Raw genomic sequence first — 72089 nt, forward strand, 5'->3', positions numbered from 1 at the left:
CACCACTGACCAATGCCACTGCTCACTGGGTTGGTTCACATTAGTCATTAGAATCATAAAGTTCATCTCCTATATTCTTCTAGTCCTACACATATTACTCAGTATATATTTATTTATGCTTTAGATTTTCTTTCTTATACATGGAGATGGAGGCCCATATTGTATTCGACAATCGGGTTCGAACTCCTAAAGGAAAAAGAGAGGAGTACGTATGCATACATAACCGACCAACACTACCGAACTAGTTTAACCTTTGGTTAATACAATGCATTGATACTGCAAAGTCTACTAAAATTGATGACGATGACACAAGTGTCATGTTGGAGTAAAATTTTGCATCGGGCGTATTAAAAAATAATACGTTGAAACTATAAGTAGTTAAGTTGAAACTATATCGGTGACATTGGTGGTGGACTATTTTACACTTGAAAAATTGATCATAATATCAGAGCATGTTATTCTTCTAATACGTCTTGGGCTCTAGTTACTCGGCTTGAATTATGATTTTAGTGAATGAATAATGACTAATAAGTTGGTGTTTAAAAAGTCATGCATTGGCTTCAGTAACTGAAAATAAAGGTCAGACTCTCGAAAAGTTTGGCGTTAGCTTTGGTATAATGACTTGACCAGTTCTTGATGTTCAAATTTTTTTCCCTTGTGACCCCATATGGGAGTTTCACTTCTAATATTACCGAGGTCTTTAATGATAAACTCCACGCCTAGTAATATGTATACATAGCTAAGTTGAGGATATTTGAGATAATGGCAATATTTGCGATAGGTCATATTGAGCCTAAAAGTTTGTCATGGTATTAGAGTAGACTATTCTTCTAACACGTTATGGGTTTGAATTTACTTCCAATATGGGAGTTTCATCATTGAAGAACCTATGTGTAATTAGAAACAGAATCACACAATATAAGGCATATTTAATTTTGTAAGATTTCAATGGTGGATTCTTTTGCCACTTAGTACTACGGTCTAATTGTATTCCTCTTCACTTGTAAGTGAGAGATCTTAGGTTTGATTCTCACCAAAGGCGAATTTGAATCAAGTGATTGCTAGTCCATTGTAAGGCTAGGCACATCCCACCTCCTTAGTGTAAATATCGCTTATTAAAAAAATTAAAAATTAAAAAATTAAAAAAGACTGCCCCATAGTGTCACACACAACTTGCAATGATAATATATCTTTAAAATTACTAGGATATCCTTATTCTTAATGGTTTAACTGGTGCTTTGTGATTAACACAATCGTTAATTTAACTGGTGCAACTGTTATCAAACCAACCTGATATGCACCACTCCAAAACTGCAATTTTATGTATGATTTTGTATCATATTAACGGGTTGTGTACGGTGTTTGACGGTTCAGTGACCCTTTGAAAATATGAGCGGTCTTAATCCCATTTAAGAAGAATACTTAAGTTTCCACCCCTTCTGCTCATTTTACCTACTTCCTTCCCCATTTATTATTTATGGTATAAAAACATTAAAAATAACACTTTTCCAATTCTATATAAAATGATAAGTAATTCCTCCTAGCTAAACACTATTAAACACAAGTTCATAACCTCTTTTTTGAAGTAGGATTCTCTCTTTCTATTCTCATCCTCTTTCCTCCTCTTCTCTCATACTTTATTTTTTATCTTATTATCTTTATAAAAAAAAATTAATATAAAATATTAATTTGACTTAACCGTAACTATTCAAATAGAAAAAGAGTAAATAAGAGAGAGATTAGAATGGGCAGAATACTCCTCCCTCTTTTGTTTCCTCTTACTTTTACAGGACTCATGACCCTGACTAGATGGTACGATATCCACCATGAAAAGAAGAGTATTCTTTTATAATATTTTGAAAGTAATTATTGTGGATATATATTTTAGACTTAATTGTAACAATACCCTTTAACTTTTATTCTTAGTTTAATTTTTGTCTTTGGACTCTTAGATTTGTTTTTTTAGTCCTCAAACTTAATAATATGTTGCATCTTTGGTCATTTTCATTAAAACCGTCTTTTTAGGTTAAATCTAGGGATATATTAGAAACTTCAACTTAAAACTTCCAAAACAATAGAAGAAGCTAAAAAAAAATGAAAATTATAAATTAATATCTAAAACTTAAAACAAAATGCAATTTGAACCATAAAATACAAAAAGAAAATGGATGGACTTTAACAACTTGTATATTTTAGGCAATGCGATTTCAAAGCTATAGGAGATCAAACTATGGTTGGACTTACACAACTAACAAACCACATATTAAGCTACAGAAAAAAAAAATTCCTATATATTCAATTTTTTCTATCGCAAAATAAAAATGATTTTAGGTTTTTTTTTTTCTTTCTCATTTCTCATTTTTAAATTTATTTTCAGTGTTGTGGGATAAAGTTCCTAATATACTCCTAAATTTAAGAGAAAATAGATGGCGTTAGTGAAAAGGATCAATGGTACAACACTTTGTTATGTTCGAAGACTAAAAACACTAATATGAGAGGAGGTTAGGGACTAAAATTAAAATAGGGGTAAAGTTCATGAACCATTACTACAATTAAGCCTATATTTTATATTGCGAGTTATATGTGTGAAATATTAGTTAAGTGTAAGTAGTAGTCTTTTGTTTTACATCGATGAAGTGAACATGTAATACCAGTTATAACTACTATATATACTCCACTTTGAAGATTAATGAATTTACAAGAAATTCTTCAAATATTATTTTTTATATTTTTGGTATTTACCATGTTCAATTCAACTTAATATCAGAGTAGTTCACTCTTGGTGACTTGACACCCCAACACGAAGTGTCCACGTGGATACCCAAGACCAAGGTGTGTTAACCAACACATGGAAGGTGAGGAAACCATAAAGTGAAAATTATAAGTAAATTAAAACTTGAAAAACAAATAAGAGTGCGCAGTGTGCGGAATTGAACCCTTATTGTAATGCATAAGTGTCAAAGCATATATAAACGTGCAGCAGAAAATCAAGATTATTCCCATTTTAAAGAATGGACATTTATACAAAAAAGAAAGTGCTAGTCAGCAATTGCCAATTATTCCTTATCTCCACAAAAGCTCAGCCTCTTAGTCTTGGAGGAGCATAAAACAAAAAAAAGTGAGTAATGGGCTAAAAAAAATTTGTATCTGTAAAAAGTAACCCTTATTGTAAAACCTATATAGTTTCTAGTACAACAATCACATGAAGTTAGCGCTAAACACTTACATACAGGTCCAAGTTGCCTGGTGCAATTTAGGGTTAGGTTGGCACCTACTGGATCGAAAGTGAACATATCCGTACATGTGAACATACACGTGAGCTTGGTCATGCACATTATGCACTGCCATACCCGCACTGACATGCGCCACACATGCTGGAGTAGGAATTTCGGTTGCCGAAAGTGAAATATTATGTCACCGAACGAAATATTATGTTAAAGTTAATAAAAATCATTGTCTGGCTAATATCCGGATCAAGTTTCTACTCATAAGGAACAATATCAGAGACTTGTGGAGAGTTTATTTATCTTACATTTGTCTTGACATTGCTTATGTAGTTAGTGTAGTAAGTTAGTTTATGCACTCACATAGTGAAGCTCATAGAGATGCAGTAATTTGTATTTTGAGGTACTTAAAGATGGCTCTAGGTAGAGGCTTGGTTTTCTCCAAGAATGGTCATTTGAATGTAGAAGGGTTTACAAATACAGATTGGGGGTTGGGGGTTGGGGGTTGGGGGGGGGCGGGGGGGGGGGGGGTGGGAAGAAGGAGTTCTATCATTGATCGCCGGTCCACATCTGGATACTTTACTTTTGTGGGTGGTAATTTGGCTACTTGGAGAAGCAAGAAACAAAAAGTGGTTGCTAAGTCAACTGCAAAAGCTGAGTTTCGTGGTATGTCTCATGGTACATGTGAGTTGTTGTGGTTGAAGGAATTGTTGAGGGATCTTCAGTATGAAGCCAAGGGTGTTATGAAACTCCAGTGTGATAGCAAGGCTATTATTGAGATTGCTCATAATCTAGTGCAACATGATTGCACAAAATATGTGGAGATTGATCAGCATTTCATCAAGGAAAAATTAGATGTTGTAATTATTGCTTTTCTGTTTGTTGGATTTGAATATCAACTTGTTGACATGCTTACTAAGGTTGTATCTAGTAGTGTGTTTTCTAACTGACTTGACAAGTTGGGTAAGCGTGACATCTTTAATTGCTCCAATTTTAGGATGAGTGTTGCAAGTTGTATGTGTAAATATTAGTGTGTAATTAGTAATCTTTTGTCTTACATCGACGAAGTGTATCTAATACCAATTGTAACATACACACACACACACACACACACACACATATATATATATATATATATATATATATTCGACTTTGGAGGTTAATAAATATACAATAAATTTCCCTTTTATATATTTTTTATATTTATCATGTCCAATTCAACTTTTAGTACTTCAGATAGAATGCCAAACAACAAATGGTTCATCGGCATTTAGGGTTTGGTGTTAATTGCAACCAAATGTAACCTATTTACACGGTTATGAGTCATGACTGACATTTTAAAACTACGTGAACCAAACTGCGATAAGTAGAATCTGTCATTCAAGAAACACATGTCTGTAACTAAGATTGAAATATTGTTGCCTGTGAGCTTGGATTTACGAAAAATAAAGTTATCGCTTGGAGTAAATGTTAAGCATGCATGACAACAATCACAGCATGCTATATTTGGTCTGACAATGTAAAATGCTTGCTCCACTAGCATCCAGTTGCTTGTGCTTACTAAAAAAAAAAAAGCATCCAGTTGCTTGCACCAAAATGTGTGTGTGTATATATATTCTCTCTTTCTTTCTCTCGCAATTCAGAGAGTGACTATTCATTCAGCTGTTGCATGTGTTGTTGCGTGTAATTGAACACTTTGCCCATCCTTTCCTGTTTGATGATGGTAATAAGTAAGCTTATGACAATTGCATGAGCCTCATCTGTTCATCAATGTCATTGGTTTGTCCTACAAGTTATCATTGTTTATATATACAGTAAAATATAAATTAAACACAGGTTATCATGATCCGAAAAGGAATTATTAGAGTATCATAATTTAATTCTTGCACAAGCATGCTAGTCAAGATTCTGGACAACTAAAGCAAATTACTTTTATGGGGGTTTTGAACATTAATTCCTGCAAAAGATTAAAATTAAAAAAAAAAAAAAATCAGGTGCTAGATTACATATTTAATTTAATTCATTGACGTGTACTTTTATCCAAATTCATATTCAATTTTTGTTATTTAATATGTATTTTTATTTAATCTCTCCACATTAAATTTTAATTTTATTAATTTGCACATATTTAGTCCTTTAATTATAAATGAACATAAATGAGGAAATATTAAAAGAAATTTGTGATACAAAAATATATAAATACATAAGTGTACATAAATGAATGTGCTGAAATATATAAAATTGACTTTTTGTACCAAAATATATTATAATGAACCTAAATGTATGTACCAAAATGTATTATATTGAATTAATGTACCTAAATGTCAACACCAAAATGTATGTACCGAAATGTATGTACCGGAATATAGTATATTAAATTAATGTACCTAACAGTCAATACTCAAATGAGAGGTATTAGGTTCGAAACTCGTGGATGACGAATTTGATACCAAATTAAGTTGTCCATTGTGTGGCTTAGCCGAACCCCCCTCGCCTTAGTGTAAAATATATGTTGTATTAAAAAAATAAAACTCAAATGTGTGTACCAAAATGTACGTACCGAAATGCATGTATATGTTTGTATCGATGAATTAATGTACCTATAAGTTTGTATTGATGGATGTACTGAAATATTCAAATGTATTAATGTACCTAAATGAAGAACATATAAAATTGTTATCGGACTATATATTATAAAATAATTAGTTGCCTAAATGAAGACATTAAAATATATTATTATAATTTAAATGTAATTAATACATTAAAATAGGAATAAAAAGATAAATAAAACATCAAAATATAACTAATAACTGAGATGATTAAATTAGTTATATTTTGATGTTTTATTTATCTTTTTATCCCTATTTTAATGTATTAATTACATTTAAATTTAATTTTCATTTCAATTATAATAATATATTTTAATGTCTATAGACAACTAATTTTTTTTTTTATAATATATAATCCGATAACAATTTTGTATGTTCTTCATTTAGGAACATTAATACATTTGAATATTTCATCCATCGATACAAACATATATGTACATTAATTCATCGATACAAACATATGTATGCATTTCGGTAAGTACATTTTGGTACACACATTTGAGTTTTTTTTTTCCCGAGTACAACGATCTATTTTAGACTAAGGCGAGGGGGATTCGGCTAAACCACACAATGGACAACTTAATTTGGTATCGAATTCACCATCCACGAGATTCGAACCTAATACCTCTCATTTGAGTATTGACTTTTAGGTATGTTAATTCAATATACTATATTCCGGTACATACATTTCGGTACGTATATTTTGGTACATACATTTCGGTATTGACATTTAGGTAAATTAATTCAATATAATACATTTTGGTATATACATTTAGGTTCATTATAATATATTTCGGTACAATCATATAGATACAAATATTTCGGTACAAAAAAGTCAATTTTATATATTTTGGCACTTCTATACACTTATGTATTTATATATTTTTGTATCATAAATTTCTTTTTATATTTTCTCATTTATGTTCATTTATAATTAAAGAACTAAATATGTGCAAATTAATAAAATTAAAATTTAATGTGGAGAGATTAAATAAAAATACAAATTAAATAACAAAATTTGAATATAAATTTTGATAAAAGTACACTTCAAGAGATTAAATTGAATTTGTAATCTAGCACCAGATTCTTTTTTTCTTTTTTTTTTAATTTTAATCTTTTACAATGACTAATGTTCAAAATCCCATTTTATTGCAGTAAGTATTTTGTTGGCATTTTAGAAAAGATGAGAAAGGAAACACCAAGATCTTGAATTCTTTTTGGATGAGCATCCTCTGCATGTTTTTTAACATTCAATACTTTGCAAGACTTTTAATCTTGTTCATTCAATAGGATCTGACGGCTAAAATGATTGCCGCATTTTTTAACCTTGTTCAATAGGATCTTACATGTAGGTCTCTTTGAAGTTTGATGTTTATTCTCTACAGAGTATTTTTGTATCTTTAATAATATTAAAAATGAAGAGGGTAGCCATACATATAAAATTTATTTTATCTTGTCAAATATGATTAATGTCATATACAAATGGAATAGCCAACAAATATCACAAGAATTAAAAAAAAAAAAATTGAAGTATAAATAAAAGTTTGAAAATTTTTAATCTTGCAAAATATAAGAGATCCAAATTATGTTTAAAAAATTCCAAAATAAAACCAAATTCTGAAATTTCCGATAAATTTCGATTAATCTAAAATTCCGATATTAAAACTAATATTTGATTACGAAGGCTTTTAAATTAGCATGAGAATGCTTGTTTCTGATTCGATCCAATCGAAAATCACTACTAGTAGTAAATAATTAGTGGGTACGTGTACAGGGCAGCTCAATTAAATAAATTACAAGGTATTGAGTAGTGACGGCCTCTAGTGGCAATAGACTTGGAAAGTGGCCTAACATATAACTTGTCAAGGATACTCTGTGAATTTTTTTTATGAGGATCCTAGAAATCTTCTAATTACTTTCATTTATCATATATCGTGCAGTTAATTTTTGTCAAATATTGTTTATATATAATTTTAAATAAAAAAATTTACAATAATTTCTAATTGTACAATATACAATAAATGAATATGTTTAGAAAATTCTTAAGATCACAAGAGGATCGGAAAGGATCCTCATTCCAAAAATAAAGGCAGCCTACCTAGATTTTAGACAGGACACATGATTGCCTATATAACTAAGCCCACGTACCGACACCCCTTTTTGTAAATAAGCTTTTTATTATATTAATTAATCAGATATTTATATACCGGGATATTTTTACTGATATGCTATTCATACATCTTATTTTCCTTCTCACACCATCTTTGATAATTTCTGTTCACTGAGCTTCTTCCATTCATTCGATTCGACGGCCGAAAATTAAAAAGGTGTGTGAAAAGTAAAATGAAGTGCGTGGATATCACATCCCTATTTTTATTCGTTATCCTTAAATGGTGGGAATACTCATTATTCTATTTATTACTATTAATTGAGTTTAAATTTTAAGATTTGTATCTATCTATTATATACACTATTTAAATTTCTAAATTTAAACTTATATGACGATAATAATAAAATGGTGAGTATAACCATAACGGGAAAACGGAAAGCAAATATATTTCCACAAAACACGATCATGACTGATGACTGATGACTGATGGAGAGAGAGTTATCATGATTCAGCAAGGACAATGATACTCAATGGAACAGTAGAATTGCATACTTTGAGAAGGAAAAAAAAAAGTGATGAATGCCATGAAGGCTTCCAAAATGTGTAGTGCTGCACCAGCAGATTATCAGGTTCACAGAAAATATGGCCAAATAGTTGGTTTTTAAATAAAATATAAATAAAGAACATATAACTTTGCTCTAGGAAGACAAAGCAAAGATCATTACTAATCACATTTGATACCCCACCCTTTTTTTGGGGCAGAAAAGAAAAAGAATGATCAGCTCCCTATTAATTGACCTAGTGATCATTGGGATGTATCAAGACATTGGATTTTGATGTAGAATGTAGGATGTAGATGCAGCCTCACCTTGCTAAGTTATGAATTTGAGGCTATGAACCCGAATTTCTCTTTGGAAAGGAAAACAAAATTATGGTATTTGAGCAACGGTCTAATAGAGGAGAGAAAATTTGGTCAAAGTTTTCTTCATACGATTCTTTTTCAACAAGCAAACGATATTATGTTATTTACAAAGATAATGTTACAAGGCTCCTCAGGCCACTCAATAGATTACAATTAAGTTAGAACTAAGTTCACTCCTTAGTCATCAGTATTCCATGTAAATCGAACTTGAAACATTCTCCAACAAAATGGAGACTAAATGCCACTTGATCGACTGGATCATGTGCATGTGTAGATTGATTGACATATAGTGTTTTGTTGAAACATAATGAAATGAAGCAACATTCTGTAACACATATTAACAATTTCCAGCTAAATTTTTTGTCATAATTGAAATGCCCAAAAGCATGAACTTTAAGAACACCCAAAGCATATGATGTCCCAATTTTTGGGTAGCCATATTTCAGTTGGGCAGTTAAGCTTAAGAATGAAGCAGACGTGACAACTCCTAAGAGAAGACAGTTACGCGTGCAAGTGTGATCTAATCTGTAAGCTAAGCATGTTCGTAAACAGTTTTTTGTTTTGTAGATGTTTTCATTTGGACATTATAGGGCCAATAATTAGAATGATCAAAGTAGGATTTGTAGGAATTTTTTATGCCGAAAGAGAGAAAAAGCACATTTGATGCCCAGTCCCGCCACACCATCATCATCGTCTCCTGTCAACGGTGACCCCAACTGTGACCACGTTTTGGGCTTGTGCCCAACTATACAGGCCGCCCTTTTCTTGAATCATTAGTAAGTGAAGACCTATAAGCAAGCAAACAGGCTGGTATTTAGTACCACAATTTAGTGATATTTCTCTTTATCGGTAAGTGGAGATTTTTTAAACAAAATTTGTTGTGTATACCTTTGCAAAAGACGATCATTTTGTACCATATAAGGTCATCTCGAATGAAGAGGTCTAAAGATCCAAAAGCCAAAAAATGACATGATTTGCCAAAAAACGCATCTCCAACATATGATTGTGCTATAATTCTATGAAGCCAACCAGACCATTATTTGGCCAAAGGGGCATCAAGCTGGCCGAACGTAGCCCCCTCATAGCCCTTTTCTGGGCCCAACTCCTTAGTTGCAATAATTTTCAAATTCAACGACTGGATTTGAAAACATTCAAAGGTAGTTTAATTGAATTAACCAATAAATTTAAAGTATAAACTAAAAACTAATAAATTATTAAGGAGACTATATTTAACTTATTCGGTTGGAGATGATATATGAGTATGACTTAACATTGTTCATTTAAAAATATTTTTTTTGTAAGGTTATAATTCTAGACGACGCTATAATTAACCTTTTCGGTTAAAGATCACCTAAGAAACTTTGAGTTCATTCAATATCCCAATTATCTCTCCGACTACGGCACAAACATACATCGCCCTCCATTCTCAAAATTCAGCATCTAGGACCCTCCGGCATGGATCCAACCATTTGACTCTCGAGTCTTGAGTTCGATTGCGGATGAGTCCAATCCCCGGAGCCCTTAGACTGGCCTCGGGACCTACCAACCCAAAATTCACGCCCAACTTCAAAAAATTCAATGAAGCTTTACTACAAACTTGCTTTAAGAAAAATAAAAACATTTTCAAGATCCACATAAAAATAAAACTTAAAAATTTACGGAAACAACTTTTAAATAGTTTCAATTCTCTTTTTATTTGAAAAAAAAAATGAAATCATTTATCAAAATAGTTTCAAATTTTCAATTTTTATGAATGAAAATTAAAAGCTAAAAATTGAAAGAAAAAAAAAATCAACATTTATGAATATTTTCTTTACCAATTCCTAATATCACAAAACTATTGAACCTGAAGGTTTCAATGATGTTACTATGATCCTATATTTTACTCATGCTACGTTTGGATGAAAAACTTTAAAATTCAATGAAATTTTGGACTCAATTTTAAAAATGCACAACAAGAATAGTACCAAATTACTATTGAACTTCAAATTCATTACCAAAACATAACAAATACTATTAGAGGTGTCGTTTGAAAGTTCCCTCAAATTTGTTGTCTTCAATCACTTTCGAGTCATTCTATGTTCTTCCACCTTACATCACATTTTAATATTTTCAAATACTTTCAACTAATCTTTTAGTATTATCCGAAATTAAAAACAAAATTATTTTTATTATTTTATTCAAAAAATAATAATATTGTAATACAAATTGCCTAGACTATTCAGTTTAAGGGTAGAGATGCATTTCGGTAGTTACTGTTCATTAAAGATAGTTACTATTCACTTGGAGGGTTTGAATTGCCTATTGCCCAAGGGCTTTTTAGGGCTGCAAGTGCTCTAAATAGCTGGTATGTTTTAGCAATTTATTTTAGTTGGTCAATTTCTCTGTCACTCACAAGTGACTTAATTCGTGATAAGTAAGAAAGAGAGATTAGATTGTTAAGTTTCCTTTCACTAAAGCCCAAACAACTTATAGTGATTCATATCGAGCTTTGTTGTTTAGGCTTTTTCATTCGTATACTGAAACGGCATAGTTGGCGATGACATAGTACTGCTCTAGATTTGGGAAGACGTTGATGTTTTGGCTGAGGGAAGGGAGAAGAGAGAGGAGACAGAAGACAGAGGGAGAGGATATAGAACTACCAGGTTTTGTAACACCGTTGTAACTTAAGTTCAAATTTTAATCTCGTTCGTCCATATAAAGCTAACTGTCTTCATTTAGATGTGTAATATGGACTAGAAAAAATTTGGCCTTATGGGTTCCTACTTGGGCTGACAAATTTGAGGGCTACGTCCTTTCCAAGTAACAATCCAATTGGAGATTAATGAGGAATACAATCCTGTACAAAATCAAATTAAAGAGTCCCAAAAAGAGTAAGAATCCCTAAACAACATTAAAGCAAGGGAATTGTTATTAGCACTCTAAAAATCTCATTATACACTCCAAACTTTCTATATTAGGAAAGAAAAATACACTTGTGAGGAGTGTAGAATGAGATTTTTGGAGTGCCAATAATACTTCCCTAAAGCAAAACCTATTGTTTCCTATCCGTAACCTCATTGGTTCCAAAAAAAACTTGCCAGCTATATTCTGATTTGTATACCCAATTGGTTACTTGAAGCTCAAGTAAACAGCCCAGAAACCCTAATCGTTAGGTCCCTTTTAAACTCTCTCAGTCTTTCCTTCCCTTCTTCCTGATGAAATTGAGGTTCCACCATAAAACCAATTGGCAATATGGGGAGTAGCCCAAGACCATATAAGCACATAGCAAACCTTGTCCCTCACCGATGTGGGACAACTCTCAATACGCCCCCGCACGTGTGGCGGATTTTCAAGCCTACACGTGGACAACAACTGGGTGACGTGGAGCGCGTGTGGCCGTTTGGCTTCACACGAGGACAACCCGCTCTGATACCATGATGAAATTGAGGTTCCACCATAAAACCAATTGGCAATATGGGGAGTAGCCCAAGACCATATAAGCACATAGCAAACCTTGTCCCTCACCGATGTGGGACAACTCTCAATACTTCCAAACATTACCAGCTTGCGAATCTACATGCAATCGCCTAAGAATTTATTTTCCTTTTACTCTCCTAAGGAAGATATGATCTCGGGAGAGAGATATCCCGAGAGATATACGTCAGTCATGGTTGATCAATACTGTGAAGACCCCAGTCACGAAGACAAAGAGATGGCTACGACGACTGAGGGTGCTAATCTTCTTCTATACCTAAAACGCAAACTTTTGAGTGCCGAAACAGGCCGAAATTTGGAGTGCATGAAATACAAAGTTCTTTCTCAAAATGGGTTGTATTCGTATGCAGGAACCAAGAGAAAAGCACCACGAATCGAAGTGGATGAAGCCCCGCTACCCCAAGGAGCCATTAGTGGTCCTTCTGCACCCCAGGAAGCCATTGAGGGTGCTTCTGCACGAGGACGACGCTTGCCGGGAGAACCACAATTACAAGTAATTCAAGGCTTGTTCTATGGAAACTATGCCCCTCCTGATCTCCCACCAGTCCCAAATCTACGGCCCTTAATTCAAGTTCACAGCAAGCCTTTTGAGAAACAACTGACAAGTAGTGATGTGAGGGATGACCAATCTAGGCTTTCTATGTGCAAAGAAGATGTCGAAAATCACATCTTCCCGCTGTTGAAGGACGACGAAGACCCTAACCAAGGCATTCCTGTAACAACGTATGACATGGGCGGTAATGAGTACCCTATGGTGTTCAAAACTTGGGTGTCCAAGACTCATGTCCTCACTGGAGGTTGGAAAAGTTTTTGTGACGATTGCGGATTGGTTGAGAAGATTGATTTTGTGACGGTGTGGGTTTTTCGGAATGTGGTGAATGGAAGCCTTTGCTTTGCCATCAATTCAAGAAGGTTTCCGGCCGTGTCTGAAGCCATCAAGAAAAGAAGAAGGCAGAACTGAGACTGTGGACCGCCGTTAGGTCTGCACACATATTGTCCTTACTAAGGTTTGTTTTAGGGGTTTTTCTTCATATTTTTGATATTGGGCATAAGGTCCAATTAATTAGGGTTCTTTTGATGTTTAGGCATGCAAATGTCCGCAATTAATATGTGATTGTTGGTTAATTGCTTTTGATTTCGTTAATAGTATTTTTGTATGTTGGTAGTTTCTTCTAGTTCATATATCATATAAGTGCTTCATAATTTTGCAATTGCAAGAGTAAAAATTTTGGATCATGTTCTTATTGGTCGTGCCATTAAGTAATGGGAAATGTTAGAGAGATGGTAGACGTTATTATGCAACCTCCCTAATAAAGGTGAGAACTATTTGTATAACTAATACTGCTTGTATTAACGTAGTGGTACAATGTGGTTTATTGAAATATAATCTTCCTAGCATTATCGAAAATGTAATGCCTCCCATCAAGAAATAAACTTTTATTAGATTTCATGGGTTTTGATTTTCACATCGGTCGTTATGTGCATAAAAGAACACTACACACCATATGAGAGAAACTCTCATGCCTTAGTGTGATTGCCTACCTTTTCTATTAGAGGTGGATACGGTTTGGTTCGGCCCGGTTCCACTTTTGAACTGGAACTAGAATTGAAAAATATCAAGGGATTTTTTCAAATCTTCTTATACTTCTAATACCAAACACATATTTCAACAACAAACTCAAGCAAATTTGAGTTCCCATTACTAGATCTACAAGATTTGTAATTGAAAGATAGAAAGTGTACATCAAAATATAAATCCTAATCAATACCAAAGTGTACATCCTAAACTGATATTATCATTGTTCTAAAATTCCCCGCCTAGCGTTGCCTAGAAGCCAGATGGCTGGCTACCGTCCCGATTAGTCCATAGGCGTTTGAAAATGACGAAAGTGCGCCTAATCCTGCTTAGGCGTTCACCTAGCCCACCTAAAACCGCCTAGCTACCCGCCTATGTCGCAACTCTCACTTAGACAAAAAATCAATAACGTTCATTTTGCATTTTATTTTGTTTATAAAATGTAAGAGACTTGTTGAATCTTTGAATAACCTCTCATTATATGCATGTTCCACATATTTTCAATATGTTCTGATGCTTTATAATTTATGTCATTTTATTTATTAATTTATGTATCCTAATAGAATTATGTATTAATTTTAAGTATAAATAGACACCTATATGTACAATATATAATAAATTTACTTAAATTCGGCTAGGCGCTAGTCCCTAGTCCGTTGCCGGACTACCGCGTAACGTCTTTTAGAACCTTGGAAATTATAATGTACATAATGCATAATATACTAAAAAAGAATGAAGAAAAATAAACGAGGGGAGAGAAGTGAAGTATATTTGGCTTATGCACAAGGCCTTCTTGAAAAAATGGCTATTTATATGTATAAAAAAATAATATTGAAAAATGGCTATTTATATGTATAAAAAAATAATATTAAAAACAGTTTAGTCTCGTTCCTTCAATTCTTAGTATTTCCAAACTGGAAGCGATGAGATGGTCCAATTCAATTTTTGTTTCGATTTTGACTTTTGGTTAATGCAATTTTTTACTGATTTTTTTTATAACTAACCAATTCAATTTCCCGCTCGGCAGTTTTTATGCCCACCCCTACTTCCTATCCGCGGTGTCATTGAGAGATAGGGAGGGTACGACAATGGCATTGGGTAGGGACATATTTTGGTACGACAACGGCATTGGGTAGGGACATATTTTTACATCATATAGATTATAGACTGAAAAACAATAGGCCTGAATATCATTCTACCCACTCCTAAAAGTACAATCATATGGAAATTGTAAAATTACTTGATCTAATTTTCAGACTTTCAAAAAATAGCACAAGTGTGGCATACATTATCAAAATGATCAAGATCGTACATTGTCAAATAAATTCATCTACAAACTTATCAGTTATAAAACATCTTACGATGCGAAAAAAGCAAAAATTTCTGTGCCACAAAAAATGATCAAACAGATGAGTTCCGAGCTTGGAGAGCTTCTTGTAGGCAAATGACGGCACCATCATAATTTAAGAATCCCATAAACCAGAACTCATGGTTATCAACGGAGATAACCTGAATGTACTTTTCAGCAGGGTTCGATCTGCTTGACGATGGATTGACTGCTTTAAGCTGATGTAACGGGATAACCACCTATTATAATTCTCGTGCCAACGGAAATTAGTACAAATAACAGTTAACAACTCGTTAACCAAAATATGACTCACTCTAATACACCACATATGATCGAGAGCAAATAAACAAAACATTTCAATGATATATTCTTAAAACTCCCGAAATAAACCCCGCTCTCTAATTTTACTCATGCTACGTTTGGATGAAAAACTTTAAAATTCAATGAAATTTTGGACTCAATTTTAAAAATGCACAACAAGAATAGTACCAAATTACTATTGAACTTCAAATTCATTACCAAAACATAACAATACTATTAGAGGTGTCGTTTGAAAGTTCCCTCAAATTTGTTGTCTTCAATCACTTTCGAGTCATTCTATGTTCTTCCACCTTACATCACATTTTAATATTTTCAAATACTTTCAACTAATCTTTTAGTATTATCCAAAATTAAAAACAAAATTATTTTTATTATTTTATTGAAAAAATAATAATATTTTAATACAAATTGCCTAGACTATTCAGTTTAAGAGTAGAGATGCACTTGAGTAGTTACTGTTCATTAAAGATAGTTACTATTCACTTGGAGGGTTTGAATTGCCTATTGCCCAAAGGCTTTTTAGGGCTGGAAGTGCTCTAAATAGCTGGTATGTTTTAGCAATTTATTTTAGTTGGTCAATTTCTCTGTCACTCACAAGTGACTTAATTTGTGATAAGTAAGAAAGAGAGATTAGATTGTTAAGTTTCCTTTCACTAAAGCCCAAACAACTTATAGTGATTCATATCGAGCTTTGTTGTTTAGGCTTTTTCATTCGTATACTGAAACGGCATAGTTGGCGTTGACATAGTACTGCTCTAGATTTGGGAAGACGTTGATGTTTTGGCTGAGGGAAGGGAGAAGAGAGAGGAGCAAAAGCCAGAGGGAGAGGATATAGAACTACCAGGTTTTATAACACCGTTGTAACTTAAGTTCAAATTTTAATCTCGTTCGTCCATATAAATCTAACTGTCTTCATTTACATGTGTAATGTGGACTAGAAAAAATTTGGCCTTATGGGTTCCTACTTGGGCTGACAAATTTGAGGGCTACGTCCTTTCCAAGTAACAATCCAATTGGAGATTAATGAGGAATACAATCCTGTACAAAATCAAATTAAAGAGTCCCAAAAAGAGTAAGAATCCCTAAACAACATTAAAGCAAGGGAATTGTTATTAGCACTTCAAAAATCTCATTCTACACTCCAAACTTTCTATATTAGGAAAGAAAAATACACTTGTGAGGAGTGTAGAATGAGATTTTTGGAGTGCCAATAATACTTCCCTAAAACAAAACCTATTGTTTCCTATCCGTAACCTCATTGGTTCGCAAAAAAAACTTGCCAGATATATTCTGATTTGTATACCCAATTGGTTACTTGAAGCTCAAGTAAACAGCCCAGAAACCCTAATCGTTAGGTCCCTTTTAAACTCTCTCAGTCTTTCCTTCCCTTCTTCCAAACATTACCAGCTTGTGAATCTACGTGCAATCGGCTAAGAATTTTTTTTCCTTTTACTCTCCTAAGGAAGATATGATCTCGGGAGAGAGATATACGACAGTCATGGTTGATCAATACTGTGAAGACCCCAGTCACGAAGACAAAGAGATGGCTACGACGACTGAGGGTGCTAATCTTCTTCTATACCTAAAACGCAAACTTTTGAGTGCCGAAACAGGCCGAAAATTGGAGTACATGAAATACAAAGTTCTTTCTCAAAATGGGTTGTATTCGTATGCAGGAACCAAGAGAAAAGCACCACGAATCGAAGTGGATGAAGCCCTGCTACCCCAAGGAGCCATTAGTGGTCCTTCTGCACCCCAGGAAGCCATTGAGGGTGCTTCTGCACGAGGACGACGCTTGCCGGGAGAACCACAATTACAAGTAATTCAAGGCTTGTTCTATGGAAACTATGCCCCTCCTGATCTCCCACCAGTCCCAAATCTACGGCCCTTAATTCAAGTTCACAGCAAGCCTTTTGAGAAACAACTGACAAGTAGTGATGTGAGGGATGACCAATCTAGGCTTTCTATGTGCAAAGAAGATGTCGAAAATCACATCTTCCCGCTGTTGAAGGACGACGAAGACCCTAACCAAGGCATTCCTGTAACAACTTATGACATGAGCGGTAATGAGTACCCTATGGTGTTCAAAACTTGGGTGTCCAAGACTCATGTCCTCACTGGAGGTTGGAAAAGTTTTTGTCACGATTGCGGATTGGTTGAGAAGATTGATTTTGTGACGGTGTGGGTTTTTCGGAATGTGGTGAATGGAAGCCTTTGCTTTGCCATCAATTCAAGAAGGTTTCCGGCCGTGTCTGAAGCCATCAAGAAAAGAAGAAGGCAGACCTGAGACTGTGGACCGCCGTTAGGTCTGCACACATATTGTCCTTACTAAGGTTTGTTTTAGGGGTTTTTCTTCATATTTTTTATATTGGGCATAAGGTCCAATTAATTAGGGTTCTTTTGATGTTTAAGCATGCAAATATCCGCAATTAATATGTGATTGTTGGTTAATTGCTTTTGATTTCGTTAATAGTATTTTTGTATGTTGGTAGTTTCTTCTAGTTCATATATCATATAAGTGCTTCATAATTTTGCAATTGCAAGAGTAAAAATTTTGGATCATGTTCTTATTGGTCGTGCCATTAAGTAATGGGAAATGTTAGAGAGATGGTAGACGTTATTATGCAACCTCCCTAATAAAGGTGAGAACTATTTGTATAACTAATACTGCTTATATTAACGTAGTGGTACAATATGGTTTATTGAAATATAATCTTCCTAGCATTATCCAAAATGTAATGTCTCCCATCAAGAAATAAACTTTTATTAGATTTCATGGGGTTTGATTTTTCACATCAGTCGTTATGTACATAAAAGAACACTACACACCATATGAGAGAAACTCTCCTGCCTTGGTGTGATTGCCTACCTTTTCTATTAGAGGTGGATACGTTCTGGTTCGGCGCGGTTCCACTTTTGAACTGGAACTAGAACTGAAAAATATCAAGGGATTTTTTCAAATCTTCTTCTACTTCTAATACCAAACACATATTTCAACAACAAACTCAAGCAAATTTGAGTTCCTATTACTAGATCTACAAGATTAATTTGTGACTGGAAGATAGAAAGTGTACATAAAAATATAAATCCTAATCAATACCAAAGTGTACATCCTAAACTGATATTATTATTGTTCTAAAAATCCCTGCCTAGCACTGCCTAAAAGTCAGGTGGCTAGCTACCGTCCCGATTAGTCCATAGGCGTTTGAAAATGAAGAAGGTGCGCCTAATCCTGCTTAGGCGTTCACCTAGCCCACCTAAAACTGCCTAGCTACCCGCCTATGTCGCAACTCTTACTTAGACAAAAAATCAATAACGTTTATTTTGCATTTTATTTTGTCTATAAAATGTAAGAGACTTGTTGAATCTTTGAATGACCTCTCATTATATGCATGTTCCACATATTTTCAATATGTTCTGATGCTTTATAATTTATGTAATTTTATTTATTAATTTATATATCCTAATAGAATTATGTATTAATTTTAAGTATAAATAGAAACCTATATGTACAATATATAATAAATTTACTTAAATTCGGCTAGACGCTAGTCCCTAGTCCGTTGCCGGACTACCGCTTAACGTCTTTTAGAATCTTGTAAATTATAATGTACATAATGCATAATATACTAAAAAAGAATGAAGAAAAATATACGAAGGGAGAGAAGTGAAGTATATTTGGCTTATGCACAAGGCCTTCTTGGAAAAATGGCTATTTATATGTATAATTAAAAACAGTTTAGTCTCGTTCCTTCAATTCTTAGTATTTCCAAACTGGAAGCGATGAGATGGTCCAATTCAATTTTTGTTTCGATTTTGACTTTTGGTTAACGCAATTTTTTACTGATTTTTTTTATAACTAACCAATTCAATTTCCCGCTCGGCAATTTTTATGCCCACCCCTACTTCCTATCCGCGGTGTCATTGAGAGATGGGGAGGGTACGACAATGGCATTGGGTAGGGACATATTTTGGTACGACAACGGCATTGGGTAGGGACATATTTTTACATCGTATAGATTATAGACTGAAAAACAATAGGCCTGAATATCATTTTACCCACTCCTAAAAGTACAATCATATGGAAATTGTAAAATTACTTGATCTAATTTGCAGACTTTCAAAAAATAGCACAAGTGTGGCATACATTATCAAAATGATCAAGATCGTACATTGTCAAATAAATTCATCTACAAACTTATCAGTTATAAAACATCTTACGATGCGAAAAAAGCAAAAATTTCTGTGCCACAAAAAATGATCAAACAGATGAGTTCCGAGCTTGGAGAGCTTCTTGTAGGCAAATGACGGCACCATCATAATTTAAGAATCCCATAAACCAGAACTCATGGTTATCAACGGAGATAACCTGAATGTACTTTTCAGCAGGGTTCGATCTGCTTGACGATGGATTGACTGCTTTAAGCTGATGTAACGGTATAACCACCTATTATAATTCTCGTGTCAACGGAAATTAGTACAAATAACAGTTAACAACTCGTTAACCAAAATATGACTCACTCTAATACACCACATACGATCGAGAGCAAATAAACAAAACATTTCAATGATATATTCTTAAAACTCCCGAAATAAACCCCGCTCTCTAATTTCCTTCTGCCAATGCAATCTGCAAAGCTGTTCCTCGTCTTTCTTTTCACAACACAACATGTACAAAAGTACAAACATGATAGGACTACGGAAATATTACCACCAGCAGTTGTGCGACTCAGAATATTTTGCTAATACATCTTCATCAAGAGTCAAGAAAATTATATAAGGGAGAACAAGCATACGAAAACAGAGTATAATTATTTACCATAGCTTCCCTACACCGTGGTAATTATTTCCAGGTTTTGTTTACAATGCCAAGTGAATTCACTTGCTAATCTAGCCAGAACCTTCAATAAGGTTGATTACTAATGAAGATCACAAGTCCACTTAAGATAACAAAAATACCGAACCAAACTATCAAAGCAAAGGGCCCCAAATTCTACAACACAAATCATGTTGAAAATTAAAGTTGAGCTGGTACGGTTAATCAGTTAATGTGAGACTAAACAATCTCATAAACAAGCTCACTGAAGTATAAATCAAAGCTGAAACTCATGAACATTTTTTTCGCTATACATAGGGCTAAGCCTAAAAATGAAAATACTCAGCTCAGCACTTGCCCAACTATATGTAACATCTTGAACACTTTCGGTGAGAAAAGTTGAAATGGACGAAAAATACTTGCAGTGCAGAGGTTTATAAATTCCGAGAGAATTACATCAGAACCAAATTATATACCTTACGTGTCAGATATTAAGTGTTGATACTGGCCTACCAATGTCGAATCTATTTCCCTTTACTACTTAGTTGCAGTCACCATCAAATTAGAACACAACGGGGAATTTCCCTCAGATGTCTAGTGGCACGATTTTCTAATATGAAAAACTATCACGATTTTCTAATTTGAAAAACTATAAATCAGTCAATAACGCACCCCTTAAAATAGTTGCTAGTTAATTGAAATCCCATATTTGGAAATGTTCAAAAGACACAAAAGTAAGGCATGTGCAAACTTACCTTGTAATAGCTCCATTCGGTTTGGCTCTCAGCTTTGTATGAGATGGGATTATCACTGCAGTAGGCAAGCTTTGCAGTAGAAACATATAAAACTCCCATGACTGGACCAGCTGATGTGGACAAGTAACATGCAAATGAATTTTGAAGTTGCTCCTCGAGAGTTGTCTCAAAGGTTGATCGAAAGATCTTCTCGTAACCACCTTCTGCTAGAACCTTTGTTCCTTGTGCAATTCTTCCCATGGCAGCATCAGCAAAACTGGGGCTTGTTTTTACTAGTTTGAAGGAAACAGGATGATTAGTGCCTTCATCCATCACAACCAATGTTTAGGATCAACAAAATACACAAACTAAAATATAGAAAGAGGTAAGATAAACAGAGAAAACAAAATTGGGGAGACCAAGGGAGATTGCAATCTCGTTTCCTCTTACGAAAGCAGACTTTTCTGGGCATTCAGTGTGAACAAAACAAAAGCTTTTGACGGAATTAAGTTCAAATGGTTAGAAAAACTGGAGGCTGGTACTAAAAACCACAATGTACTGAACAACTTTCAGGCACCTGGCGCTAAGCATTTTACAAGAATTTTCAGCAAATCTTCCTCACAAATTTTGAACTTTCAATTCTCATGTCAATCAAAAGATCTACCAAATAAAATTAGCACACACACACCACACCTATACTTTTACTTAAAAACAACCAAGGAAGCCGAATTCGAACCTAATCTTAACACAAATCCCATGATGAAAATTAGGGGACCAAATTTTTAAACCAAATTTACGAACCAAATGATTTGACACCAATAAGAAATAAGCACGTTAACCAACACTTACGTAATAATCCAATTATCAATTCATTTGATTTACAAAATTTAGTTTAGAAATTTGGTCTCCTAGCACAACAACAACAACAACAAAGCATTTTCCCACTAAGTGGGGAGAAATTTGGTCTCCTAGCATTACCCTTAAAAATATATACGTTAAAATTAATTGAAACGTAGTAAATGAGCTGAGATCAACAGGAAGAAGAAACAAAAAGGAAGCAGAAACTCACAGTGCTGCCACGTGTTTCCGGCGAGATCCTCCGCCTTCTTCGTAGCTTCCCCCACCGACTTCCTCCACCTCCCAAACACGTTCCGCACAGTCTCCACCGAATCTAACCATGCACGCATACACAACAAATACGTATCCACAATCTTCAAACATACATACGAATCCAAATAAGGACAAAAATACGGAAGCACAGATACCGACCTTTGAATGAGAGAGATTGTGAGAGCGTAGGGGAGGGGGCCACGTAGGTATTGGATCCCTGATGGGAAGAGTGATCCGACGCGGCAGCGTGCGACTCGGACACCAATTCCGGGCTCCAACGAACCGATTTCTTCGACCCGTAACCCGTGGGAGTGGAGAACGCCTCCGTCAGAGTCGGCTGAGCCTGAGCCTGCGAGCCCATCACGAAGCTCGCCCAGTTCGCATCCCCGTTCAGGGCTTCGGCTGTAGACTTCGGGTTCGGATCCTGGGCGGCCGGAGTCTGCGTTTTGGAATCGGCCTCGGCGGTGGGCTTGGGCGGGTCCATCGTTCGTTCTAGAAGATTCCGGTGCTGACGCGGGATCGAATTGGCGCGTGGTGATCTGGTTTCTCTGTGTGTGTGATTGATTATTTAGTTTTCTTCTTTTTTTTGTTATTTTTGTAGGTGGAATTTGTAAATTCGAGTTTTGAAATGGAAGAAATTGGGATTATTGGAGGGACGCGTTTAGCGATAAAGAACTTGACGTTTTAGGACATGGACCCTCCGTTGACGGGGAGGCTCTTCCTATTCTCCTCTCTGAACCGCCACGTGTTTTTTATTTTTCTTTACCGTGATACTTTAGAATGTGCTATCCACACACCTATTTTTACTTCTTACACATCCCTTATTACTTTATGTCCTTTGATCTTCTTCATTTCATCCGATCCGACGACCAAAAATTAGAAAGATGTGATGTGTGAGAAGTAAAAAATGGTGTGTGGATATCACACCCCATACTTTATTGGCAGAACATTTTTGTTCATCATTCTAAACTTTTTGGTGCATGTTCACCGTACAACTTAGGGGTGGACATGGGCTTAAATATGGAGGGACTATATCGAACTCACTTTAAATTGTAATGGGACGGCTGGGTAATAAAATTTTTGAATCTAGAACCAGACTTGATTTGGCCCGTTTGAAACGGGCAATTTGGGGTGGGTCCACTTAATTTTTTTTTTTTTTTTAAAAAAAGAATTGATTGTTGGATCCATTTAACTTAAATTTTTTTTATTAAAACAAAGTACATACTCTACTGCTTCATTCAAATTTTTTTTTTTTTTTCCATCTTAGAAATTTGTAGATCCAAAATTCCAAATAACATAAAAAAATCCAAATTTCCAAGATCCAAAATTAAAACCGAGTACAGAGCCTACTGATTCTAAGATCCAAAACTTCAAATAACATCAAAAATCTAAATAACATCGAAAGTTCAAGGTCTAAACATGAAAATAATAACATCCAAAACAACAAAAAATAGCATCTGAGACATCCAAAGTCCAAAGATCATATTAACATAAAATGAAATCCGTAATAACATCCAAATTAATATCCGAAATAACTTTCAATTTTTGGGTGATTTATGGTAGAAGGACGACACCCTTCCTTGTGACCTCTCTCTAACTACAATTGCGGAAGAAACATATGTGATCATTAGAAATCAGAGATTAGAAGCATATTACATAATCAGTACTTGCATGAAATATATTACATGATTAGTATAACAAATTTCATAAACATAAAGAAAGCCAACAAACTTTTCATTATTGGCTTTGCTCAATAATCTATGAAAATCAAAACCAATAATGGATATCAAATAATCTTCACTATTGCTTTGACTTACAAGCATCAAGATTGCAAGTTCAATTACCAATTTTATTTCAAAAATCAATATCTTCAAAAAATTGTAACAAATTTAAATACCAAACAACTTAAAATCTACAATCTATAAGCAAATCCATAAAATTCAAAACCAATCGAAAAGTTTCAGCAAGTAATTAAATCACATCAGTCCATATAATGAATCTAAAAGCTTATGCAATCAAAGCCCCAAAAAACCTAAATTCCCAAACCAGAAACCCACATAATTCCTAAATCAATTGAAAATCTTATGCAAAAACCCTAAATTCCTAAATTAGAAACCCTAATTCATAAATTACCTAGGGATTTGCAAGATGATGCTAGTGTTCTCAACGGCGAGGATGGTGTGGTGGTGGCCAGAACTCGCGATTGGAAGGATCAGAGGAGAGTCAGGAGATGATGCCACGATGGTGATGATGGCTAGCTGCTGTGATGTCGACACAGTCGAGGTCGACTCAGTCACTATGAGTCTCAGGGAGTCAAGTCAAGTAGGGGTAGGAAGGAGAATGAGAAAGTGGGGATAGTCAATGGATGGAGATAGGCGCCTTATCGAGGTCTGAGATGAGAGATGAGAGGAGATTCGGGCAGTGGAAAAGTCTGAGTGCAATCAAGGTCTGAAAGACAAACTCTGCTGTATATTTTAATGCAGAGATTTGATCAATGAACCAGGTTAAATCTCGGATTTTTCGACATGGAAACGATCCAGGTCGGGGACTCGTTTCCTCTGTAATTAGGACTCGCCCTGCCTCGCCCTGTTTCAGTTTTAAAAAAATTGGACCTGCCCTGTACCTGCCCCGAACCGCTTGGACCCACCCTTACCCGAGGGTCCATGCCCCGTTTGCCCACCCCTAGTATAACTAATCATTTGTCATGTGTCTTCTCACTTAACCTTGAATAACTTTTTTCAAAATTAAAAAATTAGCACTTAATGTGAAAGTTAACTAGAGTTAAGTAAAATGACACATGACAAAAGATTAAGTGTAACCATACACTATAGTTATGGACACATGGAAAATTCACCTTGGTAAGAATCCTAAGAGGCCTTTAAGGGATGAGATTTCAATTTCTTTTAAAATGGGAATTAGTTGGGAGTCCACATCACATCGAATTTTAACGATTCGAACCGTTTATTTTCTAAGTTGCACCTCTTAGACCATCCTTGCAAACTATTAACCAAATCGAAAATATTTGAAACATCTAATTAGGTTGAAAGAGTCATGTACTACGGTCTAGTGGTATTCATCTTCACTTGTAAGTGAGAGGTATTATGTTCGATTATCGGCAAAGGTAAATTTAAACCACATTATTACTAGCCCATTGCGAGGAACACTTTGTTCTATAAGAAACAATGAAATTTGATCGTGATAATTAAATAGGCAAATGATTTCGGATTGAATTGAATTTTTACAAGAATTATCTATGAATTGTAACTTACAAAATAGACGATTCGAATCATTGAAGTTGATGTAGAATAGGTCCCACAACTATCCTCTATTTTTTTTTTTTCTTTTCGAAAATGTGAAAATCTCTTCACTAGTTCCCTTAAAGAGCCTGAGTATAACATATACTATACAGGGAGAAATGTTTTTTTTTTTAGATAACATTGACGCTCTTACATAAATAATGTTATTAATCGGTTTATAATATTAGGTGGAGGGAAGGAGTAATATATCTTTTTAGTTTGAAGTCCAAAAAGGGTGGTGGGTTGAGTTTTTTTAGTTTTCTTCTCCAATGCAAAGGTTTAGGCCATACAAGCTCCACTTCCAGTGCCATATCGTGAATATGTCTATTCACAAAATTTAATTTTCTAAACGTATAATTCTTCAACTATGATGAACCGTAAATTTCTCATTCGACCTATTGCAAAATTTAAAATCTAAGAACACGGGCAGATAAAGCAATACTTACATACCAGGATTTTCCTGTATTTTCTACTTCAATTTAGCAGATAATTGCGCAAGACTTTTACTCCATAGTCTTTCTCACGGTGGAATCGCCAATCGCCAAGACGAATTGGAAAATCCAATTCAAACTAGGCTATGTTTGAACAAAGGGACTATTAAAATGTAAGAGATTGAGTTCACGTGAGTAAAGAACGGACCATAAAATGTATAGATGAGGTTAGCAATACGAAGGCGCGTGATTGGGATTTCAAAGGACACCTTTGAAGAAGGGTTTCACAAGATCTCATACGAGTTTGTAATGTTCATGGAGGACATTGTTAAACCCGTCCATGTATTTTTAAGGTCCATCTTTTACTTATTTGGACTCAATTCTTTGAAATTTGAAAATTCCTGAATCAAACATAGCCTAAGAATTGTGTAGTCTTTACGTCCAAGAGGGCCTAGGATTTTGAAAATTCCTGCCGTAGTAGTTCATTGGGTTGGGCCTTCGGTGAGAATTGGACAAATGGGCAAGCCGGCACGAGCACGGTAGGGGCATGACCCACTTAGATAGGTATGACAAGTCACAATTCGCAAGAAGTGGTCAGGCCGGACTTAAAGATTCAGTCCAAATGGGTCGACTGGCTCACGGCCCGCGACCCTGGCCACTATGAATAATCTCAGTTATTCATTATTTTTCGTTTACAAACATACGTTTTAAGGTTAGTAAGACTTTATGGGTGTGTATGTTTGGACTTGTCAGGTTTCACTAGACTAGATTGGCTTACTAGTCCGTGTTTGGTTTGATCTGGGACTGTCTTTAATGGGATTAAGGGTTGGTTTGGTATTGCTGTACTTTGAAAAAAATGCTGATTTTGCTGTGCTGTGAGAATAAGCGGCTGTGAAATAAAGCAGCAGAGTTTTTGGTAAACTTTTTTGTAAAAGTGCTTTTGAAAAAAAAAACAGTATTATAGTGTTTGGTAAACTTTTATGTAAAACAGATGTGAAAAAAAATCGATTTTTCAAAGCTGGGTTTTGCAGTTTCTTATTTTTGGTTTTTTTTCACCCAAAACTGTGAAAAAAAGCTGAAACTGAATGTTTACCAAACACAAAAACAACTCCTAACTTTTTTTGATACCAACTTTTTTCAAAATCATCTCAGTACCAAACCAGATTAAGTCGGAACTACCTCATCTTAGCTAGGACCCACGAAAAGGATGGGATTGCTAATCCCGACTCTCTAATATCTGCATCGTTTGTGATCTGCAAGCATGCATCGCCAAATCCAGTCACCAAATCCTGCCGTCTCGCTGATCTCCATCATCCCGCAAACCCATCACCAAATCTTGCCGTCTCGCCGATCTCCTTCGTCTCACAAACCCAACTTCCTCTTTGCTTCAAATTGATTCATCTTCCTCTTATGAAACCCAACGAACCCACAGCCCAGATTTCCCTTCTTTGCTTCAAGGAGGAATACCTAGCTGGATTTGCTTTGGATTTAATCCAACGCCAAGAACTGATTGTAATCTCCAAGAACTGAAATTTAAATATCAAAACAAATTAAGAGTTTCATACTTTGAAGAATAGAAGAACAGAGCAAAGTAATTTGAGTGAAAAAGAGAGAAAAAAAGAGGGAGTTGAGAGAGTAACAGTGGGACGAAGAAAAAGAGTAAAAGAGGGAGAAGGCAGGAAGAGCATGGGCGGAGAAAAAGAGAGGTTAAGAGGGAGGATGAAGATTATAAAAGAATAAATAAATATATTAATATTAAAATATTAATAGATAGTGGTTAAATAATATAGTATTAAAGGTTGTTAATTATCCTGCTTTTTAGTCTGATACTGCACCAAACGCTTCACTAAGTTAATCCAGCTTAGTTTAGTCTAAGCCAGTCTAACTTAATCCCTAAAGCTAGTCCAATCTAAGATAGTCTGGTCCAACAAACGCACTCTATATTAGTGATATTTAGGTTAATAACGTGTTCAAAGAAGTTTCTTTAGATTTTAAAATAACTAAAAGTTTGTTTTCATGAACTCGTCCTGTTTAGCAACCCGGCCTAGCACGACCCCAAATCCTAATGGGCCAACGCCACAAGCTGAATTGGGTCTAATGTTTTATTAAGTGAGTCGACCCAACCACGATTTGTTTATTAAGTGAGCTGTTTGACAGCTCTATCACTTATTAGGAGTTTTTATGCATCAATATTATTTAAGAAGAAGTATGATAACCATTTCATAATCTGGTTTTAGTTTTAATTTTTATTAAAAACTAAAAACTCGTTTGATAACTAGTTTTAATATTCAAAAATATGAAAACGGAAAACCAAGAATTGAAAGCTATTTTTATGAGTTTTCAAAATTTGGCTTACATTTATCAATTTTTATTTGAAAACTAAAAAGTGCAAATTTTGAAAATGAAATAGTTAAGCAAGTATATATGGAAAAATCCCTTTAGCCTAAATTTCTTGTTATCACTAAACCTTAAAGGCACATGAGAAAAGAGCAGAGAGAACGTATTTTAATTTTGGAAAAGATATACATTTTCAAACACTATAAATATAATGACAAAATCCAAAGAGGTGTCTGTGTGCGATTTAGGATATAATACAGTTTATCTGCCGTTCTAAACCAATTTAGTTAACGTTAAAGACAATCAAACAATTTCTTAATCTAATCATTTAATTATAAGGAGCATGCATGCCATGGAGGGAGGCAGTATGTCACTAACTATGACATTTTCTCATTTTCCACTTCGAAGATGTTAATTGCAGGAAATCTTATTGTCGTCATTACACAAAGAACGGATAATTATATTTATTTATTTGAGGTTAAAAGTGATTTCATTAATAATCAACCATATGAACAAAGAGACGGGCATGCGAAAACGAAACTCTACATGCCAACAATACAACGTTATGTAGAGTGAGTAACATAAATAGTGAAAAAAAATATTTCATTTTTACATGTACCATTTGTGTAAACTCAAGTTACGTTGATCTAATAGTTGTTTATATTATTTTTTTCAATAATGAAAAAGATCTCAAGTTCGAATCATCGATCATATGAGTAAATAAGAAAAATGAGTTTTGCTTCGTTGGGTTCACACTTCACACTCATTTTAGCTAGGGTTCATTTCCTTTTGTAAAAACAAAAAAGGCAAAAAAAGGACTTATCGATACCGACGGCCGGTGGTGATTAATTTTGAATTGGATTACACTTGATGTCTTAATTTGTCCGACTCTTAACATGATTTAGATAATATCAGTGCTAGAGATAAAAGTAAAGACGTTCCTTAATGTTGATTAGTACTAATCCATTGACTGGGATGGGATAAACTAGATCGATGGCGATATGAGCTTGTCTATTAAGCTCACTATATATGTCGTATACCAATTAGTTAAGCAAATCACACGGAATGCTAGGTGACCTAAAAGGTCACTTTGTTTAGTTTGTCCATTCCCGAATCATCTCCTACTGTGGCGTAGATCAGTTTGTCAAAATCCTTGTATAACTTTTCTTTTCGAAGACCGAATTAGTATATAGTCTAGTATTGTTTCCTCACTTATAAGTAAGAGATCTTCTGAACCTACATGAATGATGATGATGAATTATATTTGTATTAAGTTAAATACCTAGTTAGTGATTGACTCATTCTGTGACCTATCCTAATTCTCCTTTATAGAATAAAATATTGTTGTATCAAAAAACTTGTTTTCAGAGAGCATATTTATCACCATTACGTGGTGGTGCGCACAACATTAGCTATTCTTAGATAAGTGTGATTTAATTTATGTGCTTACGATGGGCACAGATAGATCTAAACCATGTGCGATAATCACCAAAAGCTCAGTGTAACAAATAAACGAAGAATCATTCTTTAAGGAATTTTTATCACAAATCACTAGTACAAAAATATGTTTGCGTGACGCAACAAATTTCGTTGCGCAAAGTATGTTTGCGCGACGTTAAACACAAAATATTGCGCAAAAGGTTTTTGTGCGACGAAGACTGGCGTCGAGCAAAATAGTTTTGCACGACAATTGATCTCTAAAATTGTCTCACACCATCAAGATGGTCATTGAAATTGAAAATCGATCAATATAGTCCCTGAAAATAGGTTTTGCAAATCAATAGTCTTTTCACTCCAATTTTGTAAAAAAAATTATTATGTGTTGATGTGGGTTAATAATTTAATAATTAATTAAAAAATTTGTCTAAATTTTTTTTTGCACAATGGAATATTTTTTTTTTCTTATAGTAGGGCCTACTCCAAATAGAGATCCCTTCCATAAACTCTCAAAGGCATAAGGCTTAACTAAGGCCTAAAAGGGGGTTTGGAAATATTTTCAACCAACAATAGATGTGTATTGGTTAGAACCTTATTATCTCAAGGCAAACCTCGTCGTTCTCTACTACACCAGACCACCAGGGGAATGCCTAACAAGCTCTTCAAGATTAAGGTTGTGAGGATGTTGATCGCCTAAATGTTAACGGTATCTCACAGAAGTCCTCACCAAACCAAGCTGTTACCAAAGGTTGTCTCGATCCAAGTCCAATTCGGTGAAGGATGTTGAAGTGTGTAAATATGGGTGCATTGAGATTTTGTTTTTGTTTTTTTTGTAGAGAATAGACAGCGAAGGCTATCATAGATGGAGGTAGAGGAATGTGGACTGGAATCGAAGGTGATTGCTAGACTAGGTTTTTGGGTTGACAACCTTTTTATTAATTATTAAATTATTAGACTTTTGTGACATATTTATGTGTCGCATCAGCACATAACAAAATTATTGATAAAACTGTGACGAAATGACTACATTAATTTGAGACACTTACTTGCGGTACTACATTGGTCGATTTTCAATTTTAGGGACCGTTTTGATGTCTCAGATCAATTTTAGAGACCATTTTGATATCGCAGGTCAATTTCAAGAACCATTTGTGATTAAAGAATGACTTATGGGGCCCATTTATGTGCCACATCAGCACCTACTAGAATTTTTAACATAACTGTAACTGAAAGATCACATTGATTTGCAACACCTATTTTCAAGGACTACATTGATCGATTTTCAATTTTAGGAATCATTTTGATGATGAGAGTCAATTTCAGATATCATTTATGATTAAAAAAAAAAAAAAGAAAAAAACCCTTCTTTGTCAGTGTAGTTGCAAGGCCTGTAAGACTGCTTCCTAAACACTGAAATTGGAATACCAATTGCTAAAAGAAAAGGTCCATGTCTAAAGTAAACAGGTGTAATTTAGAATATTCTACTTCATGTGGGAAAAGGTCCGAAGCATTTTAATGTTCGGATTAGGACGTATTTTTTTATTAATTCACAAAATCGATTTATTGGGACCCCATTATCTCCATGTTTGTGAACAAGCCGTCTTCTCACCAATAATCATGTTCAGACTTGTGGTGGAGCACATGTTTGCATCCTTCTTGCCAGCTTTTGCCAGCTCCTATTCATCAACTTAAACATATGTTTACAAGTCGCTAAATAAAATAAGACCAAACAAATTCCACTCAACTGATCACTATGATGGGATACAATACCAAACACTTAGTATGCTACTTTGTTATAATATTGGAGAATAATAATTTATGCACATCGCCACGAAGTATACATATTACGTATAACTGATATATCATGTGATATCATAATCGCACGCTTCAAATTGACTTAAGTTAAAAGTATCTGTAGCAACATATTAATATCTAAACCCTAGATCCAAGATGGCAAAACCAATACTTGGTGAGGTAAATTCGAAAGAATTTAGTATATTGCATCAACACTTCAAGTGGTGTATCGATTGTTGAAAGTGTATTCATACCACATCACACTAAATTGTTATTACCATATACATTAGAATTAATGATTATGTTAAAGCATAATTTTTTATATTTTATTTTTTAAAAAGAGGAACAACTAAAGACAAGTCACGGTTATTCTCTCTTTTGGGTCTAGAGAGGTTACGAGGAATTTCACCCTACCCGTTCAAGTAGAAGAATTGGTAATTTTCACAAGGAAAAAGACGGGAGGAGAGTAGTCCTCTTCAAATGCACCAGAACTTACGCGTATTTCATTCCGATCCTCCATGCACGGAGTCAAAGGACGCGAAGAAGACAATAAGTTTTTGGAAGCCAAGGAATATTTTATTGTGTTAGTTGAAATGAGCATGTTAGTTGTTTTCCATTTGCAACTCAGCAACGGTAACATGATTAAAACTATAATATAATCTGTTAAATAAGATTACACATTATAAAACATTTTCTCCCTCCCCGGTTATCCGGCCCACACAGGACGGCTAATCACACAGCTCACATATACGATATATGTGCCATACATTTGGTAAGAGTCTATTGTATGCAACAAAAGGTACTCATCCAAATGGCCTGCACATGCTTTTTATCTATCCTATGCATATTAATCACAGTAACAATATTCATGGATAATTTTTGTAGTAAAATACAATTTGGAATATAGTTTTTATTTTTATTTTTATATATATATAAAAAGATATATAGGTTATATATACACATTAATCAATCAACAATTGTTGTTTATCAAATTTAAATTCAAAATCTCATATAACAAAGTAAAGATTAAATGTTATAAGGCAACTAACTATAAGAAGAATATTCGTATGCAACTTTAATCAATATTCTTCTTATATTTTTTTTAGACTTAAAAAAACTATAAGAAGAATATTGATTATGCAACATTTATTATATTGTAACGACAACTCCAATTGAAGTACGGTGCACTATTCATTACAGTGGATTCCATATTTGTTAGAGATACATGCTATTAGTAAATTTGGGGCATTTGATGGCAATCTAAAGAGTTAAATACTATGTTGGTTCTTATATTTTGCTCAATTTTTCATTTTGGTCTTTGTGTTTTAAGTTTTATGAATTTGAGTGATGTGGTTTTTTCTCATTAAATATATTTTTTTGATTTTGTGAGTTACTGTGTTACACATACATGGGCAAATAAACTCTAAAATTACGCAAAAATGATCAAAATGACTAACAGATATAAGCGTAAGTACCAAATTGAAAATCCCAACGAATCACAAGAATAAAAAAATTAATCTAAATAACCATAGAATGCATGTTAAATGAAATGGTGTGATTGCTAATAATGAAAGAGTCATTTTTGTAAAACCACCCACCAAGCTTGTAGTTGTTGAAAAGGGCAAACCAACCGAATCCAGGCTGTTAAAAGCTGAGCTCTGCACTATTATATTACCAAGAAAACTAATACACCAGAAAATGCGGTAGAAAGAGACGTATTACTAACCCTCATCAGCAACCAAAAACATGTGACATTTTCAAACCATTTCCCCCATCATCATACAATCTTAAAGCTCACAAACCATGTTTACGTCAATAATGATTTTAGGGCCTTGTCGGTGATTCAGGAATAATCGCACGTAAATATTATCCTAACTTAAACACATGCATAGTTTGATAAGTGAAGAGCTTCATTATAACAGAACTCGGTGCAATTGAAAGTATAATCATTTAATATAAGCGGTAATATATTTAGTGAAGTTTCCGACATAAAAATTGCAATCTTCAACAATTTACAGTCCAAACCAAATTAGTGGTATAAGCCTGATCATGACATGCGTCGAAGCCAAACAAAACCGTGTTTGGTGGTTCGACCCGTAAATGATCCTTGAAGAAAGTTCAAACAATTAGAAATAGTGTAAATGGCTGACCAGCTAATCACACCACTACCCTCGCTGGCTTAACAAAATTTAGGTATTTGTAAAGTTACATATATACATATATTTTTATATATATTTAATAAAAACGCAATGTGATTGTGCGTGTATAAATATAATTTAACCATTGAAGGAATCTCAAATTAGCATTATTGAATTTGTAACGCGCCACAACCCCCCCCCCCCCCCCCCCCAAACCCCCACTTCCTCTCTCCAACCTTTTTATATTCTCCTCTCCTTTTGAAACCTCTACACATCTCTGAAACTCCCTCTCTCTCTCGCTCACTCATCAAATTCTCTCTCTCTCTCTCTCTCTCTCTTTCTCTCTCTCTCTCTCTAAAAATGAAGATGGGTTTTGCAGGGTTCCAAGTTTTGATGGTTTTGGGTCTGTTGGCCACATCATGCATAGCCCAAGCCCCAGGAGCAGCACCCACAGCTTCACCCCCAACCGCAAAGTCGCCAACCGCCACCCCACCAACCGCCACACCGCCATCAGCCGTACCAGTTCCATCACCCAGCAAAACACCAACCGCGTCACCAACTCCATCACCAGTGACAGCACCAACCCCAAGTGCCTCCCCACCATCTTCCACACCAGCTTCCACCCCAGCTTCCACTCCAGCAGCTAAGTCTCCATCGTCGTCAGCTGCTCCCTCAGGCTCAAGCCCGAACTCCCCACCGGCTGACGCTATTCCTCCAAGTGGCACCTCCGCCATCAGCCGCGTTGCTATTGCTGGAACTGCTCTTGCTGGAGTTTTCTTCGCGATTGTGTTGGCTTAGATTCATGGGATTTGCTCTTTCGGGTTTTCCTATTGGTCCACGTGGAGACTCACATCTGCTCTTAGATCTGGGTTTTGATGGACGGTCGAGATCTATTAATTTCTTTTTATTTTGTTGCTTATTTTCGTTAATGTTTTTTGTATTTTTGTTTAACTCTGTTTTCATGCCATATGGTGATTATTGGTTTGGCAGTCTATGGTGGATTTGGACGGTCGTGATGTGATTAATTATGGTGATTCATTGTTTTAGAGTTGACAAGTGCACCCATTTGTAGATGAGTCGTTGGATGTACATCTGTCCGATCATAGTTTAATAAAACAGTTTGTCATTCTTTTTCTTATGGATCTTCAACTTTTCAAGTTTTCATACTTAATTTTCTCTCTAACATTGTAGGTGTGACTCTAAATTTTACGATTTTATGTGCACCGAGATATTAATGGATCGATGAAGGTGATAAAGATATAATTTATTTTATTAAATCTCACTCGTTTATTTTACGTTGCATTATATTACAATGTAGTATATGTAAGTTTCTAAAATATTTTTGTCGAATTTATCACATTTCCAAAATAAGTGATTGCAGAATAAATTGAGCCTTTATTTTCTAGGGTTGGGTGGCTCTGCCTTTTGGCAAAGTCTACATGATTTGTTCTTTATTTCCATGCCAAAAAGATGGAATCCAAGTCCTTAGGTTTGGTCTGTATGCTTCCATTCCATTTCTTGACGTTGACCCAATGGTTTAAAAAGTCTTCATGGTAAGTGAAGGTGCACCACCTAACTTTCTTTTGAGTGATTCCACGAAACTTCATACATGTGTAATCCATTTGGATCAAAAGTAAAAAATGGAATCAAGTAATCTTTTTGGAATCCGGATCTTCGTCGTATCTTTTTTGTGAGGATCTTGAAAATCCGTGAATCATATATGTTCATCGTACATTATGCGGTCATAAATCATTTTAAATATTTTTATTTAAAATTAAATACAAACAGTACGTGACAAAAACTGACTGCACGATGTACGATGAATGGATACGATTTACGGATCTCTGGGATCCTCACCAAAATGATCCGAAGAGAATCCTGTTGGATCTTTTTGAAGGAGATTTGAACTTTATATATATAATGTAACATTTTATAGTTTAAAATGACTAAAATTCGATTGTCATATAAAACTATAAATTCAAATGTTTATATTGTGTTGATAATCGAAGGAGCTAATTTTCACATATCATTTTTAGTCTCTCTCAAACACTTTTCTTTATCATCGTCTATCTGACGGGAAGAGAGAGAGAGAGAGAGAGAGAGAGAGAGAGAGAGAGAGAGAGAGAGAGAGCGCACTAGCAATTTGCAATTGTAGAGGATAAAAACGGGGTAACAGGAACTGGAGATATGAAATTGCACAGAAAAAGGAGGTTTACGACGCTCAACGTAGTTAGGGTTTCTTAAGTATAAAATACACTTTTTTAAAAAAAAAATTTTAATGAGAAAACAAGGCTCAATATTTTTTACTGAAAATATAACTTTAGCCCCTAAAACTTAATTTTCTCTACCTAAAACCCGACATAAGTTTTTTTCTTGAATAAAACCCATTAACTAGATTCCACATCAGCAAATTCATTAATTATGTTTGACTTCACACATTAAAAAATTTCGGATGCCTAAAATACCCCTATTTGAATTTTTTATTTTTTATAAACCCTATTTGAATGTTTGATGTACATAATTAATGCCATGCGGATAGATGGTAAGAGAGAATTAATGATTTTACAAAAAAAAAAATGTTACAAATTCATTGCCTAATATATAATAACATAAAACATGTCTAATATATGTTATTATACAAGCTTTATTGCTTAATTAATTCAATAAAATTATATTTTACAGATTAATGTAGGTAAATTATTTCACACACACACACACACACACACACACATATATATATATATATATAAATGCTTGATATACGCAAAATTCATGCAAAATAATTTACCTGCAAAAAAAAAAAAACATTTGATTCAAATAGTGCACCTACTATTAAAATTTTAAAATATTAGATTGCTTAAAAAAAGAAAAATAATATACCCAGTATATGTAAAATACATGAAAAATAATTTACCTACATAATAACAAACCCATACATGCAAAATACATAAAAACTAATTTACCTTATAAATTCATTGTTTAATTTTTAAAAGAAACAATGTTTCTACTAGTTTTTTTTTTTTTTTTCCAAAAATAAAGTACCTATTATTTAATTTTTACGAAAATTGTGTACCTATTGTGTAATTTTAAAAAAAAAAAATTACACATTTTTTATTTTTTTATGAAAATAATGTAACTATTGTTTAGTTTTTACAAGAAACAATGTATCTACAAGTTTATTTTTACCTTTTTTTAATTTTTTTATTTTCACAAGTTAATGTATCTACTTTTTCAATAGAATGTATATTGAACTAATTAGATTTGGATTAGGCGATTTCACATAAAAGAAGAAAAGAACTTCTTCTTTTTTTGTTTTTTTTTAATTAAAAGCAAAAAAAACTTGAATTAATTGAATGTTGTTGACAAACAAAAGACAATAAATTAAAAGTCTACAAAAAAACCGTAATAGCCATATTAATGTTGGTGGCATGGTGTTGTAAATAAATTTAAATTTATGGACATCTTTTATCTTACATGACATCAAATTCAAAATTTGGGTTTTATTTAGATGTTTTAATATAGGTGGGTTTATGTCTAGAGTTCAACAGTTGCAAGGGGCTAAATCTAAAGCACCCTATTTTTTATTAGAAAACAAAGCACAACAAAAACAAATGGACCTAGGATGTGTTACTAACCAACAGAAAGAGCCATAAAATTACACATATATTCATATTTAATAGATTCATTAAAATAAATATAAACCGCTTAAGTTTCTAGGTACGTTTTCCCCGCTAACTACCGCCTAACGATTTTTAAAACATTGATAATAACAATAACCTTGGATTTGGGCTCACACATTTTGGAAAAGGCTAACTGATTTTGGGCTAACACACTGATTTTGTTGATTCCTTAGGCCCTTGAATATGATGACAAAATTTCTTTATGTTGGGCATTGGGCCTGTTCTAAAAAAAACAAAAAAAAAGTAATGATTCAAGACGAAACATATACTATATTTACGCTGCACACTAAAACAACTAGTCACTAAAAGAATTCTTTGCAATGGCTTATATAAAGTATATATCAACTCAGTAGTCTACCGATGTGGGACTCAATACACATGTATATATATGGTAATCTGTTTGCCAGCTATAATTATAATTATAATTAAGGCCTGCTTTATATAAACCCATTGCACATCATCATCAAATCCTATATATATGTATATATGGTAATCTGTTTGTCAAATATATTCAACCAAATATAAAAGTGAAAGTAAATGATTGTCACAAGATCTGGCTGGGCACTCACATTAGATTGCCAAGCAACATTCTTCCCTGGCCGATTGTTGATGAAAAAGTGTTGTGCTCTCACTGCAATTTCCTAGTGGAAAAAGTAGTCTCCCTCCCGCAAGACTGGACGATGATGACAAAATGCAATAGCTGAAAAGGTTGGTATTACTTCTATCCTACACTCTTTTGAATCTGATTTTTATTATCTTGATATTCTCAATGAATCAACAAAATTACAGAAGTTAGTGGTTTTCTTTCTTGAAAAATGATTTATGCAAACTTTTTTTTTTTTTTTAATTCTGTTTATTATGTTTATTTATGCTCATTGATCTCATTTGCTTTATTCAATCCACATGCTAGAAATAAACTAGAGTGTATATGAAGAGAAAAATGTTGTGTGAAAATTAATTACACAGAAAAGAAGTAATGTTCTCTAATCTTATTTATGTTGTTAGACTGCAATACTAGTGTCCTAATTCCCAAATAATAGATATGCCCAAAATTAGTATGATCAATTTCAACGTTCCTGATTAACATGAATACATGCATCTTATATTCTTTAGGGATCTTTTGATATAGGCGCCTCATTTTTGAATTTTCTAGATCAAACATCCATGTCTTTTAATGATTTGATTAAACTTTTTTTTTGTCATAATTTTGGTGCTATATGCACATTATATTGTAATAAATTTCCTATAATCTAGCATTTTGATTACTCTCCTCCGTTAGAGATAATTGTAAAAAAAAAAAAAAAAAAGTTGGTTAGATTCAATTTATTTTCACAATAATGCTACAATTTAGCAATAATTATCTACAATTTAAGATATTTTCTTTCCAAAATAGTTTGAAATATTTTTATATCCCCCAAAATCAAACGTACTGAAATAAGTTTTTCTTATAGCACGTTAATAGAAAATATGATTGAGAATAATCTAAACATACCAATACACACTGTCTACAAAATAAAATGTACCAAAATAAAAATAATGTACCAATATTAACAATATGTATCAAATCAAACCTACCAAAATTGCAAATAAACATACCAATTAATGATTTTTGTAAATTCAAACGTACCCGCGGATAATATATACGTAATGTATTGTACCTAATAATAATTTGTCAACAACTATACTTAAAAAACAGCGAAAAACAAAAAAAATAATAATTTCACAAAAAAAATTGAAAAAATTACTAGGAGCTTTTATGTTGATCACCAACTATTTGAAAAAGAAAAAACCATTTGGAAAAAGAAATAATATTAAATGTTTGCATAACAAAAAAAAAAAAAAGAATGTGATCGGAAAAACATATTTGGAAGAAGAGAAAATATAGTTTAATTACTAATATCTCCATTAAATAAGGAAAAATGCATCATGCAGATAAAAGGATAAATTCAAAAATTATTTTGATTTAAAAAAATAGATGTGACTATTGGTCAAAACACTTAAATCAAATTTTAAAAAGGCACGTATGTTTAACCTAATGATATAGAAAAATTGCAGGAGATTCTAATTATTCTTTAAGGGTAATGCTAGATAGACCCAATTTTTTGAACCAAATTGCAAACCAAATGATGTGTCACCACTAAGAAATAAGCACGTTAATCAACACTTAAGTAATAATTCAGTTATCAACAACCACTCTTTTGGTTTACAAAACTTGATTAAAAAATTGGGTATTCCTAACATTATCCATTCATAAACAACAAAACATTGAGGTGCACAAAAGCTAGTTTAGAGTGCATGCATATGTGGGTAATGCTAAGGAGACTAAATTTACAAACTAAATAACGTGTTACCAATAACAAATGAGCACGTTAATCAATGCTTAAGTAAGGTTAATGCTAGAGAGACTAAATTTGTTGACTAAATTTGCAACTTAAATGATGTGTTACCAATAAAAAAATAAGCATATTAATCAATACTTAAGTAATAATTCAATCATCAACTTTTATATCATTTAGTTTATAAAAGTGTCCCGAGCATTACCCTGCATGTATATATATCATTGGATCACTGCAATATAAAAACGAAAGATGATTGGTTGTATATCGAATCTTTCTTTTGTTTAATTAATCTACTTCAATAGCATAGATAATGCTAGGGAGATCAAATTTTTTGAACCAAATGATATGTCACCAATAAGAAACAAGCACGTTAATCGACATTTAATTAATAATCCAATTATCTACAATCACATCATTAAGTTTGCAAATTTAATTTGAAAAATTTGATCAATCTAGCATTACCCTAACAGCATATATATATATATATACACACACAGCATATATACACACACACACACACACACACACACAAGCTGACGATGACTTTTCTAATTTTCTTCATACCCTATACAAAATTACAAATTACTTTTCGTAAGCAATGACCGTGTGTGTTTTGAAAGTTTTGTCTTTTCGTAGCGCTGCACCTCTTCCTGCCTATTAAATCAGAAATTTTTCGGTGTGACCTGTAAATCGAAGTCCACCTTATTTTGAGTCTATGAATCATATCGTGAAATTACATACACCACACGAGGCGACCGAAGTCGTCACGCCACACATTTTTGTCTGCACAAAATAATAAAATATAAAATTTGAAGCACAAACGTGGTTCACTGCTTCAACGCCGCTCAACAGCTTGTAATTATTTAGAAAGAACAAAATACAATTGCTCCCCTTCATATGTAAGGAGCCAAACTCTCTCTCAGACTTATAATTGTATTGTGTGCCCTCTCTCTCTCTCTCTCTTTATCCCCCCACACTGCAGTCCAATAAATTAGAGACAAGTGTTGCAAAAGAACCAGAGAAAGGAAGCGATTAAGAAGGATTAGCAGTTGCAGAATGCCAAGTAACAGTGCACTAGTGGAGGCAGAGGTTCCATTGTTGGATGATTTAGCTTCAACCGTCCGATTGAAAAGTGAACATAATGATGATGAAACTCAAGCTACTACTCTTGTAAGTAGATCTTTGATTGAATCAAAGAAGCTGTGGCACATAGTTGGTCCCGCAATCTTTAGCCGTGTAGCCTCGTATTCCATGTTGGTCATCACCCAAGCCTTCGCCGGCCACCTCGGCGACCTCGAGCTTGCTGCCATCTCGATTGCTAATAATGTCATTGTTGGTTTCGATTTTGGGCTCTTGGTACTTTTCTCAACACCAATCACTTATTTGCTTCTTATTTTCATAATGTCTCATCTGCTTTAAGTATCTGGCATGTTATGTTATCATATTTAAATGCGATTTCACGTGATCAATGCATTAACTTTGTTATGGATGTTTTTTTTTAACCAGTTAGGGATGGCAAGTGCTTTAGAAACACTATGTGGGCAAGCTTATGGAGCAAAGAAATACTACATGCTTGGAGTGTACATGCAAAGATCATGGATTGTTTTGTTTCTGTGCTGTATTCTTCTTCTACCAATCTATCTCTTTGCCTCTCCATTTTTGAAGCTTTTAGGGCAACCCACAGAAGTTGCAGAGTTGTCTGGCGTTGTGTCCATGGTCATGATTCCTCTTCACTTCAGCTTTGCGTTTCAATTTCCATTGCAGAGGTTCCTGCAGAGCCAGCTCAAAACAGCAGTGATTGCATGGGTTTCTCTGGTTGGCCTTGCAGTGCATGTGTTTGTGAGTTGGTTTTTTGTGTACAGACTTCAGTTTGGAGTGATTGGCACTGCAATTACCATAAACTTTTCTTGGTGGGTTTTGGTGTTTGGTCTTCTGGGTTACACTCTCTTTGGTGGCTGCCCCTTGACTTGGGCTGGTTTCTCCATTGAAGCATTCTCTGGCCTTTGGGAATTCACTAAACTCTCTGCTGCTTCTGGAGTCATGCTTTGGTACCCCTCTCTCTCTGAAAAAAACAATTTACATGAAACCTGTTCATTGTTACGATGACATCCCAGTTCAATAATACAACGTCATACGTAGAGAAACTTACATATGAAATTGTATTATTGAGTCGGGAGTCGGAGCACCACAGTGAAAGTGAATCAATTCCTGTACATCCTTCTCCTTTCTGATAATCTACCAATTTACCTTAACATTTTTAACTTGTAATTGAAATTGCAGCCTGGAGAATTGGTATTATAGAATACTAATTCTGATGACTGGGAATCTACAGAACGCAGAGATTGCTGTGGATGCTTTGTCTATATGGTAACCATAGAATTAAATAAATAAAATTGTATATTGAAATTTTTTTTCTTTTCTCTATGTCCATATTTCTATGTTCTACAAAACGATAATGTGCCCCTATCACTGTCAAATTATAAATTGTGTTTGAAGAGTTTGGTTGGACTCAACAAGATCTACGCACACAAATGAACTCTGTCCTCTTGAAATAGGATAAGAATATTATCATAATAATGTAGTTATATAATGCTAATTTGTCTTTTTTTGCTTGGCAGCATGACGATAAATGGGTGGGAGATGATGATTCCTCTGGCCTTCTTTGCAGGAGCTGGGTAACACATTTTCTCTTTTGCTTTCTTCTATATTATCATGAAATGAATGCTACGTCGAGCCCACCGTAATAGACCAAAGCTTGACTTCCTAAACCAATTAGAGCATTTTAAACAGAATTTCTAAATTTTTGTTTTACTTGATAAATCTGCGTTAACTAATTCAGAAGCATCTCGGTGATTATCGTTTGTATTACAATCATATAATTTCAATTATAGTTAGTACATAATTTCTATCTAAATAAGGATTGATATAACCCTATGTATTGTAATAGTTTGTATAAATCAACATAAGAAGTCCTATTTCTGGACAATCGGGAATCCCGAAATATTCAATTAGAAAGCTTGTTTGCTAGACTCTATACTATACCGGTGGAACAAATTCTAGATAGACTGACTTTAATTATTGGACACAAACTTCACCATACAACAAGAGAAAAACAAAGGAACAATTTGGATAGCAGAGTTGTTTCTTACTAGGAATAACTTGAAGGGAAAATCAAATAATACCGGAAGATAAAAACTCATGGAAGACATAAATGGCATCTGAATTAAGACTAGAGACCGATAATATGAGGCATAAAATGGTTTAAAAATCCAGTAGGATAAATAACAGCTACAAGATCAAGCCATGGAAATTAGACTATTACAGCTTCCTAAGCTCCTTTCACCATACCCTGCCCTACTGCATCTTCAAAGATTCATTTCCCCCAATGACCAAAAAAAATAGCTTTCACACTTGGATCTTAAAGACTTACTCTAGAATTTGAACAAAATCCTAAACTATACGAGTCTGCTTTAGGAATATAATATTGACATTGAAATTATCTTGTTTCATGCCGATTCAAGACTCGCATTCAAAATTGAACACCACCCTAATCTCTTCAGTCACTAAAACAACTTATATACATGATAGAGACTCAAGACTTGCATTGAATTTTGGCAAAACCCCAAATTGGAGAAGTCTGATCAGCTACTAAAAGTTTAAAAAATCCTAATTTTATAAATTTTTATTTTGGGAACATAATGAAGAATTGAAATTACCTTGATTCATGTTGATTTTTATACTATTTTCAATTTTCTAAAATGTGGATAGAATGCATGCAGAGTTTCAAAGCTTGAATTATTCTGCAATTCATCTTGGTTCCTATTTAATCTGCATCCCACATAAACCATTCTCTAAATCCCCTAGGTTCTTGTCTAGACATTGACGAACGAGAATCCAAAATTTCCAATAATACTCAAATAATCAATTAGAAAATTACATACTTTGAATTCCTTAGCGACGAATTTCAACACGGCAGCGATAGGGGTAGTTCCAAAATAAGTCATTCTCCAGCGAGGCGAGGTGAGATGAGGTCGACAAAGTGACTGGGTGAGGTCAAGGACGACGAGGAGGGTGAGCCGGTGAGGTCACTGAGGTGAGGTGTGAGGTCGAGAGAGACTAAGAGAGAGTGATTGAGTCTCTGAGTCTGAGTTAGGGTTTATTTGGATTCAATGGTTGAGATTAAATCTCAACCAAATCGGACGGCTACTACAATTCTAAATATATATTTAAAATTAAATAATATACATATATATATTTTTTATTTCAGTTCGGTTTGGGATTACCGAACAAATGCAAATCTGAGACCAATTCCCATACCGAATTTTCAGGATTGGTTTGGTAATGGGTACCTAAATTTTCGGGATTTTCGGTTTGAGATTTTTTCAGTTTGGTCTTTTTTTTTTTTTTTTCCCACCCTTATACACACACAGAATGTTTTAAGAGGAGAGGTTTTCATTTTTTATAAAATTGGAAATTAGTTGTGGAACCCACACCACATCAAACTTTAACAATTTGAACTGTCTTTTTTTTTTAAGTTGCACCGTATAGATCATCTTTGCAAAATATTGGTCAAATCAATAATATTTGAGGCATCTAATTGAGTTCTTAGAAATTAACGAACACTTTATTCTAAGAAAACATTGAAATTTCATTGTGATAGTTAAATAGGCAAATGATTTCGGATTGAATTGAATTTTTCCAAAGATGATCTATGAATTAAAATTATAAAATAAACGGTTCTTACTGTTGAAGTTTAATGTGAAGTGGGTTCATAACTAATTTTAATTTTAATTTTGAAAAAATGAGAAGATCCATTCCCTTAAAGGATATATATATATATATATGTTTTTATGCCAACTAGTTCTTTGTTTTTGTATTATAGCTATACGTAGAAGACGCGAGATAACTAGGTTTTATAATTTGTTTCTTGTTTATTAATTTAGTCCAAGAAGATAATTTTGATTGAGATAGAGACTGATGATTTAATTTAAAAATTCGCAGTTCAGTGTATTTGTATTAGAAAAACATTTGAATATAAATTTGAAATGATGTAACATTGACACTCATTAATAAGTGGAGCGATAGATCTGAGCGTAATGAATTAGTCAATATAAAATACGTCAAAAGACGGACGTCCTTGTAGAAAATTCTAGGCAACCTTTGTTGAATGTCTGGTTGTCTACTACTACTTGTCTTTTCTATTATCCGGAAAGATGGTTTTTATCATCTTTGTTCCTCAACGTCTAAAATGATGTTACACGAGCTTAAGCTTTTGAAGTTTAATAGGGCCACGGGGGTACAAGGATGTGGATGGGTTCCAATGTTTAATCAAAGTCTCCAAACTTTAGGAGGAAAATGGATGGGAAAGTAAAAGGGTAAAACAACTTTGATTAGTTCGATTACCTGTACCTGATCCGATGGATTATATTCGCTAGCCGCCCATCATCAGCATAGTCATCCCTCCAAAATATGTTGTCAGCAACCGACAGACCCTCAATCATTTGTTTCATTTGGGATACAGTACTGCTCATGATCATCGTATGTACTTGGTTTTTTCTGCCTGCTTTTCCCATGGATAAGTATAATCAATGGATCGAGTTGGAACAATCGCGATTTCAAATGCAACTTCTATCATGTTTCTGTGTGCTCCAGTCTCTTTTCTGTTTTTAATATTATCCGATCCAATCCAAAACAGTGACCATTAGGGTTCAGCGATACTAGCAATAGCTGATTTTCACTCTTTTTAGCTCCTCACAAACCTCTTTGTTTCATGCCGTTATATTGAATAAATCAAATGAAAACAACGACATGATTAAACAGTTGTGTGAGAAATTAAAAAAAAAAAAGTGTGTTTATTCAATTTCTGTTGCTAATGCGTTTTGTTATTGTAATGAACAGAGTTAGGGTTGCAAATGAGCTTGGAGCTGGGAATGGGAAGGGAGCCAAGTTTGCGACAACAGTGGCAGTTGTGACATCTGTTATAATTGGCCTCTTCTTTTGGCTCTTGATTATGATGTTCCACAACGAGTTCGGCTACATATTTACAAATAGTGAACCTGTTCTTACTGAAGTTAGCAAACTCTCCCTTCTACTAGCCGTCACAATTTTGCTCAACAGTGTTCAACCAGTTCTCTCTGGTAATCACCTTCTCTAATTAACTTTTAACGAAACAACTAAACGGTTCATTAACTAGCTAGTGTTTATTTTGTTTTGATTAACAGGTGTGGCCGTGGGATCTGGGTGGCAATCTTATGTGGCATACATAAACTTGGGCTGCTATTATCTGATTGGCGTGCCACTTGGGTTTTTAATGGGATGGTTCTTCCACCAAGGAGTGATGGTACGTATTTTTATCACTCAATTTTACTTATGTGTAAAAGAAATTGGATTCACCATATGCAGATTCTCTTTTGCAGCCAAGACTTAGTCTTAGTGATGTTAATTATTTAATAGATGTTTCACATGTTCAAGAAGTGCATCACTCGTTTATTATGTACTTGTTACATGATGTCTTTGATTACAAAAGAGTTCCTCCATTACCCGTCAAATATATACTTATCACAAGTACACGTGATAATCTTTCTCCCCACACCATTCTCTATGATTGCTTCCCAGTTACTACAATATATACTTCTCATTTTTGCATCTGTTTCTGGACTGACATTTGATTACAAATGGACGTGATTAGGGAATTTGGGCTGGAATGATCTTTGGTGGGACAGCAGTTCAAACCTTGATATTGGCCATTATCACAATTCGATGCGACTGGGATAAAGAGGTACAGATTATGGAATTCCAGAACTGTCACTTGTTGTGGTTTTGATTTTGTGACTTGTATACTTTTCCATACATTTGTGATCATTATATTTCTGTGTTGGGATATATTTGCAGGCAGAGAAAGCAAGCATGCACGTATTGAGGTGGGCGGACAAGAACTAATAATATTAACAATGTCCATCGGATTTGCTGATGATGTTTTACGATTACATTGTGTCAATATAAACAAGACAAATCTGTTTAGATTGTACGGAAAGGAATAGAAGACAGAAATTATTTTCTGCAGAACTAAGATTTGATAGGTGAATTTACATTGGAAAAATGCTTTAATATCAAGCGGCTAACCTGAGCTTCTTAGCCAGGCTTATCTGAAACAGTTTACATTCGGCTTTGACAAGCTATATGGAGTGAGTGGAGAACATTTCATGTTCGACCTCCTTCATACTACAATGGTTTCTATCCCGAACCAAAAAAACTGAAACGAATTGTTTCGGGACGGAATTTTGGTTTTGTCGAAATTTGCTAATGCCAATAATTTTTCAAATTCTCGGTCTGGTTCAGGAATGGACCTGAGGCTCATTTTTTATTCAATCTGGATTTTGGGCTAAATTTGGTCAGCCCAATTTTTTTATGTTTCTGGAAGTGTAACTTGTGTATCTAAAATTGTCCAATTCATACCAATTGATTGTATAAGTACTAATCAATTGTATTAATATCAATCACCTTGCTACCTTGCTAATTAGAATCTAAAACAATTGTACACTGATCCACTTGTATGATTAGATAACTAAAGAATGATAGAATTAATTAATTGATATGGTTAAATAGAAGGTCTAAATTAATCATAGAAGTTATGAAATTTCTCTTTTGGACTTAAAAGTAGTTCGGGTTTTCTTAGGCCCATTGGGCCCAAACCCTATTGGTTTTTGATAAGACGACTTAAAATATGAGAGAGCCTAAAGCCAAGCCCATCGCAAGGGGGCCGACTGTCTTGAGAGGAATTGAGAGATAAAAGTCAATTTGATTGACTCATTCTTTTCCATATAAAAAGAGAGTTAAAGGAAAAAGTTCTTTTCCACTGTGTTTAGATGGAGACAGGGTAAATTACATTTTATTCTTTCAAATTTAGATGTATATGCAATCTTATACATTTTTAAAATATTTCAATTTCATATAACACGTGATATTTTATTTCAATTTTATACATTCGTTAATTATTCTATGAAGCTAACCATTAACTAATGAAGTGGCAGTCAAAGTTGTCCACATAGATAAAAAAATATAGATAAATCAATTTATAAAAGAAAATATTTTTTATGCCAACTCCACTCTTCCATCTGCATCTCTCTTCGACTCCATTTCTCATCCGCCCTCGGCCGCCCCCACCCCATCTCTCCCGACCCATCTTCTTTGCTGGCTTCAAGCTCTCCATTGTTGGTCTTTTATAGGGCTTGTCTGCTGAAGAGAGAAATCAGAGTTTTTATGTTTTCAATTTTGCCCAATATTTTCCTCCCCCATTAGAATCCTTTTTTAATACAACCATTGACTTTCTCCGTTGAACAATCTCATCATCTTCCACAAACTTTTTTTTGAAATACACAAACCTCCTTGTTTTTTATTTCATGGATCCACAGATCTAATGGTTCCCAACCCACACGAGCAGCCGCAGCGACCCCCTTCCCAATCACCATCGCAGCCCCCAGACCACTCCGCATTCGGTAAAGCCTTCTCAAACAATGCTTCTGCAACCAAATCCTAATCCTCTCCTCCACTGAAAGCTCGTTGCCGGAGGGAGGAGATCTCCAACGGAAGGGGAAGAGATGTTGAAGATGGGGTGGGCCGCTGTGTTCTAACATGAAGTGCATAATTTTTCTTTATATTTTAAATAGATTTCTTTTAAATTAAAATTTAAAATAATTATATATTTCTTTTTTTTTTCCTTCCTATGTGGCATATTTCTGAGATCCACCTCAGCAAAAATATGGGCTCCACATTTGCCACGTCATCAATTAAGAGTCAAATTGATGGTTTGACTAACAGATGTATAAAATTGTAATTAAATAAAAGTTTGTGTACGAAATTGGAATGTTTTAAAGATGTTGTATGCGATTGCAATTGCATCCAAACTTGAGAGGGTAAAATGTAATTTACCCTTAAGATTATTAAGGAATTTCAAAATGACAGAAATAGAAATGACGAAATTTTATTCTCTAGAATTTGTGAATTTTCTTATTTGGTTAACCTACAAAAATAGTGGAATTTGAATACATAATTTCTTATTTTTAAACTCTCATTCACAGAAATTTAAAAATAACACCTAGTTACATAGAATTTAAATTTGGAATTGGAGGTTCCAAATTCCAAGTTTTTTTTTTCCACAAGGAAATTCTAACTTTTTATGTTTATGAATCCAAACAAGAGAATTAGTACATGTTAATTTATAAATTCTGACATTTATCAAAATTTTAAGTTTATTTACTTCATCCAACATAGTGCTAAGGTTTTGAGTGTAACATTTCATAACAAAAGGAAAAGAAAACTTTTTTATCACATTGTAGTGAGTCGCTTTATAATTGGTTTGAGGAAACTCATGACCTCATTTCAAATTTTTTTAGATGGAGAAGTGTAATAGTTAGGCATTGTTGACTAAACTTTTGTTTGCTGCTTGTTATGCTATGAGTAATGAATCTGTCATTGAATGTTTTCTAGAAATGGACTCACCACTAGTTAGCAATTGTCATGTTAGTTGAGAATAAAATCGATGACGACTACCGGAGGAAAGAATCACTGATTTATTTAACTAAAGAGTGATTATGCTGTATTGGAATATCCTAATAAATAGAGTGTTTTTAAACTCAACTCACAACATCTTGAGTTCAAAGTATAATTATTTTTTTATAAAGAATTATTATTATTTTTATTAAAGCTTAAAGTCTCTAATACAACCGTTTCCCCAACAATCAAATTTAAAAGCCCCCATGGCCGATAAGAGGAAGACAATAATCCCAAAAATATGGGTTAGCAACCATGAGGCTGACATGAACTAACTCATCCACCACAAAAATTTGTCTCCCTGAAGATATGATTCCAACTGATACACTGAAAGTCAGAAGCCAACCATTTGTTATCCTCGACAATAGGTTTAAGATGCCAAGGAGGTATCTAGTCACCTTGCATCACCTGGATGACCAACTTATGATCCCCTTCCACCAAAAGTTTTTTTTACACCTTTGTGTTTAGCAAGAATAAGCCCCTCCTTTAAAGAGCGACCTCCGCAATTGATATAGTGGCATCATCAAGGTTCATTGCACTAGCCTTAACCGGTTGACCCTCCTCATTTCTAAGAACAAAAGCAGCTGCAACTTTCTCCAAACTGACCGACCTATCAAAGTTTAGTTTCACATTGCCTTGTGGGGGGCGACACCAACTAGTGAAATGTTGGTAGCAATGATCACCCCTAGAGGTCTTCTTACAATTAACCGCGAAGTAGGACAATCCTACACTTCCAGCAATAGAAATACTCTTAGCTAGAATATGATTTATACTTCTAAACACTTCATTATTCATATCATTCCAAATTTGCCAATAGTTAAGGAAAACTTTACTTAGATTGCTCAAATCATTGCACTCAGCAGTGTCAATTGTTTCCATCCAATCTAAAACATTATTAAGCTGAGCCAAATTATTCTTCCAAGGACTCACATGAGAAAGGTTTCACAATTCTTTAGCATGTTGGCACTTTAGAAATATATGATTTTGAGTCTCATCATCATTGCCACACACAAGGCAAGATTTGTCTATATTCTGAATAACTTACTCAATCTCACCCTAGTATGAAGTTTTCATGAATAAGTAACCAAGCAAAGATTTTTACCTCAGGAGGAAGCATTAACTTCCACATCTTCTTTAACAGCTCCGTCATTTTACTCCTTGGTTATTATTGCTCTGAATCCAAGTTGCCGACTTAATTGAGAAATTGCCAGATGAGGAATGTTCCTAAACAAAGTAATCATTCTTGCTTTGAAAGGGAATGGGTACTATACAAATCTTTCTCACAATATCCAAGTCTAACACTTGGGAGAGCTGGACTCGATCCCAACTCTCACTAACTTTTGTTGCCCAATTATGTTATGTCGTAAATTTATAGGAATCAGGTGAAAAAGTGAATAGAGAAAAATCCAGTAATTTGTCCAAAAAAGAATATCCTTCAAAGTAATTATATACTATCGAAAATACGTAGTAGACAAAAAAATAAAAAAATAAAAAATAAAAACAGGGATAGCGCAATGAAAAAACAAGGTAAAAATTGTGTAATGAAAAATAAATTTCAATTAATAGTACTAAATTAAACAAAATTCAAAAATTTAATTTACAACAATACTTATATATATTTAATATGACACATCCCAACCGGAATGTCCACTAGGACTCCGAGTCGAGCTGTGCTGGCCGACACCTAGAAGGTGACGAAGCCATAAAGTATAGTGATGTGGAAAATGTGAATAAATTTGAACCTAAAAGTGCCTAAAGACCAGAGTGTGTTGTGAGCGGGAATGAACCCATTTTACACGCGACGTCAGAGCATAAGTAAAGTACAGTAGTGTGGGTAAGGATCATACCCTCAGAGGTAGCCACCCATATTGAGATTCGCCAAGAATCCTCGTCGATACGAACTTTCAGTAGCTAAAACTTGGAGGGGCGAAAAACAGAAAATGTGAGTGGGCAAAAACAAAGCTTTTTAGAACCATTTCTCTTTCCAAAAATAATAACCCTTCATCGTAAAACCTGTATAATTTCCCTGAAAATAATAATACATAAGAATATAGAAATCAGGCTTGAGACCAATGAAAACCAAAATGAGTGGCATGTCAAGTATCTCAGTAATAAATATGTAAGCCAGGTGATGCAAATCAATATAAAAAGATATATCAGCCGGAGTCACCTAACGTGACCTGTACGGTTGAATCTATAGCTCATAAACAATTCCTGCACATAAGTCGGAACCACATAATGTGGTCTGTACGACAAGCTATGTGTAAATAAATATGCTTAAGTGCTACGATCATGTGAAGGCTGTACGAAGTATCGCAAGTCACCTACGAGTCGGAACCACCTAATGTGGTCTGTACGACAGGCTGGCACCTGCCTTGGATCCAAGGTGAGTGTTTGGTTCGAGAGGTGAACAATCACGTGAAGGCTAAGCCCTGACCTCGGGCAGAGCACTAACATCGGGGTGCAGGATAATAAGTACCAAATGCATCTAGGCATAACCATATACATCACAACCACTAACGTCATAATGTACTCACCTGTAGCTTACCTGGGCTTCGCAACAACATGCAACATTATGCATGACTACACTAATGCATATACTCAAATATAATGCAAGTATGACATGGCATTTCAATCACATTTCATTTAAAACAATTCTGGGAAAAACGTTAAGAATACATACGTATATATAGAAAACTAAAGCCTACTCACCTGGAGTCCGCACTACAACTCCCTAGCATGAATATCGAGATGTCTTAAATGACAGTCGCCTAAAGCAAATATCAAATCACATCTTAGAATCCTTACTGACAGAACACGTAATTTACATAAAACACATCCTCCAAGGGCGATCTAGAATGATTTGAAACCCATTGACCAAAAGTCAACCGTCAGTCAAAGATCGATGGTAGGGTCCACAACCTTACGTTACTCAATCCAGAAGATCTGCTCCTTGGATTTCCGATCAGCAACTTCCAAAGATCCACATTATGTTTCTAAAACATCATCCCAAAATTTCATTATGATCCAACGGTTGAATCTCCGCCAATTGCAAATTCAAGTGGCGATTAACGTTTTATTTTACGAACTTACAAATCCAATTTGGGAAGATCTGCACATTGGATTCTCAATCTGTAAGTTCCTATGATCCTCAAATATTACGTACTACAACATATTAAGTTTTGGTGACAATCCAGTTGTCGGATCGTCGATTCATATTTTTACCAAGTAACGTACCTTAATTAAACTAGATTCACAATAATCAAATCACATCATATGGATATCAAATCTAAGATCAATGTATCGATTTAACATAAAATGGCATCGGCGATCCACTGGCCACGCACCGCCGCCGGTTGGCCGTTCCGACTCGCCGGAAAATTCAACTATTTCTAAAAATTCTCAAATTTTACAGGAATGAAGATCTCAATGAGTGGAGCAACTTTCATGCCTGTAACTAAGGCCAATTTGATTGGAAAAATTCCCAATTTAGCTCAAACCATACGGAACCCTAAACTTGGGTGTGTTTGATTCAACCTCCAAATTCACTCCAACGCCTCAAACATTGCTTAGGCTTTGTTCCTGGGGTTGAGGGGAGCCTAGTGGTGGTGGTAATTTGCTAGGTTAACTTCACGATCGTCGGATTTCGCCATGGTACCCACAAAACCCACGGGTTTCGTTTTACTCGAATTCAAGCTCAAACCCAATAAAATTTAGTTCGAAATGGAAGAGGGGACGATAAGGATTAGTTTTTAAGTGGTGGTGAGGGTTAGATCGTCGGAAAACCGACGGAAAAATGTTGGGAAGGTGGCGGTGTGGGTGGTGCCCGACGGGTTACACGTGCCAACCTGTGTCTCCCCCCTTTTCTTCTCTCATTTCCCCTCCTTGCTCCTGTTTCTGATTGGTCAACTTCCTCCCTTATTTCCTCTTTTCTCTTCTCTCCTTCTCATCGTAGCCGTCGATTTCTTTCTTTCTTTCCATCCCAGCCACACACGTGGCCTCACAGATATTTGCTCCAGAAATTTGGAGCCTTCCAAGTTAAATAAAATTACCAAAATATCCCTAACTTTAAACGTTAATAACTCTTTCGTTATAATTCCAAATCACGCCCTGTTTGCACCCACGCGTCCATACCGATAAGTACTACAACAATACGCTAAGAAAAAGAACCTTACGTAACATGACACGGTAGTCAACAAAAGTCAACACTTTGCCTCGAAGGGCATTTTCGTAATTCACTTATTAAAGTTATAAAAATCATAATTTTTAGGAACAAGCTGTTACATAATACAATTATCATTTTGACGGTCAGATATGAATTGTATTAAATACATTTATTCCATAAATTATATATGACCGTCTAATAATAATTATATTCAATAGAAAAAAAAATCAAATTAAAATTTCTCTCTAAAACCTATACCAATGGTCGAATACGAAGTTACAAGCTAAACATTATATACAAGAGGGTGAAGTGCTAATTTAGTCTTTGAACTATCACCTCAGTGAAATTTAGGTTGCCGAATTATTTTTTTGGTAAAATAAGTCTCTATGTTCATTAAAAATTGCTAATTTTATTCCTATTATTATATTCAAAGCTATTTTATCCAACTTTTTGTCAACTTAAGTCACTTTACACATTTTAGAGTGTAATATTATCATTTTCTCGCCAAAGTTAACTTCATATAGATTGCAAATCTAATGTCTTAACATTTCATATAGATTGCAAATCTAATGCCTAATTTATCCTCCAAAGTTAACTCCATACACTATTTTTTATGAAAAATTATCAATCTACACTTCAACGTATATCACATGCAAGTAACGTGACTTAAATTGACGGGAAATTAAATATAGTAGATTCGAATCTAATATTAGGGTTGTAATTGGTAGATTTTTATAATTCAATGACTAATTTTTCTGAAAAAAATAGGTTAAAGACTTAATTTTCACTCAGGTGATAATTTAGAAACTAAATTAGCAGTCCACCCTGTACAAAAAAAATGTACAAATTCTAGGCAAACAAGATATCGATTCTTTTTCCTGGCTCCTGTAAGGGGTGGATAACCGTAATTTGCCACCAGTTGTCTCCCTTAAAAAAAAATGATATCAATTCTTTAGACCTCTCTGTCATGACATTAAGATAAGAACAAAACTTGGTTGCTGAAAAATTAGCAGCAACTCATGCTGCTGACCAATCACAACTGGACATGTATCCAAGTAATTAAAATTTTTATCATAACTTGAACACGTGTCCAACTGTGATTGGTCCTCTGTAGGAACTGCAGCTGATTTCTTCAGCAGCCAAGTTCTAACCTTAAGACAATCCAACGGCATTTTCAGACTGTAACGGCGTCTTCCCAGACACCAAATTTCCGTCACCCCCACCCTTAGGAGTTTTAACGATAACGGAACCTCCTATAGCAAAAACGACGGCGTCGTCAACACCCATGGGTCGAACCGGTTTGATTATCCACACTGCTTTTCCCTTCACCGCCGCCGTACCTATAGCCCTTCCTCGAACTCCCGAGGCGGCGCAAAACGATGTCGTAGCTAGTCGAACGTGTCAGCTTGCCGTTGCCGCTCGAAACTACCTGCGCCCTCACCTTCTCCGGTAGTCTTAACGTGTACCGCTCGGTGTCCAATCCGGGTCGGATCAGCGAGTGACCCGTCGAGTGCGATCTCGAAAGATCAGGAAGGAACTTTCCTGATCTCCTACGTGGGTGCCCTACCTCAACTGCTTCTGGGCCCCCTCTTTGGTTTTCATCCACATTGAGCACAATGGCGTCGTTTGGTACCTGCCGGATTTCAATCGGACTCCTCGAATTCGAATCTTCCGGGTTTAAATCGGCGTTTGGCTGGGTCGCTCGCGAGTTCGACTCGGCGCACGTGAGGTTGGCGCGGCAAACCGGACACGTCACGTGAGCGGCGAGCCAGGCGTCGATGCAATCTGGATGGAAGGCGTGGTCGCATTTAGGAAGCAAACGCAGCGTTTCGAAGTCGTCAAACTCGCTCAAGCACACCGCGCACTCCAGAGCTCCCTTGCCGATCTTTAGATCCTTGACGGCGGAGTAGACGAGGATCGGGAAAGTCTGGATCACCGCCGGGTCCAGGCCTCGCCTGCTGGAAGCTCCTACGGCGGCCGGAGCTCGAGTTCGGACGGATTCCATGTCAGTGGACTCAGCGCAGCGGCGAATGTAGATGGAGAGGAAGCCCATCAAGAAGAAGGCGAAGACGAGGAAGACAATAACGACCGCCATTGAAGAGTTCAAATTGGCGATGTAGCCATAGCCGTTGTTGTGAAACTCAGCGGTCTGGGCATTGGCCGGCGTAGGATAGGCGATCAAGAAGAGGAAGAGAAGATTGAAGCTCCATGTTATATGGTGTGACATTTTGGCAAAACAGTTGGTGGGACAGCAGCTTCTGTTAGTAGCAGTGAGTGAAGTTTGTTCATAATATTATTACTTAAGAGGAAGGAAGGAAGTGGAAGGAACTAGTGACACGTGGCAGGACGAGAGTACACGGCGGCTTTGCAGGTGGTGAAGCCGATGAGGTGTTCTTTTTGCTTTGCTTGGGGAGCAAGAAGAAGGCGATTCGTGTGGGGTCTGAACTCTTTCGGATTACACTATGAAACAAAAGTAGGTGACACAGTCATATGATCGGACGGTGGAGGAGAGCAAAAGTGATGGGATGTGAAAAGGGATAAGAAGAAGAAGAAGATTGTCTGAAAGAATATGATTCTACGTGGACCTACAAAATGGCTTAAAAAGAGGAAATCAGAACCTATGGGCGCGAAAACCATTTATATAGAATGAATTTGCTGTTTTCATAGAGCTTCGTTCTATAAAATAATGTGTAAATTTTTTGCACATAACATTATATTATTATGTCAAAATATACATGTAATAGTGAATTCGTTTCATGAAAATTATTTTTCATAAACTTAATGAGATTGAGATAAGAAAATGAAAAATATAATTTGAGTGAGATTTTGAGTGAGAGTAATGAGACGAGCAAAAGCTGAAACCGATTGAAAGATAGAAACCGCTCTGTCACTGTTCAACCTCGTCACGTTCACGGTATTCCTACTCATCATGACAAATTTGAACAGTTTTGGATTGGATTATGTTATCACGCTTTCTTTGAGCTTTTACAAGAGAAGACAATAATCCCACGTCATTAGTATTTTGTCCCATCCAATGATATTGACCTTGTTTCTTATCAGTTTGATGAGATTTTATAGGGGTGGAAAAAATTCCCAAAAATCCCGAACCGAACCGAAAAAATTTCGATCCCAAACAAAAAATTTCTCAAACCGAAATTTTCGAAATTTTCGGGATGCTATCCCGAACCGATCCCAAAATTTTGGTATGAGATTCGGGATTGGCTTCTCAATATTTCGGGAATCCCATACCGAACCGAAAATATATAATGTTAATTATTATATATATATATATATATTTATTTATACATATATATATATATTATTCTTTTATAATTGATGCTAGTAGTTTCTAATTCATGCTCTGCAACCTGGAATGCCCTACACCTTGCATATTTTTCATGTTCGGTTTGATATTCATATGGATTTTATTATTACTGCTGCCATGGCTGAAGATTTCAGAAGACTTGATTCTTTTGTCTCTCAACAGATTGCAAAAAGGGTTTAATTAATTTGAATTTTGACTATGATAAAAACAGTCAGGCATGCCAGTGTTCAATTAAATGGTAGTGTGAATGAAATGAAATTCCTAGTTCATGAATGTGTTCTTGAGTTATATATTTGAAGAACAATTCATAATTTCATATTTCAATTTGGGATTCCCGATTTGTCCCAAAATCCCGAAAATATTTCGGGATTCCCGAAATTTGGGATTCCCGAAAATTTGGTTTGGGATTGGTCTTCAAATTCCTGTCCCAAAAAATTTTGGTTTGGGATTCGGGATACTAGTTTCGGTATGGTATCCCATAACGAACCATCCCTAAGATTTTCTACGGTGTCCTGTAATTTAAGATACTGTTGATCCTAAAAACTACCAAGCTTACGTGGTGCAAATGTCGAGTAATTAATAAGCTAACTATGTTCTTCAATTATGTGCGGGGCGTGCTAACTCGACCACCGAGCTTGGCCGGAGAGTAAAATATATTGATGTCGTGTTGAGCGCTCTGCTGACTTCTTGATCTCATAACTGCGGCCGAGGAAGGAAGATGTCTCGGCCTTTGGGTTTTAGAGCCTAAAGACAAAGCTACTAGTCTTGTGAAGTTCACGGATCATCGGCATCGGGTTCGGTCACTGTGATTATATTCGTAAGAGTATAAGTATGCCGAACTGGCACCACACTATATGGACACAAATACTCGAAAGAGATGTATGTCTTAATGGTAATGTGGTTCGGTCGTAGGAATGCCGAACTCTAAAATGTACTTGTGAATATCCAATCATAAAACAACTCGGCGTTCAATGTGCCGAGCCTAATAACCTGTACCACCTCACTTCGTCGAGAAGGCTGATAAGATGACCTCTACCAACAAGGACTTGAAAATCCTTGTCGACCGAGACTTGAATAAATAACCAGCTGGTCTCGAAGCAGTGTTGTTTATCCAAATTGAAGGTGCTGCTTGATCGGCTGATTCTACGGCTCTAGTGTAGTTTATCCAAACTGAAGATGTCGCCAGTTGCATTCACAGTGTTATTTATCCAAATTAAATATGTGTTGGCGGAAGAAAGGGGAGAAGGATAAAATCTCAGGTTGTTGAGAAGCTTTGCGCAAGCCAATTTGTATGTTGAATTGGAGGGGCTTTGAATGATGCAGTCTATTATCTATTTATAGTAGCAAACCCTCTCACGGCCAAGCTAGAATCATACTAGAATTAGAACTCCTTAACCTAATATGATTAGGTCTCGACCAATCCTACCTTCACTAGGACTTTGAACTAAGCTCTTTAACCAAACTAGATTCATCCCCTAATTCTCAGCATCCTCAGTCTTAGCCTTAAGACTCCTTGTTGCACTAGGTTTCAACTATCTCACCCTTATCTAAACCAATCCTCCTCGTAATAGGATTTGGCCGACCTTTACTGGACAGCTCACAATAAGATTCTAGATGAATGCTACTGGGCCGAGAATAACTCTAAGCTTGGCCCAAAATAATATTTTGGGCCCAAACATTACCCCTTCGCTTCTGAGGTCTTCGACCTATAACTTCTAGTTGAGCCTTGACCTTGAAGAAGCGAAATGAACCCTTAGCACATTCCTAAAGAACACTAAAAAACCTCAAATATCCCAACTACCCACGCGCATTTATTAGGCGCGATTGCACAATCTTAACCTTGTCAGATTCCCTGCCATGTGGCATTTCCTTGGTACGTTTGTCTCTCAATAATGACATTTGAGGCTTGCAGACACTGAAACGTCATTTCACCATTAAACTCACCGTCACACGCAATCCTGCAACCTCAATTCATGAGCTTTTCAACCTTTTTGAGGTGTGCGGATATTGAAACGTCCATTCACCATTAAACTCGTCGTTACATGCAATTGTGCATCCTCAAACTACGAGCTTTTCGGCCCCTTCTCCTAGATTCTCAAATATTTGCCATGATTACGAAATATTTTGGTCGAATTTACCCTTTATTCTTTTAAAATCAACCTATTGATCTTCTTCCCAAATGCATATAAATACCCAATCCAAATTCACTTGATCTTTTTATGCTTTCATATCTCTAGAATTCCTTGCCACTTGTTCTCAAACCTAGAAAAGAAACCCAACTTTGAAACCTAGAAAAACTTCCAAGTTTTCATTAATGGCTGTCAACACCTTCATCACCAAGCTTGTCGACGAGTGTGACAAGTGCCGAGACATTATTGATCAGAACCCATTTTTAAGGACAACGTCCCAGAAACCATCACCTATATGTTGAAGGCCCATTGCCTAGAGCCCTAACTCCAAGGTTACGATTGATCGAAATGGGAATCAGCCAAACCCTAAGGAGCCTGGCTTTCGACCATAGTGACCTGGGCTGCTTGGGTCACTCGAATGGAACCACACTTTGGTGATGAGTGGAAGACTTTCAGCATCTTTGATGCCATCAAGCTCTCGACCTTTGAAATCACCATGGACCGAGAGCTCTTGATGGCCGCCTTGAGCTTCTGGTGTTTGGCCATTAACACCATGATCCTTTATCTCGATCCCATTGGTCTAATTGTGTTGGACATCATGACCATACTTGGCACTTCTCTCTCTGGTCATCCAATCGATGCTGCTCTTTCCTGGTATGAATTCGACTTGGACCTGAAGGTAGTCTTCGACGAGCGGGCTGTCGAGGTTTTGTCAAAGAAGAATCAAAGGCCGTCGAAATAAGATGTGCAAAAATTACACAAGAACTTCTTCAACTATAGCACTCTGATCACCCACTTCGCCGGCTCGGAGAGAGAAGCTCCTAAGAAAGGAGAGCATGAAGCCTTCCTGTTTTACTGATACACTAAGTTTGTCTTTTGTACCAAGTCAAACAAGTTTTTGGCCAAAAACATGCCAGTGGCTGAAGCTTTAGCCAATGGTCATGTCCTGACCCTTAGCCCGACCATTTTTGCCAACCTCGATCGGTGCTTGGCCGAGGCTTTTGTTGGAAAAATTGACCCGCACTAGAATGGCCCACTCTAGGTGTTCAAACTTTGGCTGCAGGTCTATTTTCCAACACTAAGGCCAGCAATCCCAAACTTTAATTCTCTCGAAGTGAAAGGTCTCCAATTGGCCTTGATTCTCTTTCCTGCTCACTCGATCGAAGGAATATTCAAGTATTTCTTCAGCCTTGAAGATCTGTCAGACAACGAATTTCTGATCTGCTGCCGCCAGAAATACCTGTCTTCCATTACACTCCCAACCTCAGCTTGGGAGGAAGCAGAAGATGCCGACCTTCGACAGTCCTAGGGTTCATTCACTCTGGTTCGCGACCTTCTTTTTGGTTACGATGCTTGACGGGATAGTTGGGAAGTTTATCATCCCAACTTCCTAGCTCATGAACTAGGCTTCATTCAGAGCTGTTATTTACTATTGCTCACTTCTCATTTTCTATTGAGCCGGGAACGCCTTTCTGGCTCTTCGGAGAGGGAGTGTGAAGAAGCCGAGAAAGAGTTCAAAGAGCAATGTATAAAATTTTTCCTTAGGCCGAACATTCTAGAAACCCAAAGTACCAGCACTTTTGTCTATTAGTGGTATGCTTACATCAAGGATTTCTTTGGTGATTCGGCCAAGGAAACATAAAAGAAGGTTTTTGGTGATTGGCCTTAAAAGACTCACACTCCAAGATCCAAAGAAACGGCCCAAGGTAAACATCTCTTCATTTCCTTGTTACCTTTCCTTAGCTTTGTCTATTTAAACTTCGTTTTGACTAAAGCTTAGTTTTTCGAGGTGGTCGGTTAATAAAACAAGCCGATGTGGTCACAATGGTAGCAGCTAAGAAGAAACTTGCCCTTCCTCTCAAGAAGGTTGCGATCGTCGTACCTCCCTCGACCGGACTAACTCCAACAGTAGCCCCTATTGCACCGATCAGACTGAGCAAATGTTCTTGCCCGTTGCCCGGCCCTAGAAGCGTATAAAAAAGAAGGCAAAGAAGGGAGAGCGGGAGATACACGTTATTTCAAGTTAAACCATAGGGCAACTACTCCTAGTGTCCCTCTTTCTTCTCCTGTCATGCAAGCCTCGATGGGAGTACCGTAAAACCCTCAAACGGATTAGGTGATTGAAGTTCGTCCCACCACTCAAGTCGTGGTCGAACCAGTTGTCGCCCCATTGGTCGAGGGTCCTGCAACTCTGGGGTCAGCTGCTGCTTATAAAGTCGGCCTAGTAGCTGTTGCCTTGGAGATGACGTCCACCACGGCCAAGAGAACCCATCCCCCTAATCCAAAGAATCTAATAATCATCTTGGAAGAAGAGGTCTGATAATCTCCTTTTATGTTATTTCATTCCAAGTTTTATCTCCTAGCTGAGCGAATCCTCCTTTATGCCTAGGAGGACGAGAGTGAAGGACCCCCATTAGTGAGGCACCCTTGACCGGCCAAACTCCCAATCCTCAACTGGTGGTCGAGGCGACTAACCAGGTCGACACTTTTGCAGTTGAAAAAGGTGCAGGACATGAGGCGGCGCTTCCTGTCGAGCCAGAAGTGACAGCAGAGACACCGATTCATCCCAGGACCAAAATCTCGGCATTGTTCCTCAAGAGGTTACTTGGACCTTTGTAAGACCCATCATCATTTTCTTTTATTAATTTCTTGCCTTAGAATTCTAAACCAAGAAAATATTAAATGCTAGGTACCCAATCGCTCATTTCACCAAAAATTCTATGCGCGGAAGGGCGTTATTTATATTTTCTAGCCACCAAGTGGCCATCAAACATAGATAACCTTCATCGGCCGCATGAATTAAAAGGTTGCCTTAAACACTGGGCTCGACCATTAAGCTCTCTGGGTTTGAGCAACGAACCAGCACACATGGCCTTAGAATTCTAAACCAAGAAAATATTAAATGCTAGTTTCCCAATCGCTCATTTCACCAAAAATTCTATGCGCGGAAGGGCGTTATTTATATTTTCTGGCCACCAAGTGGCCATCAAACATAGATAACCTTTATCGGCCACATGAATTAAAAGGTTGCCTTAAACACTGGGCTCGACCATTAAGCTCTCTGGGTTTGAGCAATGAACTAGCACACATGGCCGAAGTCTTTTCTCGGCAAGTCTAACACTACTTCCTTATCTGCCATCATTTCACTTTTACTTTTCTAACAACTCTTTTTGTGCAGCCTTCATAGGAGGTTGAGCTCGATGCCCTCTTCTCCAACACCTCTGGGATGGTTGGGCCTTCTTCAACTTCGGCCGAGCTATCTACAACCATGGTAGAATCTAGCGCCTTTGCCAAGCTGCAAAAGTTTCTGTCTTTCTCGGCTTGCAAATCCTACAATGCAAAGGTTTCGACTTTGTGGGAGAGTGCCTGAATGACCTTGCATCCTGCAGCCTGCTGAGCAACGAGTCTGTTGTTCATTTGTCATTTATCCTGGAGAGAACTCAACAATATTTTACTATTTTCAAGAGGGCCCTTCGGGCAGAGGACGACCTCAAGGCTGCAATGGTTGCTCACGAAGCTCTCCACCTAATAAAGGCGAAGAAGGAAAGACTGGCCGACCTTGACCAACAAATTGTTGAACTTCAACATCAGAGGTCGGCCATTGCTTTTGAGCTGGAAAAGGATTTTGAGTCGAACAAACCTCGACTGGCAGAGTACACAATTGGCTCGAAGCGGATTCAACAACTGAAGCTTGACAAGAGAACACGGCAAGTCGAGGTTACGATAGGTGAAGTAAGGAGGCCAGAACTAAAGCCGCTCTTGAAGCTTTTCTTCCCTCGACTCCTTAGGACTTCGTCTACTTGTAGGATAGTTGACTACTTGTAACTTGTACACCCTTTGAAAATCAATATAAATTCTTTATTCCTGCATTTCCCAAGTGACTGGATAATATTTCTTTAAGAATTTTCCATTGATTGGTAATTTATGAACTAAGCTAGTTTGGTCCTTGAGGTGGTATGCCCTCTTGCCAAGAACATTATGGACGACGAATGATCCTTCCCAATTCGATGACCATTTTCCGAATCTAGGATCTTTAATCCCTACTGGTAACACGGTTTGCCATATTAATTCACCTTCGTCGAACGTATTTTGCTTAACTCGTCGATTATACGCTCGTTCAACAATCTTTTTCTGTGCCACTAACAAGTTATAGGCATCGAGCCGAGCTTTCTCCAAATCTTCCAATTTTTGCATCAGGCTTGACCATATTCAACGCTGAATAAATTGCTTTGCTCGATGATTCGTAGCAAGTTTATGCTTAACTTGACTAATAACATCGCATCGTGCTTATAAGTTAACGCATATGGGGTCATTCTTGTTGCTTATCGAAGTGAAGTTCGATATGCCCATAATGCTTCATTTAACTTTAAATGCCACATGCTTTTCTTTTATTATTTTTTCAAGAATACTGATCAAAACTTTATTACTTGCTTCGGCCTGTCCATTTGCTTGTGGGTAATACGGCGTAGACTGGTCGAGTCGAATTTTCAGACTTGCCGTGTATTCCTTAAACCTGTCGGATGTAAAAATCGTGTCGTTGTTCGTTATGATTATTTTTGGTATGTCGAATCGGGTCATAATGTTTTCTTCCACAAAATTAGAAACTTCTTTAGATGTTAATTCAGAGTAGAATTTCACCTCGACCTACTTGGTAGAGTAGTCAGTCGTTACAAGTATCCATGCATGCATTGTCGATCTGGAAGACGATGTGATCTTGCTGATTACATCTATGGCCCATCCTCTGAACAGCCATGGTTTAGTGATCGAGTGAAGTATAGACCCATGGATTTGACATTGTACACAGCCTCGCACATATTCAATGCACTCTTTCAACATACTCGGCCAGAAATATCTATGTCGGCGAAGCAACCAATGTGTTTTACATCTGGATCCCCGTGTAATCGCTTGGGTTGCCATATTTCGGCCCGGGCCTCCACCACATCCCGGGCTCGACTCCACCATAGCACGATATTGTCCGCTTTGGGCCCTAACCATGCCCTCATGGTTTTGTTTATGGGAACTCACGAGAGCAGAACTTCCCAATGGGTCACCCATCCTAGGATGCTCTAGCCCCTTTCTCTCTTAACTTCAGAGTTCCTGCTGAACTCGAAGTCAATGAGCTCCCAAAAGGCTTCGTACTAGGTAGAGATGGGAATATACATATAAAGCTTACAGGATCCACTCCCCTAGGCGATGTGGGATGTTACAATCCACCTCTCTTAGGGGCCCGACGTCCTCCTTGGCACATTTCTGGCCAGGGATTGGCTCTTATACTAAATTGTCCCTGGCCCAAAAGCTCAAGCCCAACTCAGATCCAACCCAAGCCTAGACCCGTTGACTTTAACCCAGTCTGACCGTTGACCAAAGTTGACTTTGACTTTGACCGGTTAACATTGACTTTGACTGTTGCCTTTTTGGGTTTCCATTCGGGACCCCTCTTAGGATAATTTTAATGTCCTAAACCTGTTTCCTATGTACATTTTCCCAAAATAAGTTGTTTTGAGTAGAGTTTGACTAAATGCACCCTTTATGTGCTTAGGGGCAATTTATTGTGGCGTTTTGTCTCCGCTAGTTTGCATGGCTCTTCAGCGGCTAAGTATTTGTGAGTGGACCCCTTCTAAAAATGCATGTTTTAATATTTAGAACATGTTTAGAACACCTCTTTATAGTATAGATGATGGATGACCTTATACTATGAAGTTGCTTTTCAATATATGTATGTTCAATGGTTTTGTACTTATTTAGTGGTCCTTATTTCGCTACGGGACGTGGGGATAGTTTGTAGTCCGTCTCGGGCGATGGTTTGGTGTTGGCATAGGGCCTCAAGTGTGTTTCCTCTGGCTATTAGCACAGGGATGAGGAGCCGGCATAGGGCATGGAGTGTATTTTCCTCTGACTGTCTGCTCAGAGACGAGGAGCCGGGATGGGGCCTGTGGGTTATCGGACATTCACTAGTGATTATTATATATACAAGTTATTATTTGAGACATTGCACAACATGCTAGGTTTCAGAAAACCTATGTTTATCATGATATATATGTGTTTTCATAAAACCTGGGGGTTAGTACGTTGATAATTGTTTTAGTATATATATCAACTTGGTCTACTCGTGTTTGTTTTGCACCCCATTCAGGACGTAGGAACGAGGATTACGATATGAGCTACGAGGCATTCCCTTACCAGTGATATCTTGCTATATTCTCTCTGCTTCGACATCTATTGTAATAACACTTTTCTATCTTAAATTTTTGCTTCTACTCTGTAATAGACGTATGCTCTGAACATGCACGCATTTTCTTAATGTTAAATTGTTAGCAGTTGAACTTTAGTGTTGTGTTATTCATTCCTATTGCATGATTAATTCCAATATTTCTGCATGTGTCACATGTTCGTAGCTTTTGCATAAATTAAATGGCTTTCGTCACCTTTAGGGTGTCGGCCAGCACGTGACCATCCTGATGTCCCTAGGACATCTGGATTAGGTAGTGTTATGGGTTGCCTCTTCAGGGCCGAGACATAATAACAACAGTCTATCTTCACCTATTCGATATAACTCATTCTGGTACACTACGTAGTTTGTGGCATGCACCCTTGTCTTGTGGTCATGGCTACCACTAGGATTATAAAGATATTGCATAATTGACCTTCCTCAGTCATCAGGTAGTGTCTCAACCGTGCAAACATCTATAAGATCTTCTTGTTCCAACAACGAAGGTAGGGACATAACTCGTGTACGGATTACATGGTCGTGTTGGAGAACTTGCTGATTAACCAAGGCTGGGTGTGGTCGTCGCACTACTGGTATGACTTGGCCTAGCTCGCCCCCCAGGAGTTGTACTCCGGAAGTTATTTGAGCCAATTTGTTTGCGTTAGTGTTTCGAACTCGTGAGATGTGCTTGAATGTGATGCCTTCAAATGATTCAGCCAAATAGCTGGTAACCATGTGATAGGGCACCAGAGTACAACTCATGCAACGAAAAGTTTCATTGAGTTGGCTGATCACAAGTTCTGAATCGCCAAGGAAGGGTATGCGGGCTGCCATTAAGTCGTGAAGGACGTTAAGGTCAATGATAAAGGCTTTGTATTTAGCTTGATTATTCATACAATTGAAATCTAGCTTGAGAGAAAAATACCATCGGTAGTGATCCAGGGATTGGATGACGATTCCAATGCTAGCAGAAGTTGAGGTACTAAAGCCATCATCAAAATACAACATCTAATAATTATCAAGTGTTTCCACCATTCCAATTTCGACGTCATTGCCCTCAAAACTGTATGGAGAGGGTTATTGAACTAAGAAATCGGCCAACGCTTGTCTTTTTACAGCTTTCTGGGCACGTATTGTAAACTAAATTTGGACAGCGCCATTGTCCATTTTTCGATACAGCCTTTCACTATTGACCAAGTAAGCATATATCGAATAACGTCTGTTTGGGCGATGACTTGAGTAACGGAATGGAGCATGTAATGTTGGAGCTTAGACGCAGTGAAGAATAGAGCCAAACAAAGTTTCTCGACGGGTGAATAGTTTATCTCGGCTGAGTTAAGATTCCGGCTAAGATAAAAAAAATGGCTTACTCCCGTTCCGTGTCATTGGCTTGTGCAAGAAGACAACCAACAGATTCTTTGACGACCGAGATATACAACTTGAGGGGTTTACCGCGCCGAGATGGCACAAGGACATGTGGGGTAGTGAGGGAGACCTTAATTTGTGTGAACGCATCTTGGTGCTCTTCACGCCATTCGAATTTGTTAGAATCCTTAAGTTTCAAGAGCGTGGAGAAAACTTTCATCTTCCATGCCGACTTAGAAATGAAGCGGCGGAGGAAATTGATTTTACCGAGGAGTGATTGTAATTGCTTCTTAGTTGTCGGGGCTGGGGCATCAGTGATCGCTTGAGCTTTATTTGCGTCCACCTCGATGCCACGATGATGAACAAGGAAACCTAAGAAGTTTTGAGCCGATACGCCAAAGGCGCATTTAGCAAGGTTCATTTTAAGGTTATGTTGGTGTATACGAAGGAAAGCCTACCGAAGATCATCTAAATATGTTTGGCGATGTTTCGATTTGACTATAACATCATCAATATAGACCTCGACGATGGTACCAATTAAATCATGAAAAATAGTATTCATAGCATGTTGGTATGTGGCACGGGCATTTTTAAGGATGAATAGCATGACAACCCATTTGTAAGTCCCGAGTGCCCCCGGGCAACGAAAAGCAGTTTTGTGGACATCGGCCTCAGCAATGAAAATTTGGTTGTAACTAGCATGGCCATCCATAAAGGATAACGTCTCGTGGTTTGCTGTTGCATCGATTAACAAATCTAAAATTGGCATTGTATATTCATCTTTAAGGGTTGCCAAATTCAAATTTCAAAAATCGATACAAGTACATAGAGCACCACTTTTCTTTAAAACTAGGACGATGTTTACCAACAATTCGACGTATTAAGCTATTTGAATAAGCCTGGCTTTTAAAAGTTGAACGAGTTTGCCTTTTATGCCGAGTTGTACTTTAGTCGAGAATTGTCGGGGGGTTAGCGGAACGGTTTACAACCAGATTTGATGCATAATTCATGCTTGACGAGCGTTCAGTCTAAACTAGGCATCTCATGGTAACTCCAAGAAAAACAATCCTTAAATTCCTTGAGTAAATTACAAAGCTCGGTTTTCATAGGTTGGGGTAACAAAGCATTAATAAATAAAGGCTGCTGGTCTTCGGCCATTCCAACATCTATTTCTTCTAAAGGGTCCTTGACTTGGGGTCGACTGTCTTCAAGCTCGGCCGGGGCAGCTTGAACCTTGTCAAGTGATAGAATTGGACCGTTGTCTCATTCAGCGAGAAAATCTACTAAGTTCACGCCCGAATTCGGTTGCTTGGAAATACCATACCAATAGGCCAGTAATCGTTCCATGATGGATGAAACCGTGACCCGGCGTCTATGTTGTTTAGTACCAGACATCAGGATCAGTAATCAGGACGACCAACCTGAGTCTCACAGAATCCTGGTGAACAGTCTCGACGCCCACCTCAATGGCTTTCTGAACTGAGAGGCCGTCATTCCTTGTTAAAACGTTGTAGGGTGATGTAGCTGATGTGTTCATCATAATAGCTAGCCTGAATCATATTAGCTTAAAATGACTGATTGTCGGTCAGATGAACTACAGCTGATTTGCCATCCAAGAAGATGAGGACTTGATATAATGACTAATGGATGCAGCTCGTTTGACGGATCTAGTTATGATCGAGCAATGCATTATACTCGGTCTTCGAATCGACTATGAAAAATACGGTCATGTGATTACAACTTGCGATATTTACTTTCAACGAAATCACTCCCTTGGTCTGAGATTTGTCACTGACAAAGCTACTTATGGTGACCCTTGATGGAATAAATTCATCATTGGAATAACGTAATGCCTTCATGATAGCAATGGGCATGATGTTGACCATTACTCCACAGTCGACAAAAATTTTGGAGATTGGATATTTTTCAATATGAGCCGTAACATCTAACAACTTCAAATGATGAAAATTAACTGATGAAGAGCGAGGAAACAATTCGGCAAGAGCTGCTTTGAGTTTATCTTCTTTTGTTGCCAGCTCAATCTCTTTGACGATCACAAATTAGACTTGCGTGGCTTCCTCAGCAACCACATCGCCGTCCAGGAATTTTGGTTGGCTGGAACTTGGTAGGTAATACATAGACCATGCTGATTTCCATGTTGTAGTGGACCGAAGAACCCATATGGTCACAATCTTCTTCTTCTGGAATTTCGGGCGAGGTATCCTGCGCGTGGGCAATATTCGCTTAATCTTCTTCGGTTGGTGCCAGGGTATGTTCCTGAGGCATGTCCACTGGAGCTTTCTCGTTATGCACGTCGACCTTGGGTTTGCTCAAGTTGGAATTGGTTTTTGGTTTTGTGACGTCATATGAGTTTGCTCTTGATATGCGATATGGGTGTCTCTGATGTCAAGGTAAGCATCTAATTGTGCTACGCGTTGATTTTCATTGGCTGTAAGGCCGAAGAGGGAAATGACTAAAAGAACTTCAAAATGGTATTGCAAATATTCGAGGTCTTCAAGAGAGAAGGGAAGTTCAGAAGTGTCAATATCATTATATGAATCTACCTCAAGGTCAAGAACTTGAGCTTCACGTATATGCTAGAACCTAGCTTTCATCCCTAGATCTGAGGTTTTTTGGATGATCCATTTAGCATCGAGGCAAGTTAGAACGAGATCAAGAGTATTTTGGCATGCTTTTAGCAAGCTGTATAAGTCATTTGACAAGGGGCGATTAACGTTTTATTTTATGAACTAACAAATCCAATTCGGGAAGATCCATACATTAGATTCTCAATTTGTAAGTTTCTAATATCCTTAAATATTACATACTATAATAAATTAAATTTTGGTGACGATCCAACGGTTGGATCGTCAATTCATATAAGAATCAAGTAGCCGTCTTTATCAAAACTATGTTCAAACGATGAGATTTCATCAATCGGACTTCACCTATGGAATTGGGGTATCAAACTTAGCTTAGTAAGGTCAGGGGGTATCTCGGCCCACGCGCCACCGCACACGGCGGTCGGCCACCTCGACGTGCTGGAAAAATCAACTATTTCTAAAAAGGCTCAAATTTTACAGGAATGAAGATCCCAATGAGTAGAGCAAGTTTCATACATGTGGCCAAGTCCAATTTGGCTGGGAAAAACTTTAAATCGCCAAGAACCCGCTGGAACTCTAGAATTGGATGTTATTGAATTCGATCAATCCGCAACACCACTACCCATAAAACTGTTTGGGCCTTGTTCCTGACCTTTAGAGAAGTGTTTTGGTGGTGGTGATTGAAGGTAAGTTTTTCATAAATGGGTGGATCGTCGCCTAGTCTTCACCAAGCCGTGCGTCGGCCTTCACAAAATTGGAACCAAAACTCTCTGTTTTTGGGCTGAGATGGTGGATGGGAGGACATTGAGTGATTTGCAGGTGATTGACGGTGGTGATTCAACGAGAAAAATAGCATGATTTGCTCGAAATCAAACTGGGTCACAAACGGGTTGGTCGTGGGTGTGCACAGGTCGACATGAATGAGACCCTTCTCTCTTCTTTCTCGATTGGCTGCTTCTCTCTCATCTGATTTGTTCTTACCTTTTAATTTGATTGGTCAGTGTTCCCGCAAGGTGGGAGTTCAATTTATTTAACTGAACTTTAAATAACTAATTTCATACGTCTGTAACTATATTGTTATAATCCGTAACTCGCAAATGGATTTCGCCTATGTGTTCGTAGTGATGAGTACTACGAGGACACGTTAAAAGAATAAGTCCTACGTTTCTCTAACCGATGGTTAACGAAAGTTGCCTCAAAGGCATTTTTGTAAAATCACTAATTTAAAATTTATAAAGCTTAGAATTAGGGATTGGTTATCACACCTAGGTAGATAAGCATCTACCATGCTTACTGTCGCCATAGGGAAAAGATCGGTGTCAACACCCATTTGTTTCTTGGGAAACTTGAGCTTACCATTGTCGATCTAGCTTTGAATGACATCGTGAAATACGACATAATTACTTGCCGTATGCTTGTTCGAATTATGGTATTTACAATATATCTTACCTTTTAAATCATCGGCTTTGGGTATGTTATGCCTTGGCTGAAGCTTGACAATTTGAGCGAGTAACAGCTGGTCGAAGATGGTGTCAGCCTTGGTAATGTCAAAAGTATAACTTTCGACGTTTTGATGGTAGCCTCTTCAGACTTCGAGCGGGTTTTGGCATCTTTGGAGTTAGCATGAGCCAATGCTTTTCATAGTGGGATTTTTCGCCTTCGGCTGATGCATAACTGACCGTAGGGGTTCTTGTAGATGGTTCCTCAGGATGGGGACTTTGAAATCTTTTCTTCTTGGAGTAAATAATCATATTGCTCGACATGGTGAGCTACTTCATACATATCTTGGAAGGTTGCCCCCAATAATTTCTTTTTGTATTCCACATCCAGGCTGTTTAAGACAAGCCTAACAAACTCGACTTTTAGGAGAGGTACTTAACACCAGTTTCTGGCTGACTTAAACCTCGTAAGGTTTTCCACTGATGACTCGTTAGAAGCTTGAGCCATCATGGCCAGAGAAAATACTGACACGTCCATCCCTAGTCAATAGAATTGCTCATGAAATTTCTCGACTAATCCTAGCTTTGGATGGAGTTGGATGGAAGGTTTATATACCATGCGAATGCTAAGCCAGTTAACGAGAAGTTGAACAGTCGAAGCTTATGGAAATCATTGTTAACGTCCTCACATTGGGCAGTGAATCGAGCCACGTGTTCTAACGACGATAAAGATGACTTTCCAGCGAAAAGTCTGAAGTTCAGAATTTCTAATCCCTTGGGGTACTCGAACTTTTCTACGAACACTGGATATGGGTTAATGAATTTCGAAAACTTCGGCCCCTTTTTAAGGGCCGAATTAATCATTCTTTGAACCTCAACAATATCAATAAATGTTGTTTCTGCTCCTAGGTCAAATTTGTCCTATCTACTGCTTGACCCACCTCTATTTTTCAAATTGATCATTTTGAGCTAAGAATATCCTATCTCGACCTGTACCACTATCAATGAATTGTTCTTAAATGGAGGCTGCCTGGAATGATCGGCAGGTCCTCATTCGTGGACTTTATTAACCAGTACTTCAAGCAACTTGTTGTGTATAGTGCTATTATCGTGCATCTTTTCGAGTATGCTTTTCACATCTCGACTGAACATTTGCTCAAATTACCGAGATTGCTCTTCAAGTCGTCATCGAAGAAACAACCTAGTGGGTGGATTAGAGGCTTCATCACCATCCTCGTCACAATCCTCCACTAATCCTTTAACAAAAATTCTTTTTGTTGTTTTGGTGGGGATTTCTGAATCATGAGGCTAACCCTTGAGATTTACTTCCTTATCTCGGCATGTCGCACTTGTGGCTTCAGGTGTCACAAAAGCAGAAGGATTATGTGCCTGTGGTAAGCCATCTTGTCCTGGGTTTTGGGGAAGATTAGTTGTTAACTTACCTATGACTGTTTTGTTCTTTATTGATCGTGTCTCAATGGTTATGAACTTCGTAGCTTTAGCACTACCCACAGGGTGTGCCAAAATGTTGACCCTAAAAACTACCAAGCCTACGTAGCGTGCATGCCGAGTAACTAATGAGCTAACTACGTCCTTCAGTTGGTTAC

The 72089-nt window shown here is 36.4% G+C and overlaps 4 protein-coding genes, 1 long non-coding RNA gene and 1 pseudogene across 8 annotated transcripts; 3 read left to right on the top strand and 3 right to left on the bottom strand.

Moving 5' to 3' along the window:
• The first annotated feature begins 12514 nt into the window (after nucleotides 1-12514).
• LOC148699222 (uncharacterized) lies at nucleotides 12515-13303 on the top strand. The gene has a single exon (XM_088693219.1). The coding sequence runs from the start codon at nucleotides 12515-12517 to the stop codon at nucleotides 13301-13303; it is 789 nt and encodes a 262-aa protein (XP_088549345.1).
• Nucleotides 13304-15186: 1883 nt separating this feature from the next.
• On the bottom strand, nucleotides 15187-22940 carry LOC137720415 (GLABRA2 expression modulator). Of its 4 annotated transcripts, none has more exons than XM_068459486.2 (4): nucleotides 22407-22940; nucleotides 22207-22308; nucleotides 21159-21430; nucleotides 15187-15505 (listed from the first exon to the last, which is right to left on the bottom strand). In XM_068459486.2, the coding sequence occupies exons 1-4, from the start codon at nucleotides 22729-22731 to the stop codon at nucleotides 15320-15322; spliced, it is 885 nt and encodes a 294-aa protein (XP_068315587.1). In that variant the 5' UTR covers nucleotides 22732-22940; the 3' UTR covers nucleotides 15187-15319. The 4 variants fall into 4 exon arrangements, with proteins under 4 accessions (XP_068315587.1, XP_088554861.1, XP_068315586.1 ...); XM_088698735.1 differs by having other exon boundaries at nucleotides 21159-21460; nucleotides 22407-22871; XM_068459485.2 differs by lacking the exon at nucleotides 15187-15505 and adding an exon at nucleotides 19716-20034.
• A 779-nt stretch (nucleotides 22941-23719) lies between these two features.
• Nucleotides 23720-24702, bottom strand: LOC148699223 (uncharacterized). The gene is made up of 2 exons (XR_015954979.1): nucleotides 24381-24702; nucleotides 23720-23844 (listed from the first exon to the last, which is right to left on the bottom strand). It is a non-coding gene; the product is annotated as an uncharacterized LOC148699223 (long non-coding RNA).
• Nucleotides 24703-33890: 9188 nt separating this feature from the next.
• On the top strand, nucleotides 33891-34814 carry LOC137720636 (uncharacterized). The gene has a single exon (XM_068459726.2). The coding sequence runs from the start codon at nucleotides 34041-34043 to the stop codon at nucleotides 34476-34478; it is 438 nt and encodes a 145-aa protein (XP_068315827.1). The 5' UTR covers nucleotides 33891-34040; the 3' UTR covers nucleotides 34479-34814.
• A 5572-nt stretch (nucleotides 34815-40386) lies between these two features.
• LOC137721561 (protein DETOXIFICATION 27) lies at nucleotides 40387-46850 on the top strand. The gene is made up of 8 exons (XM_068460658.2): nucleotides 40387-41055; nucleotides 41206-41747; nucleotides 41980-42066; nucleotides 42318-42374; nucleotides 45598-45836; nucleotides 45921-46039; nucleotides 46388-46477; nucleotides 46591-46850. The coding sequence occupies exons 1-8, from the start codon at nucleotides 40756-40758 to the stop codon at nucleotides 46636-46638; spliced, it is 1482 nt and encodes a 493-aa protein (XP_068316759.1). The 5' UTR covers nucleotides 40387-40755; the 3' UTR covers nucleotides 46639-46850.
• A 7344-nt stretch (nucleotides 46851-54194) lies between these two features.
• Nucleotides 54195-55884, bottom strand: LOC137721411 (RING-H2 finger protein ATL32-like; annotated as a pseudogene).
• Nucleotides 55885-72089: the final 16205 nt, after the last annotated feature.

The sequence above is a fragment of the Pyrus communis genome, chromosome 1 (genome assembly GCF_041283825.1).
Source record: "Pyrus communis isolate YQ-2024b chromosome 1, ASM4128382v1, whole genome shotgun sequence".
NCBI classification, from domain to species: domain Eukaryota; kingdom Viridiplantae; phylum Streptophyta; class Magnoliopsida; order Rosales; family Rosaceae; genus Pyrus; species Pyrus communis.

Bases quoted from the DNA above. Each gene is read 5' to 3' on its own strand.
- LOC148699222 (XM_088693219.1), top strand. From the start codon at position 12,515: ATGGTTGATCAATACTGTGAAGACCCCAGTCACGAAGACAAAGAGATG.
- LOC137721561 (XM_068460658.2), top strand. From the start codon at position 40,756: ATGCCAAGTAACAGTGCACTAGTGGAGGCAGAGGTTCCATTGTTGGAT. The intron at 41,056-41,205 runs GTACTTTTCTCA...TTTTTTAACCAG, and splicing joins GTTTCGATTTTGGGCTCTTG to TTAGGGATGGCAAGTGCTTT. The intron at 42,375-45,597 runs GTAACACATTTT...TGTAATGAACAG, and splicing joins GCCTTCTTTGCAGGAGCTGG to AGTTAGGGTTGCAAATGAGC.
- LOC137720636 (XM_068459726.2), top strand. From the start codon at position 34,041: ATGAAGATGGGTTTTGCAGGGTTCCAAGTTTTGATGGTTTTGGGTCTG.
- LOC137720415 (XM_088698735.1), bottom strand. From the start codon at position 22,731: ATGGACCCGCCCAAGCCCACCGCCGAGGCCGATTCCAAAACGCAGACT. The intron at 21,461-22,206 runs GTGAGTTTCTGC...TGATGGATGAAG, and splicing joins CGGAAACACGTGGCAGCACT to GCACTAATCATCCTGTTTCC. The intron at 15,506-21,158 runs GTAAGTTTGCAC...GAATTATAATAG, and splicing joins CCGAATGGAGCTATTACAAG to GTGGTTATCCCGTTACATCA.